The 58,522-nt window shown below is 40.4% G+C and overlaps 1 protein-coding gene across 3 annotated transcripts; it reads right to left on the bottom strand.

The window, feature by feature from the left end:
- Positions 1-16,766: 16,766 nt before the first annotated feature.
- Positions 16,767-47,984, bottom strand: b4galt3 (UDP-Gal:betaGlcNAc beta 1,4- galactosyltransferase, polypeptide 3). 3 transcript variants are annotated; one of them, XM_061980208.2, is made up of 7 exons: positions 47,863-47,984; positions 29,486-29,996; positions 29,170-29,405; positions 28,020-28,210; positions 25,975-26,097; positions 22,813-22,917; positions 16,767-22,732 (listed from the first exon to the last, which is right to left on the bottom strand). In XM_061980208.2, the coding sequence occupies exons 2-7, from the start codon at positions 29,766-29,768 to the stop codon at positions 22,303-22,305; spliced, it is 1,368 nt and encodes a 455-aa protein (XP_061836192.1). In that variant the 5' UTR covers positions 29,769-29,996; positions 47,863-47,984; the 3' UTR covers positions 16,767-22,302. The 3 variants fall into 3 exon arrangements, with proteins under 3 accessions (XP_061836192.1, XP_061836184.1, XP_061836178.1); XM_061980200.2 differs by lacking the exon at positions 47,863-47,984 and adding an exon at positions 47,721-47,859; XM_061980194.2 differs by lacking the exon at positions 47,863-47,984 and adding an exon at positions 30,478-31,031.
- Between the last annotated feature and the right edge of the window lie 10,538 nt (positions 47,985-58,522).

Genomic DNA, 58,522 nt, shown 5'->3' with positions numbered 1-58,522 from the left:
ACCCCCATTCAGCCTGACGTAGATTGTATCAGTTGGCGCTCCATGTTACCTGGAGTTTTCCCTGCTTTCTCAAGAGCTTTCTTGGCAATTTCAGCATTACATTTGTGAGTTGCTCATTAATGTACACATTTTTACCCTTCAACTTCTTTCCCTGTTTCAGCAGTGCCATTTTAAGTTCCCATCATAGATTCTGAAAACTGGCAGATGATCACTGATGTCGGTTATAAGTAGACCACTTGTAGTGTTATTATCAAATCATTGGTAAAAATATTATCAATAAGTGTGGCATAATGTCATGTGATTCTGCTTGGCTTTGTGATTTAAGGATATAAACTTAGGCTGTACATTGTATTAATGAAGTCATCAATGGACATTTGCCTTCAAGAAGTCAATGTTAAGGACACCACATAAGAAAATTACTTTTTGACCGATGTCAGTAAAATTTGCCTTGATATAGTCTTGAGACATTTTAACACTTGGATTAAGTGATCTATATACAGAACTGAAGAATATATTTTTGCTTTTTTCATGACATATTTCAATGGTTATGCATACTAAGATATTATTAATAGGAAATTACATGTTTTTTTACCACTTTGTAATTCAGGTTCTTCATCACGTTGACAGCTAATCCTCCTCTGTTTTTGTTGGTTCTGTTGATGTAATTTAGTTGCTATCCTTCCAGATCAAAATATCTTCCTTTTTTATCATCGATCCATGTTTCTGTGACAGCAATCACTTTGAAGGGTTGTTGAGTTGTTCTAAAAAGTGCTTCATGTTGTTGTAGATTGCATACGAGCTTCTGCTATTGAAATGAATAATTGACGAATTGATGTGAGATTTAATGTTGCTGTTTTATTGTTTAATGATGTGGAAGACAAAACTTGTATCTCGATCTATATCATTCTCCAAACCCTGGCTTTTATGGTCTTTGTTCCAGAAGTTATTCAGTTCCATGTCTTTTTGTTAAACAATCTTTGATGTTGTTTCCATCATTTCTATAAGTGTAGGTGGATGTGCTCCTGAATCCAGGTCTTCTTGTTTAGTGGTACCTTAGTAGTGTTGGTGTTGAATTTAAGTGTTTGTTCTACGTCAGATTCCATTATCATTGTTGTTGCCGCAGTGTTAACTTTAATATTTGTCCAGGGCGTGGCGCAGTGGAAGAATGGCCGTGCGCGACCCGAGGGTCCCTGGTTCAATCCCCACCTAGTACCAACCTTGTCATGTCCGTTGTGTCCTGAGCAAGACACTTCACCCTTGCTCCTGATGGGTGCTGGTTAGCGCCTTGCATGGCAGCTCCCTCCATCAGTGTGTGAATGTGTGTGTGAATGGGTAAATGTGGAAGTAGTGTCAAAGCGCTTTGAGTACCTTGAAGGTAGAAAAGCGCTATACAAGTACAACCCATTTATCATTTATCATTTATCCAGATCCTTGATGTCATGGACAACAAGGACTCTTGCTTCTGGACCTCCCTTCAGCTTAACGTAGATTTTACAGTTGGCGCTACAAGTTACCTGAATTGTTCCCTGCTTTCTCAAGTCCCGTGCTTTCTTGGCAATTTCAGCATTATGTTTGTGAGGTGTTTATTCATGTTCACATGTGTTCCCTTCAGCTTCTTTCCCTGTTTCAGCAGTGCCATTTTAGATTTCCTGTTAACAAGTTTCACAAGGATGGCTGGAGTGGTGTTGTTGTTTCTCCCATTCAGTGGGATCCATGTTTTCATGGTAATAATGTTGACTTAAATTTTCTTTGATTGCAGAACATGTATCACTTGCTGTTCTACTGAGGCGACATCCATTTCATCTGGTTCTCCTCTATTGGGCACAGCTTTCGCCTAGGATATTGGTTTAGTTCGTTACCTTGTCACGATGATATCATTCATTCATTTATCCTGATCAATTTCATCCATGAATCAGGTGTGTCAAAGGAAAACATGAATGCAACACAGTTTCGTGATCGTGTGCAAACAGGAGGCTGAAGTGTCATGGAGGCTGTGAGGGGTCAGTGGTGTCTCACAGGGCTCACAGTAACAGGAAGTGACTAAAGGCTGTCTCAGCCTGCCGCAGTCACTTAAGCAGGCCAGTGTGTCAGTCTGCTGGAGGGTATGTGCAAACTAGATCGTCACCGCTGTCAGCGCAAACTGACATTAAAGTTGCGGTAGAACACATCCAGGTGGAATGTGGATATTTACCCACATTGATTGTTAATATGCTGCATAGGGTAGAAACCCATTTTTAAATATTTGTGTTTGCTCTGACTATTAACATTTTAATATAGTATTTTACAATACAGATGACATATATTAGGCAACTAGGTTCTACTTTTGGTCACCCAAGTCGTTTTTGGCCTTGTCTCAGTGAGTCATGCAACATTTGCGATTATGAAACAGATCGAACATAAAAGGCCGGGGGGGGGTCACTGTCTATTTATAGGTATGATCTCATATCCAACTTTTTAATCCTGCTCTTCATGCCCACATAGAGCACTCGGCCTAGCAGTGATGTAACAGGTGTGTGTGCAGGTTTCACAGCAATGTGTCGGTTATCATACTGCTGAATATAAATCTTCTAGTAAATTAAGTTAACATTCTAATGTTGTGGGCATTTTCACCGCATTGTAAGTGTATTCACAACACATGTGTAAGAAAAATTGGAACTGGCATGAACCGATGTGTTAAGTTTAAAATGACAAGGCTCAGCACTCTATGTGCATGAGCTACAAAGATCCAAATACCACATGCTAAATAGCGTGTGCAAACTATGAAATTGTGTGTAGTATTTGTGGGCGTGTTGTGTGTGATCTATTAAGACTGCATTATATAAATATGTTTACTATCTGTTGCAAAATTGTCACAGACTGCTCTATTCAAATGTTACATTATGTGCCCATGACAACACTCATTTCCCCACACATTCATGTCATCATGCGCTCAAACCTGTGTGCAATATTGTTGAACAAGCAGCACACATCTACAAACCCCGTTTCCATATGAGATGGTAAATTGTGTTAGATGTAAATATAAACGGAATACAATGATTTGCAAATCATTTTCAACCCACATTCAGTTGAATATGCTACAAAGACAACATATTTGATGTTCAAACTGATAAACATTTTTTTTTTGGCAAATAAACATTAACTTTAGAATTTGATGCCAGCAACACGTGACAAAGAAGTTGGGAAAGGTGGCAATAAATACTGATAAAGTTGAGGAATGCTCATCAAACACTTATTTGGAACATCCCACAGGTGAACAGGCAAATTGGGAACAGGTGGGTGCCATGATTGGGTATAAAACTAGATTCCATGAAATGTGCAGTCATTCACAAACAAGGATGGGGCGAGGGTCCAAATGCGTGAGCAAATTGTTGAACAGTTTAAGAAAAATCTTTCTCAACCAGCTATTGCAAGGAATTTAGGGATTTCACCATCTACGGTCCGTAATATCATCAAAGGGTTCAGAGAATCTGGAGAAATCACTGCACGTAAGCAGCTAAGCCTGTTACCTTCGATCCCTCAGGCTGTACTGCATCAACAAGCGACATCAGTGTGTAAAGGATATCACCACATGGGCTCAGGAACACTTCAGAAACCCACTGTCAGTAACTACAGTTGGTCGCTACATCTGTAAGTGCAAGTTCAAACTCTCCTATGCAAGGCGAAAACCGTTTATCAACAACACCCAGAAACGCCGGCGACTTCGCTGGGCCTGAGCTCATCTAAGATGGACTGATACAAAGTGGAAAAGTGTTCTGTGGTCTGACGAGTCCACATTTCAAATTGTTTTTGGAAACTGTGGACGTCGTGTCCTCCGGACCAAAGAGGAAAAGAACCATCCGGATTGTTATAGGCGCAAAGTTGTAAAGCCAGCATCTGTGATGGTATGGGGATGTATTAGTGTCCAAGACATGGGTAACTTACACATCTGTGAAGGCGCCATTAATGCTGAAAGGTACATACAGGTTTTGGAGCAACATATGTTGCCATCCAAGCAATGTTACCATGGACGCCCCTGCTTATTTCAGCAAGACAATGCCAAGCCACGTGTTACATCAATGTGGCTTCATAGTAAAAGAGTGCGGGTACTAGACTGGCCTGCCTGTAGTCCAGACCTGTCTCCCATTGAAAATGTGTGGCGCACTATGAAGCCTAAAATACCACAACGGGGACCCCCGGACTGTTGAACAACTTAAGCTGTACATCAAGCAAGAATGGGAAAGAATTCCACCTGAGAAGCTTAAAAAATGTGTCTCCTCAGTTCCCAAACGTTTACTGAGGGTTGTTAGAAGGAAAGGCCATGTAACACAGTGGTGAACAGTGTTGGGTTAGTTACTGAAAACCAGTAACTAGTTACAGTTACTAGTTACTTTATTTCAAAAGTAACTCAGTTACTAACTCAGTTACTTACACCAAAAAGTAATGCGTTACTGTGAAAAGTAACTATTTAGTTACTTCTTTTTTTCTTCTTTTTTTTTTAAAGCTCCCATTAATGCCCTTTTTGCCTTCATTTCAGTACTGTTATTGCACTGGAGAATAATACAATCTGTTGATCAACTTGACATACATATTTATTTTCCTTTTAACATAATTAATGAAAAACAGTGCAACATAAAAAGGCATTCCTCCTTTCTTTAAACTTGGACCAATGACCATGAATAAAAAACAAGTTAAAGTGCAACATAAGAAGGCACATCATCTTCCTTGAAACATAAAGCCTGACATCTGGAGTGATGCAGCTGTCTTCCACACTTGGAGCCATGGATTGTAGAATACTTGTTTTCAGTGGCAGGATCATTGACACAGATGGTGAAGTTTCAGTGCTCAGTAGAGACGGAACACTTTTGAGGGGTTTAAGCACCTGGAGGACCTCACCTGCCACTCTCACATCATCATCAGACAGGGTGACATTTGTCTTCAGGGTGTTGTGGGTCAATGCAGAGTATATAGCTGCCTGCTACTCCAACATATCATAAGTGGAGTTCCACCTCGTTGGGACATCATGTATGAGCAGGCAGCTTTAGCATTTCTTGCTTTGTCTTAAGCACATGAGCAGCTGTTGTGCTTGGGTGGAAGTAAGAAACCTTCCTGATCCTCCCAAAGAGGCGCTCCATCCTATTGACTGAGATTCCCTTCTGTGATGCCAAATTCACTACATGTGCAAAGCACCTATCTGTGGTCCCAGTCCTGCCTCATTCTCTGTAATTATTTGATTTTTGGCATTATCACGTGTGACTGGGATATCTTTATCTTCCAGTCTTCCACTGCTTGTGTCAGTACCTGCGCAAGGTGACTCTCGTAGAGGGGGCGTGTCTTCTCATCTCCCAGTCTGCTGTGATGAAGTGAGCGCTTATAGTTCCGCTGGACGTCCACCCGTCTGTCATGAGCGCAACAGATGATGCTCGGGATAGTTCATCCACAACTTTTTTCTTCTCCTGCTCATAAAGATCTGGCACAATCGTATTGCTGAAGTGGGTGCGCGACGGGATGTCGTAACGTGGTTTAAGCACGTTCAGCATGTGTTTAAAACCCTCGTTTTGCACAACCGAGTCTGCACTTATAAACACACCGATTCAATGGCGGGGGCGTTCAAGCTCCTCCGTTACTCCGCTCGCCATGACCACGCTGTGTGTGGACTGAACGTGCCAACAACTTTTTTTCCCCACACCCACACCCACACACACATAGACCGCGCCTCTTTTCTTCTCTCCGGCTTGTGACAGAGGAAGATTCAGAAGAACGACACCGCAGCGCTTCTGTTTCTAGCCGATACTACATCAAAAGTAACGTAAAATAACGCAGTAACGCATCATGTAGTAACGGTAACTAAATTACTGAATAAAAAAAAAATAACGCGTTAGATTACTAGTTACCGCCGAAACTAACGGCGTTACAGTAACGCGTTACTTTGTAACGCGTTAGTCCCAACACTGGTGGTGAACATGCCCTTTCCCAACTACTTTGGCACGTGTTGCAGCCATGAAATTCTAAGTTAATTATTATTTGCAAAAAAAAATAAAGTTTATGAGTTTGAACATCAAATATCTTGTTTTTGTAGTGCATTCAACTGAATATGGGTTGAAAAGGATTTGCAAATCATTGTATTCCTTAAATTAAAAAACAAACAGCATTAAAAAAAAAAGTCCCAGCTGACACAGACGCATCAATTAATTGTGTTTTGATCAGACCCTTAAGTCAACCTGCAGCTATAAAATTATAAAAGTATATTGCTGAATAGACAATATGTCTAATATTTTTATTTTTGACAGTCCGTATGTGTTGACAAGCATACGTAGGATGAAGTTGCAGGACCTTTTTTTTCAGAGAGAAATTTTGGTTCTCTGCTGACATCACAGGTCAGAAAACGTCACAAGTCAGGTCAAATTCCAAAAAGCTTGTTTGGAGGAAGTACGAAGGAAGGTAAGATTATTTTATAGATATCTCCGCAGGGCCTTAAAGGTTTGATTTACATTTTTTGGGACTTATGGGATCCCACATACACATAAGCAGAAGTTGGTTTTAGAAAATGGTCCGCTTAAGAGATGCCATCCTCTGCGTACAAGCTTAGTTGATCAGTTTTGATACACGCACACCTTTGGTCAGACATTATGCGCATAAACACTATATCATTTGTTTCATCAAGTTGATAATGACAAAGTGTTGACGATGAAAAGAGACCTCTTTTCCCTAATATTTTTAATGATAAATTACTCTTTTATCATTGTGGTGTCTTAATCACACAATACCCTTTTGACAATCATGTTTAACACACTGGGGACGTTCAATGTTAATTCTCTTCAAAGGACATAAAATCCCAATCAAATAAAATTTGCAACAAGCCGGAATAAAACACCATAATAGAAGAATAGATTGCACAAAAGAAAATATAGGCAAAAATAGGTACTACAGCTTATTTAGATCTGTGATGGCAGCTGGGACAAAACTACATCTGTACCATTTTGTTTTGCCTCTTGGGACTAAAAACCTCTGTCCAGATGGGAGAAACTGAAAATGGCTGTGTATGTAGTGAGATACATCAGTTAAAATGGAGGAAGCTATCCTTGTTGTTATAGAGGGTGGCTGGAGACAACTGAGACTTACCAATTCATTTACCTGACACTTTAACTATTTGATTTAGGGAATTCTTGTCCTTTAGTGACAGGTGACTGAACCATGAGACCAGGGAGAAGGACAAAACAGATTCTATAAAAGCACGGTAAAACATGATCATGATGGTCTTGTCACCATTAAAATGAGAGAGTTTTCTCAGACAGTACAAACGCTGGTGAGCCTTTTTACACACCGCATCACAATTAGTTTCGAATTTCAGTTGTTCATCAATAAACAATAATATCAAACATGAAATGTTTTTTTTTTAAATGTTGCCCCTTTTAGCTCATGTTATGCAAATGGATACTAATTGACAACTGTGACATCATTTGATCAAAAGGCCTTCATATGGCTAAAATAAATACAAATAAAAACATTACATGTTTCGTATTTTTAGGGTTGAAGTTGATTGAAAGATATGAGTAAAAAGTAAAATAAAATATGAATCCAAAATGTTTGTATGCTCTTTGAAAAATGAATGACTTTCATATCTAATGTTTTTTTTCCGAATAACTGCCAGTATATTAAACACGTGTAAAAGAATTTGACATTGAAATTAAAACAATTTGCATGATAAAAACCCTCTTACGAAATCGACAACACAACAAATATATGGTCAAAATATCAGCAAATATTTCCACAAAGAACAACAAAGTCATCCTTTGTCACCTGTGTGCTAAGTGTCTCATGTGGTGATGTGCACATTTGGAACATTTTGGGATGCTCAAACAAAAAAAAAAAAGAGTCTACTAAATATTGAAAAAACAGTCATGCATATTTTACAGTACTTACTTGATGTATGTTTTATTTTAACACTTATTAAGACATTTAATAAACCATATATTTGTAAAAACTATCAATCACAGAGAAAGCATGGTCATTTATTTACCATATTTTTTGGAGTATAAGTCGCTCCGGAGTATAAGTCGCACCGGCCGAAAATGCATAATAAAGAAGGAAAAAAAACATATATAAGTCGCACTGGAGTATAAGTTGCATTTTTTGGGGACATTTATTTGATAAAACCCAACACCAAGAATAGACATTTGAAAAGCAATTTAAAATAAATAAAGAATAGTGAACAACAGGCTGAATAAGTGTCCGTTATATGAGCATAAATAACCAACTGAGAACGTGCCTGGTATGTTAACGTAACATTTTATGGTAAGAGTCATTCAAATAACTATAACATATAGAACATGCTATACGTTTACCAAACAATCTGTCACTCCTAATCGCTAAATCCCATGAAATCTTATACGTCTAGTCTCTTACGTGAATGAGCTAAATAATATTATTTGATATTTTACGGTAATGTGTTAATAATTTCACACATAAGTCGCTCCTGAGTATAAGTCACACCCCCCAAAAATACGGTATATTCCAAAAACCATGATAACGAAAATTGTGTATATTCTAGTGTGTGGTAAATAAAAACAAAAAAAACAGCCTGATCCACGAAGTTACCGAAAATACCATAATTGATGTCACCACATGACCATTGCTGGAGAAATACTATACAGAAAACACAAGTATGCACTACTGAGCATTGAATCACCACCAACAGTGTACATAATGGGTTATTTTCTGGCGCATTTAAAAATCAATAAACCCGCATCAGCAATTAAAACATATCTTATGTGGTACTGTCAAAATTAAAAATTGCAATAAACATATTAAAAGTGAAAAAATAAAATATTTGAACTCACAAATATAGCAGCTATTCGACGCCGTATAAGGCCGTGGCAACCCTGGTCGTCGGCTTATTCAAGTGGAAATGGAGAGCATTTCCCCATTTCATCGCCAGGACAGCTGAGCTAGTTTCCGGGGTTGGCCGACATCGTCTCACAAGATATAGTTTCTCTTTAAATATCCTTCTTGAAAATGGCTACGGCGCAACACTTGCCGCTTCCTGCTCAATTGAAACTTGTGAATGGATACTCACTTTGGAATGACAAGTGAGTATCTAATCACAGTCTCGTTAACATCAGGCTACTTGGATAGGCTACTGTCAACAACTTGTGATCTGATTGGCTATTGCAACTGTCTATCAACTGTATGTGTTCTCAATATCATCCGCTAATGGTCCCGATGAGTATCCAATCACAGGACACGAAAATGTCACGTCCAAGGTGAGGCCAGCTAGACGGCCTTACTGACAACAACTCGTGATCTGATTGGCTATTGCAACTGTCTATCAACTGTATGTCCTCGTTCACTTACAGTGCACGGATGCCTGCATTGTTGATTCTGAAGGCCTCTTGCAGATTTGGTACAGCATGGCAACATAAGCTCGCTGAATTCTGATTGGACACAAACTAAAACTAAAAACAACAGAGCTGGAAGGAGCATAATATGACATGAAGAGAATATGAAAACGTTTAGATATTTAGGGAAAGTAAATAAAAAAATAATTGTATCTCTAATTATGATCATGATTTCTGGTTTTGTTAGGCCAGCAGAGAAGTCCTTGCTGGCCCTGACGGCACACCACTGGGACATATTGTATGCATCATTCATGTCATAAAATCATATATGATCACAGCCTTTGAATACCTGTTGTTAAGACTGCTCGACACATTTGGAATATTAATCAACATCACTGCTTTCCAGTAACTATTGTACATTGTGCTGCCCTTGTGTTCTGCCTTTAAATTATTACTGCACATTTTACCTTGTAGATGTGGTTAGGATTATACACTTTTATTACTGCAGATGTTGTGTCAGTGTACCTGTAGGATACTGTAAGTGTAATAGGTTAACTCTTTGAAATGAAATAAATCCCACATTTGCTTTTAGCGAACACTTTAAAATATAAAAACTTCAAATGTAAACCAATTTGGAGATTAATCTAATGAGACTACATACTTCCAGTGTTTCATGGTATATAGTAGTAATATTTTACTGTACCAAATAATGATTGTGATTTATTCGGTCAGTCAAGACAGAGTATACATGTCCTATGTTTTTAAGTACATATGGTTTCTCACTACATGAATTCCTTTGATTAAACATATCCACCTGATGTCAGCATGTTGTTTTTGGTGAGCCAGAAATATGCAGCTCTACCGCTTTAAACTGGCTGGATTTATTGTGTGATGCAAATAAGAAAGCCTCTACGCAGAGAAATGCACGCATTTCATTGGCTGCAACCAGTGAATGGTGAACATTGATACTTAAAATTCATGTCACACACTGCAGTTTCATTCAACCCTTGGCGCCTAACATTTTGCCCGACTGTGCCACTTGGGGGAGCTAAAATGTAAACCAATCCGGACACCTTCTACAAAGGCTGTTTATGTGGCACAATGAGGAAGATGTGCAGTCTCATTGAAATATCACATCCGCAGTCCACACCCCAATGACTCAATCATGAAACACATTCAAATAAAGATCCATACTGCATTACCTTTATTAAACTGCTCATGCTATTAGTGGGTGTGTTGTGGGTGATCTATTAAGACTGCGTGTGCAATTGATAACAAGCGCATTTAAATGAGGTTTTTGTATGTACTCCTGGGTATCAGCATTGATACAGTCATTTACTTCACATTCATGGCATCATGCAAAAAAACCTGTGGTGTTTTTCCACTGTTGAGGAACATTCAGCACAAGAATCTTTGTCACCTTATCAAAGATTGAAGCACTTCTCGCAAAATAACTGTGATGGTGCGCAAGAATAATCCAGACGCAAGAGCATGCATGTTAAAAGAATAATGGTATTTAAAAAGAAAAACCTCAGCAGACACTAAATTGACTCGATTAAATGTGTGTTGGTGTCTGGCTCCAAATCATGTCTGTTTTATTTATTTTTTTCTGACAGTCCAAATATGTAAACAAGGAACATGGACGGAGGATTCTCTGGAGCTGGCCAAGGTCTTGCCCAGAAAAGTACAGGCTTGTATCATCAGCAAACAGAAAAGAGTTTAGTTTCTTTAAGATTTTACAGACATCATTAATATACAATATAAACAATTTTGGGCCCCATTACACAGCCTTGGGGAACTCCATGTGTTATGATCTTTTTATCTGAATCTACATTTTTATAGATTGATTTTAAAACCTTGCTGTTTGTTTTTAAAGCTTTATATGGACTGGCACCTCAGAATATCTCGGACCTCATCCAAACTTACAATCCTGCGCGCGCTCTGAGGTCCGAGAGCCAGCTCCAGCTCGTGGTGCCCAAGACGAGACTTAAAACCAGGGGAGATAGGGCCTACTCTGTGGTCGGCCCTAAGCTCTGGAACATTCTGCCCCTCCATGTTCGAACTGCTCTCACAGTGGAGTGTTTTGAGTCTCGTCTTAAGACCCACTTTTATTCTCTGGTTTTTAACACTCCGTGAGTTGTGTGGTCCTCTGTTGTCCTCTGTGTTTTTAAAATTTTGATTTCTATTTACTGTTTTGATTGGTTTTACCCTTTAAAATCGTTTTTAATCATATTTATTTTATATTGTTTTTAATTGTTTTTAATATTGTTGTGCAGCACTTTGGAAACATTTTGTTGTTTAAATGTGCTATATTAATAAAGTGGATTGGATTGGATATATGCACAATACTGTTCTCTGCCACCAAGATAACTTTTTAACCAATCATGAATAAGACCTGTGACACCATACCTCTGCATTTTGTTTAACAGTAATGTGTAGAGATGTCCGATAATATCGGCAGGCCGACAAATGCTTTTAAAATGTAATATCGGAAATTATCGGTATCGGTTTTATTATTATCGTTTTTGTTTTATTTTATTTATTTATTTTATTAAATCAACATAAAAAACACAAGATACACTTACAATTAGTGCACCAACCCAAAAAACCTTCCTCCCCTATTTACACTTATTTACACTCATTCACACTCATTCACACAAAAGGGTTGTTTCTTTCTGTTAATAATATTCTGGTTCCTACATTATATATCAATATATATCAATACAGTCTGCAAGGGATACAGTCCGTAAGCACACATGCGTACTGCTGGTCCACTAATAGTACTAACCTTTAACAGTTAATTTTACTCATTTTCATTAATAACTAGTTTCTATGTAACTGTTTTTGTATTGTTTTACTTTATTTTTTATTCAAGAATTTTTTTTAAATGTATTTATCTTATTGTATTAATTTTTTTTTTTAAAAAGGACCTTATCTTCACCATACCTGGTCTTCCAAATTAGGCATAATAATGTTTTAATTCCATGACTGTATACATCGGTATTGGTTGATATCGGTATCGGTAATTAAGAGTTGGACAATATCGGAATATCTGCAAAAAAGCCATTATCGGACATCCCTAGTAATGTGTGATCTATGGTGTCAAAGGCCTTACTCAAGTCAATGAAAACACCAACAATAAACACTTTCTTATCAATTGCAGTGGTGTTACGTCCCAGGCCTTTTGGAGGTATTGTGGGAGTGGTTTCGGAGTGGAGGCCGGCCTGGCCACCTTCTGTCTCTCTCTCCCTCTTTGTCTCTCTCTTCTCTCGCTCCATCTCTCGCCCTCTGCCTTGTCTGCAGGAGACACAGCTGTACCTTGTTGGGATTAATCGAGAGGCGGATTTAAAGTACCAGTAGAGTGAAAAAATAAGTTGACTTTATATGCTCAATCATGTTTCATTGTATCCATTAAACCCTACCCAAATGTATTTACCATGAAAATATCATCTAAACATCACAAAATTCCACAAACTCAGTCAGCGATTTTGATTATTCCGCTCCGAATACCTTCGACTATTTCCAGAAATTGACGTCGCTGGAGAAACCCTTCTGCACTCTGACCATATTGTCAGATCAGTCCTACTGGAAATACGCAAAAAATAGAAAGACATGTTGAGAGAGATATACTGTCTATCATTCACAATCCCTATATAAGACATGAACACTTGTTTTTCTTTTTTTTTTTACCAATCATGAATAAGTTGTAAATAAATGAATAAATAAAAAGTCTGCTAACAATCATGGAGTCAATGGGGCTCTCTATTTTGCCCACAAAACTCTGTAAATAACCATCCAAAACCTGCAAACAATACTCTATTTCCATCTCGTGACCTAAATATTAAGTTAAAGTTAAAGTTAAAGTACCAATGATTGTCACACACACACTAGGTGTGGCGAAATTTGTCCTCTGCATTTGACCCATCCCCTTGTTCACCCCCTGGGAGGTGAGGGGAGCAGTGGGCAGCAGCGGTGCCGCGCCCGGGAATAATTTTTGGTGATTTAACCCCCAATTCCAACCCTTGATACTTAGTGCCAAGCAAGGAGGTAATGGGTCCCATTTTTATAGTCTTTGGTATGACTCGGCCGGGGTTTGAACTCACAACCTACCGATCCCTCTGGTTGGACACTCTAACCACTAGGCCACTGATTAACTAACTATTAGTAATGTTCTTATAAGCGCTAACGCAAACAAAATATTTTTAAGCATTGATAACCGAGAACTAACTCTAGTTTATGCTGCACTGGACTCAAGGAGAGACTTTAATGGAATTGTAAACTGAAGATGGCAGTAATGCAACATATATGGATGCAACCTGCCGTACAACTGTAAAAAAGAAGAAGCTCATCCAGCATGAAAGCAATGAGCCAGCGATGTCTTGATCGCTGTTGTTTCTGCTACTGCTGCATCGCGTCTCGGCTCGTCAATGTTTAATCTAGATTTTCTCTCATCTGGATAACAGGAGGATTTAGCCATGAATCTAGAAGTTTTTCATCTGTGGCATTCAATTTATACCCGGAGATAGTGACAAACACTGCAACAGAAGACAGTGTCAGCAGTAACTTGTTTAACTCTTGGTATTGATCAAAATTAATTATTCATCGAAATTGGAAGATACGGACATCTATCGGTCTTCATCACAGTGAGAGCAGACATCGTACAGTAAGCGATCGTTTTGTTATGTTTGTAGTTTGTATTTGTTGCTTAGCACTTAGCGATACTGCTACATGATCATTTGTGTTTCACTAAAGCTGGATCTGTTAAACTTATAGCTCAGCCTCCTTTAATTCAGGATTAAAAATATAATGTTCTGGACCAGTATTTGTCCAAAAGTAGTCGTTGTTGGCTCCCACAAAGTTTGCATGATTTACATTTTTGTTGTTGATGAAGGGATCGGCGGTTCCTACCTCTACGTCAAGCGATCACGTAACTGGCAAGCTCATTATTTCTCAAAATGGCTTGGGAATCACCGTGAGATTGATACTATTTTGATCATATCTATTTACTTGCAAACTTTGTAAGTCTTTCGTTGTCAATATAGAAGCAACTTGTTTTTCCACAGTACTGGTATTCTAAGCTGCTCAACGGCTTATCTTGTGTTTTGTCCATTTGTTTGGTTGAGCCTTTGTTAAACTGTTAACTTCACTTCTGTTTTATTAAATGTTATTTCGTGCACGTTTATTTGGGTCTCGACTCCACCTTTGTCGTTGCGGCCCTGAGCCAGCCGAAAGAGTGGTTACCTCCTCAAGTGATTCCATCACTGCCATAGAAGTGGACCTGTTTGATCGAAAACCGCATTGTTGTTCACTTAGAAAAGTGATGCTTACCAATAAAACTGTCAAATCATGATACAAATATTTTTTTCTAGATTTTTTTTAAAACTGCCCGAGTAAAGAAATAGGCCTATAGATGGTAAACTGATGCTCATCTCCACTTTTGAAGATGGAATAACTTTTGCTGTTTTCATTTTCATTGGAAAGACACACTTTATATAATAAATATTGCATAGGTAAAGGGAACAGCCATCTATTTAACAATGTCTTTGATCGGAGAGATGTCTGTATAACAGCAGTCTGTTGACTTTTTCGAGGAATTTACAATTTCTGTGATTCTAATTTCATGAACAGGAAAAAGGATTCTAAACTATTTTAAGTTGTTTTGAGTGATGTGTTCATTAAATTTGAGAGTATTTCTGGTTGTACAATTTAATTTGCTAAATTAAATTAAAAGAAGGTGTTACATGAATCAGTTATTCCCTTGGTGTCATTTTTGGTTTGGTTATTTTCTATAAAATAGTTTGGATGTTCCTTATTTTTTAAGTTTTTTAATGATACCATTTAAAACGTTCCACATTCATTGGATGCTATTTTTGTGTTGTTATTATAGGTTACAGAAAAATGTTGTTCTTTTGCTTTGCTTTAATATTTTTATTAATTTATTTGTAAATGTTTTATATTTGTGTTATGATTCTTTGGTTCTGTGCTATACATTTTTTCTGTATAAATATGTTTTCTTTTTGCAGGACTTCAGTATTCTCCTTTTGATCCACAATGTCCCCTTACCAGGGATGTCCTTGACGTAAAGTTTTCTAATTAGACAGTGCTTTTAAGAAAATGTTAAGGAAGGTTTCATATGCCTCATCTGGGTCTGTGGAGGTATAAACCTCCCAAGGGTCCTGAGCACATGAACTCAGATTTGAATGCGGCCATGGTCTCTGGTGTTTTGTGTCTGACAAATCTATAGTGAGCTGCTTTTGTTGTTTCTTTCTTGTCAAAGAAATTGTGAAAAACTCTGAAGGCATATTGAGTGGTAGTCCTGCTGTGATTTGATTCTCTGGCTAATTGGTGTAAATGTTATTTACTAATGTTGTAAAGTCTGTTGTTATTCTGGTTGGTTTTGTGATGAGAGGAAATCAATTATTGCTGTACAATCATGTTATAAAATCTGTTGTTTTGGTACTGTCCAAGGGGTTCAGAATATTAATATTAAAATCACCACACACAATATGGAGTTTGTTTGACTGACTGAACAAATACGTTTTTTGATTGAATGTGTCTAAACACGAACCAGGTGTTCCATAAACACAACTAACATTTAATTTATTTGTATCTTTTACTTATAAAAAGATTCCAACAATAGCAGTTGATTTAATATTAATCTTCCTACAGTTTAAACTCTAATGACAAAAAGTGCTACCCCCGTCCCTTTTTCTAAATCTGTTTGTAGTGAATAATTCATAACCTTCCAATAAGATTTCACAACATTTGTTCTCATCCAGCCAAGTATCTGAAACTGCGATGACACTTTTTTTTTTTTAACTGGCTCAGATATTCTCTAATGTTTACATAGTTTTTATACAAACTTCTGCTATTAAAATGTATTACAGTAAATGATCCGTCCACATTCACACATTTAAATTGTTTATCTGTGTAGTATTCACAATTACTGTTTACATAATTATAAAGATTACAATCGGGATCCATATCACTACCACTATCAATATCAATTACCAGAGGTGTGGACTCGAGTCACATGACTTGGACTCGAGTCAGACTCGAGTCATGAATTTGATGACTTTAGACTCGACTTGACAAAATGTAAAAAGACTTGCAACTCGACTTAGACTTTAACATCAATGACTTGTGACTTCACTTGGACTTGAGCCTTTTGAATTGACATGACTTGCTACTTTCCCCAAAACCCAAAGATGAAAAAGTTATTCGGGAGCCCTCCGTATTTTTCATTGTGTACTTGTGTATCAGCGTTGCGTGTGTCAGCTGGTGTGCGCTCAGTACAACAGCCAATCAAATTAGATCTACTTTGTTTTCATCACACAGCATTCATCCAATCAAATTGCAGGACAACCAACGAAGAAGACATGTCCAAACCACACGCCAGTGAACAAAAAATGATACCTAAAATAATTTCGTTTGGGTATAAAAATTACGAGGTGGTCAACACAAAACGGTTTGCAGTATGCAACACATGCGGTTCGAAAATTACTGATGGAGAGGCAACAACTTCCAACTTCGTCCGGCATTTGAAGTTGCACAAAGAACGGCAAGTTTTGAATGTAAGATAACGTTTATTGGCTAAGTAACGTGACTTTTATTTGCTGTGTAGTTAAATCAGTGAGGCTGTAAACTCACTGCTAACGTTATAACGTTATTGCAAACACGGGAATCTGTTGCAGTTCACTACCTTATTTATACTTTTTGTTCAGTGATTTTTTTAAGCAGGGTTACGTTAGTCAATATATCACACGTAACGTTAGACGGCGGTCAGCAGCACCGCGTATTTTAGCCACCTAAAAAAAGACAAAAATAGTCAAATAAAGGTCAGTTAAAATGTATACTATATTATGAATATGTGTACCGTTTTAGCTAGCTTTCTGACATACTGTTGGTTGTTTACCTCAGTGGTCCCCAACCACCGGGCCACGGCCCGGTACTGGTCCGTGGATCGATTGGTATCGGGCCGCACAAGAATTTTTCTTTTTTTTTTTTCTTTTTTTAATTAAATCAACATAAAAAACACAAGATACACTTACAAGTGGTGCACCAACCCAAAAAAACTCTCTCCCCCTTTTGTTCTGGGCATTGAACATGAAGACTCTTCCTTCACTGTTCCGAGTGGCCATGAGAGTCTTGGCAGTGCCTGCCTCCAGTGCTCCAGTGGAGCGAGTTTTCAGCCATGGTGGCATCATACTACGCCCCCATCGTGCACAAATGACTGACAGACTCTTGGCTAATTTGGTCTTTTGCAAATGCAATGCAGCATAGGGCCCTGACATATAATAAGTACAACTTTTTTGTTATGTTCACGTATATGTCATGTTTTTTCAATGTTAACACTTTTGTACAAATAAGTACATTTGCACTTTATTTTTCAATGTGTTTGTTCTGTAAAGGAATGAGTTAATGTTTAAAATGACTGGTTAATAGTGCTATTATAAAGTGTAATGTCAGCACAATTTTCTTTCCTGCAATTTAAAATGCACTTGTTTTAATAAATAAATTACAACGTTTGAAAAGCATACACAATCTGTGTTAATATATTAGTCTGTGGTTAAAAGGACTTGAAAGGACTCGAAACTCAAAATGCAGGACTTAGGACTAGACTTGAGACTTTCCAGTCTTGACTTTGGACTTGACTCGGGGCTTGCCTGTCTTGACTCGGGACTTGACTCGGACTTGAGGGCAAAGACTTGAGACTTACTTGTGACTTGCAAAACAATGACTTGGTCCCACCTCTGTCAATTACATTGCAGTTGTAATTGATTTTGTCATACAAGTTTAATTGGGTGGGATTATAATTAATGTGCAGTTCACTACTATTATTATTCTTAATACTTCTACATTGTAATTCATTATCACCAACATTAGTAAGGATATTTTTTAATCCATTTTCATTTGCCATTCTACTTTTTTTTTTTTTCTTCTTTCTTTGTACAAACGGTACAAACAAGACTTTCACTCTATCATCTATGTCCTAATCACACTGCTTCCCAAGTCCAAAAGAAAAAAAGTTTATATGTGGTACAGGGCCACTGTTTGTCCTTAGTGTTCAGCATATGTCTTACGATCCAAAGTCATAAAAATAAGAAAAACAACAAAAAATGTCTGAGCAATTCAAAAATAAGCTCATCAAAAATCTCACTGTCACTGTCAAAATGGAACAATCAAAAAATAAGCTCGACAAAAATTTAATTGTAGCTGTCCAAATCAAAATGGAACAATCAATATTATCTGGACTGATCAAAGTCTCCAAGTTCTCTTTACCAGCAGTTCCGGCGTGATGGGCGGGCCGAGGCTGGAAGCTGTTTATTTCAATTGGGTTTTGTTTTTTTACATCGGATCAGGTAAAAGAGAAGATCATAAACAAAACAAAGGCATGTTGACTAAGACGATGGCAACATTAACTGACATGTTAGTTAAAGTATAAATACGAGATGATAATGTTGACAGAAACAAAAGTGAATCATATTTAAATTAATCTTGTCGATGTGTGGTACAAGTTCGGAATATATCCAATCACAGTTTTTTCAATGGCGTACATTAAAAGAGAGATGGAGGTTAGTTATGAATGAGAGCCAATCAGATGCTTTTTCTTGTGAGATAAGGAAGTCACCAACAAAACCAAAATGTGTGGATTTAACATGTTCCACATCGTAATTTGTGTAGACCTGTAAGAAAGTGAACAGGATACATGTAATTTTTACTGTTATGTGCCATCAGCAGGCAAGTCACCGATCGTGACATCGACACAACTGTATGTTAATTTTATCATTTGCCGCTATCGGTGTTGCTGGGAGTGCGTACTGCTTTCGGGCTTTGTCTGTCCATAACTGATTACTACATATACGACAAACACTTATACTTGTGGTTATCGTAAGGATACGTGTTTGAAATTATTTAAGTCTTTATCATGTCCGTTTAATGACAGCGTTCGCCATTTCTATGGTATTAATGAGAGTGTAAATGACTGTTATTGATCTGATGTTGATGTGCTAAAATCTCTTTCTTGTTTGGAAGCTACATACAAAAATAACTTATCTTTGTTCATGCACATAATACATATTAATCAAGTGTTTGGATGTATTCATTCAAGAGAGTTACATATATGATAATGAAGTACATACTGTACTGTTTACGTGTTGAAGTACCCATTAAAAAGCTGAAATTATCCCCAAACCACATCTTAGTGATTCAAAATATCATTTTGATATTGACACATCTCATCCGTGCATCTCTTAACGTTATTCTAGTAATGTATGCGCAGATGAGATGAGTCATTATCAAAATATTACGTTCAATCCCTTTTTGGCAACCAACAATGAATGAATACATCCAAACACTTTATTAATATTTATTACGTGCATGAACAAAGAACAGTTAACGTATGCAGCTTTTTAACAAGAAATAGGTTTTAGCACATCAACATTAGATCTACAACAGTCCCAATTAATACCATAGAAATGGGACATGGTCGGATGTCTTCTCCAACTCCACAAAGCACATGTAGACTGGTTGGGCAAACTCCAATGCACCCTCAAGGATCCTGCCAAGAGTACAGAGCTGGTCCACAGTTCCACGACCGAGACGAAAACCACACTGCTCCTCGTGAATCCAAGGTTCGACTATTCGGCGTAGCCTCCTCTCCAGTACACCTGAATAGACCTTACCGGGAAGGCTGAGGAGCGTGGTCCCACGATAGATGGAACAAACACTCCGGTTCCCCTTCTTAAAGAGAGGAACCACCACCCCAGTCGGCCAATCCAGACTCACAGCCCCCGATGTCCACACAATGCTGCAGAGTCTTGTCAACCGCGACAGCCCCACAGCATTTAAAGCCTTAAGTAACTCCGGGCGTAACTCTCATCCACCCCTGGGGCCCTGCCACCGAGGAGCTTTTTAACTACCTCGGCAACCTCAGCCCCAGAAAAAGGAGAGTCAACCACAGATTCCCCAGGCACTACTTTTTCATAGGAAGACGTGTAGGTAGGATTGAGGAGGTCGTCGAAGAATTTCCTCCACTGATCCACAACATCCCGAGTCGAGGTCAGCAGCACACCATCCCCACTGTACACAGTGTTGAGGTCCTGAGGCAACGGATGGTGGTCCAAAACCGCTGCGAAACCATCCGGAAGTCATTTTCATGGCTTCCCTAAACTCCTCCCATGTCCGAGTTTTTGCCTCTGCGACCGCCTAAGCCGCACACCGATCAGTCAGTCAGTAACTGTCTGCTGCCTCAGGAGTTCCACGAGCCAAAAGGATCCGATCGGACTCCTCTCAGCTTGACGGCATCTCTCACCATTCTGGGATTGCCGCCACAACAGGCTCAAACCAATAAAGGCATGGAACATAGTCCACTCGGACCCAAATGTCCAGTACCTCCCTCGTAACATGTTCAAAGTTCCTCTGGAGGTAGGAATTGAAACTCTCTCTGGCGGGAGACTGTGAGACGTTCCCAGCAAACTGTCACAATGAGCTTGGGCCTTTCAGGTCTGACTGGCATCCTCCTCCACCATCGGAGCCTACTCACCACCAGGGGGTGACTTTACATGTAGTAATTAGTTGTGAACAAACAAAGCCCTAGCATTGCAGCTTTTACAAGCGTGCGCACTCCCACGGCGGGAATCATTTTTTGTCTGGGGGCCCCCCTGAAGAAAATGAATGCCCCCCTTAAATATTTTTCTTCAGCTGGGTCTGCTTAACAGTTTCACTTTTGCTTGCTCCGGTGAAGAGCCATTCAGTTGTATAAAAACCTTGAAGTTTCTTGTCCATGGAGTTCTCTCATGGAGTGCTTCCCATGCTATGTCCAATGTTTTCTTGGTCAGATGCTCGTTGATATACACCGCACATCCTTACCTTATGTTCTATGTGTTGTTATAAGATTCCCCTCACTTCTGTAAAAATGCACTTCATTGAAATAAAGTTTAAAAAACAACTTTGGTCTATTAAGTTTGCACATGTTTTAATACATAAGCAAACCTCTAGTTAGTCAGGCCCTTGATCACCAGCAGGAATACATCCAGCAAGCTAACATTCACATCATTCAAACACAAATACATCCCCTTCTGCAAAGATACATTCAAAATGGCTGTGTTATAAAATAAATAACATATCTGTCCGCTGAGTACGGTAAAGTGGTTACATTATCTTTCTAAATGGGTTGTTTACTTCTCGTCACGACGAATGAATGAAGACAAAAAGACGTTCATTCATACATAAGAGGCTTCTGGATAAGAATATACTGAGATGCCTTTTGTGAATATGCTTTAAATCTATACACAGTGCTTTATTATCACTATAGCAACATTCTGACTCTAGATATTAGGTATGGGCGGTAGTTATGAGCCTTAGATATTATCTGGCATACCCCCAAAAGTCAATAACACCACAGGTAATATAAAGAAGCATTGCTCTGCCCATGTAACGTGAGTATACTCAATAACACATACTGCATCATGCTGAGTGTAGGATTATCTGACAGACATTCAGATAGATGTTATATTACCTCACTAGTAATGAATAATAAAGTTCTGTTCCCCTATGGTTTGATTGTCTAGAAACTAAAATTGAAAAAGAGGCACCAGACTAAACCAAAAAGTAGTAAACAAATAAAGACATTTCTCTATATAAATATAATCTCTAGTGACCTTAATGCACACCGATATAAAAACAGCAATTCTGGAACAAATTGTTCAAGTCAACACCTCCCTGCTTTCTAACAGTTGCCACAAGGCAGGAGAAGTCAAAAGGAATCTCAGGTTGGTACCAGTTTATAAAAGCGCTTTAAAAGAGACAAGGCACTATAGTTTCTTCCAGAGCATGCTGCACAATGCAGTCATTCTCTTAATTTTCCCAACCTACTTTCAGAAAGCATCCTGAAAACCACTTGGATCCCTATCAATGCCTGGAAAACTGCAGAGCTGAGATAACTTGTCTTTACCACTAAGTCCACCATCTTTGAATCTCTTTAGTGCTACAGGTGAGGTGTATGCACATTTGTTTTCTCTTGTGTCGTTTCATTAGCTGCCTTTGTCCGAATAGGTTCTGTCTTCACGCCTTCGAGTCTGCTCACAGAGACATTTACCACCACAGACTCTTTGCTCACTAATGTTTTTGTCTCCTGATTGTCCTTGGGTCTGGTCTTGGAGGCGCTACTTTTTACCACTGTGGACTCTTTGCTCGCTGCTGTTTCTATCTCCTGGTTGTCCTTGGCTACGGTCTTGGAGGCACTACCTTTTTGCACAGAGTTGGTATTTTTCCCCCGATGTTGATGAGAGTCTTCTCCGATGTTGACAGTGAGGTTTGTGTAGAGTGGCTCCAGCTCTTTGGAAAGGAGCTCATAAGTCAAAGAGTTGAGGCCATCGGAGCGCCAGTTAAGTCTGGTCCTTTTCAGAAGGTCAAATCTAAAATGGTAAATGCAGTTTACGTTCAAAGACTGGTCAGGTTTTATGGTTCAGAGGCAAGTTGCGCGTGCAAATTGTACCTGTGTGGGTTTTGCTCATTGCCTCTGTCTCCTCTGTGCTTGATCATTTTGTAATGGCCGATGGCCACTGGGGGGCGCACAATCTTCATGCCAGACAGACGCACTCTGTATGAACAGTCAAGAAAAAAGAGCAGCACATTATTGGAAAACCAATCAAAGAGAACAACAACAAACATAAAAAGGTGCTACAAATGCTATGGTACCAATATCACAACTGTACTCTCATAAAAACTCCCCATCTCTACTAAGTCTACCCCAAGGCAGGTGTGGCTACAAATGTAGCTTACCACCACTAGGTGTGAGTTTGGAGTGAATGAATGATGGGTTCTCACTTCTCTGTGAAGCGCATTGAGACCAGAAAAGCGCTATACAAATCTAATCCATTATTATTATTACCGGTAAGTCTCTCATTTCCGATTAGTGGACATCCTGTGTAGGATGAAGTTTCCTTTCCACTGTCAAATATGCTTTCTTGTGTAGCAATCTGCTGATTTATGTTTATCAAGCATGGCTCCATATGTCAAAAAATGTAACTCATCAGTCAGTCACGTGCAAAACTGCATACAAATGATTGAAGTGATGCCCAGGGTTTTGGACAATGTGAATTATATTTATATAGCGCTTTTCTCTAGTGACTCAAAGCGCTTTACATAGTGAAACGCAATATCTAAGTTACATTTAAACCAGTGTGGGTGGCACTGGGAGCAGGTGGGTAAAGTGTCTTGCTCAGGGACACAACGGCAGTGACTAGGATGGCAGAATCGGGGATCGAACCTGGAACCCTCAAGTTGCAGGCATGGCCACTCTACCAACTGAGCTATGCCGCCCCACAATCTCCACTATGGAGCAGGACTGACAATGTCAAATTTATAATACCGGTAGTTATCATCACAAACATTTAATGCACACACGTCTTGTTACTTTGTAGAGTGTTGCTGCAAAAACAAGTCACAATATTTAATACAAATATATTATTACATTGTTGGATATGGACAGTGTTCTGAAATTGTACTTATAAAAAGTAACTAATTATAGTTACTCGTTACTTTACCAAAAAAGTAATTGAATTACTAACGGAATTACTCTTTAATAAATGGAATTAAATACTAGGGAAATTAAATCATTCATTTCTTAAAAAAAACAGACTTTAATTACCTGGCATATGCATTTGAGAGATGCTTCATATAAGACCACAGTGTGCAGAGTCCGTGCTTTTAAAATATATATATTGAATATTTTCACCGGATTGTGTTACCTCTGATTAATAAATAGATCGAATGTGCTTCGATGGCTGTCATATCTTCTTGTCAACAAACGGGGTGTTTTTTGGATGGCAAGTTCTGTCACTTCAATCATTGATTTGTGGTTCAATATTCCCATAGTGTACGTGTGCGTATGTTGTTGTCTGTTGTGTCACAGTGGGATGGTCCCTCTTCCTATTTGATATCAAGTTCCTTTCAGTGCGGTGCTGCTTGTTGCTTTCACTAGTAAAAAGATATTTACTGCAATGAACTTAAAGTTAAAGTTAAAGTACCAATGATTGTCACACACACACTAGGTGTGGCAAAATTATTCTCTGCATTTGACCCATCACCCTTGATCACCCCCTGGGAGGTGAGGGGAGCAATGAGCAGCAGCGGTGGCCGCACCCGGGAATCTTTTTTGTTGTCTTGTTGACATAAAACCACATCAAAAGTAGCGTGCCATGTCACATCAAGCTACGGCTAACGACATTGTAACGGACCTAAAAGTAATAATTAGATTACTCGTTACTAGTAAAAGTCATCAGCGTTATGTAATGACGTTACAAACATTGGATATGGATACTTGTGTTAAACAATGCCAAAGCGTCAGAACATCAGGTTCATGCATTTAGCGTGAGCTTGCGTCAAGCTCCTTCAGGCTATGAGGAAATACAAAAACAAGGTAGGATAAAGTAATTAAATGTATTGATATATTATTTTATTTAATTCAATAATAAAGTATTATTCATAATAACACCGACATGTGACATGCAGTGACATAAATGCAAAATGCAGCTGTATTTTATTCAGGTCTGAAAGGACCTACTCAGTGGCCTAGGAGAGATGTGACATTTGCGAACGAATGGAGTCTTTTGAAAGTCTCGTTTAAGGTAACGATGAGAATTGATTCGCATTTGCCAGCCATTCATTTGGAGCCGTTGTTTACGCACACTCTGATACAATGTCACCCGACTGGCAACTGGACGAGAAAATGAGTTGAAGTCGAAGGAAACGTAACAGCATTTGGATTCACTTTTTTATTAATCTTATTTGTATTTGTTTATTTATTCATTTATATATTTTTTGTATTCACTTTTCTAGTAATTGTTTTGAAGTAGTTCAAGTGCACAAACACCATGAAGGGTAGTTCTACTTTGTATTCACATTGTTATCATGTCCTAGTTTTTATTCTAGTTTTTTTTCATACTTTTTGTTGAGATTTTATTCTTAGTTATTATTTTTGTATTTTTTCGGTATTGTTATAATGTTCTTGTTTTTTTAGGAAGGGAACATTCTAAATAGTGATGTTACTGTCAAAGCATGGTGACATGGTGCAATCTTTATGGAATGTTTACATTGAAAACATGACAAACATACAATTATAACCAATATTTCAGAATAATTCCCACCAACACAGTAATATTTGTATAAATGTAAATTATTCTGATCCACAGCGTATCTTATAACTGCTTCCAGTGATTGTTTCCTTGGTAAAAAAACAAAAAAAAAACAGAACTATAACAACTTAACCAGTCTTTTGAATGGCTCTTTGAAAGGAACAGCTCCTAAAGATCCAGCTCACTTTAAATAACCATAAATCCCATCGCTACTCACCACTTCATGTTCGGATGTGATGCATTCAGTGTGGAAGGCACAGACAGCAGGGCGAGGAAAAAAACTATGCAACATTCAGCTCAGCCATGCATACATACTCACTGAGCCCACTCCAAAAGACACATGGCAATACCACAGCAATGGGAGGTGATGTGATGATGAGAGAAGAATAAGAGTGAAAAAAAACATGCAGTAATGAAAGTACAAACAGAAACATATGATGAATAAAAATATGAATGAATCAATAAATGTGTGAACAAATGAATTCAAATATGATTCAAATGAACTCATTCAAAGTTGTTACCTTGCAGCGATATCATCGTCCTCTCCCCCCCATCCCCAGTACTGGTTAGGGAAGCCATTCATTTTCATATACTGGTCTGGGGTCACTGCAGACACCCCACCAAAATATTGTGGGTAGGGAAGCCTAGAAAGGTCACATTGTCAACATATTTTGATTATAACATATCAGGACAGTATCACACATACATAAACAATTCTGTTTTTATTGTGAGTTCAAAAAAGTTATATGTTGTAGTTGAACCCGGTAGTTAAACCTATGTGGTACATTTTTTTTAAGTGCATAATTAAGTTCTACTGTACTACTATTTAGTTAGTGTAACCCTAAGTTACTTATTAAACTTAACGCTAAAAATTATACCACTTCATAGCAAGGCCTTTGCAAATGTAAATAGCGCAGTCATCTTGGTGGAAAATAGTTAACTATTTGACGAGATGTTAGGGTTGTCTCCAACTAATCTTGGAGAAAATTTTAATTTAAAACATTTGTATGCACGTACAACACTTAAGACCTTCAGTGTATGTGGAATTAAATTATGGAATGGATTAAGCAAAGCAATCAAACAATGTACTAATATGATCCACTTCAAGAAACTCTTCAAACTTAAAGTGTTTACAAAGTACAAAGAACAAGAACCATGACAAACATTCTCAATTTATTTCATCCATCCATTCATTCATTCTCAAAATAATCTTATTTCTCTCATGAAATATGACTTACTTCACCAATTATTATTATTAAATTATTATTTATTTATTTATTTATTTTTATTGTGATTACTTATGGAGTATATTGTGAATAAATTGTTAACAGGAAGTGAACAAAAAGTGTTAGCAACTGTTATGTAAAAGAAAAGGGGTAGGATTAAATAAGCTCTGCTTCTTCCTACTCCTTTTCGAACATGTTGAAAAGAGAAACTGGAAATTGTGATGTATCATGTTGTATGCTTGCATGTTCGAAATAAACTCAAACTCAAACTAAAGATTGTCATAGTTTAATCTGATTTGTTAGATTTTGCCCATAGTTTAATCTATGGCGCTGTTTTTTAAGACAAATAAACAGAGTTTGATGACCGTAGTGTATTCTGAGTGCGACAAGACATCAAACTTGACTAAATAGAAGACGTAAAAGTCGCAACAAATTTTCTGTATCTGGACATTTGTGCAAGTGTAATGGAGGCCAGTCAACCTCAAGAATAGGGCTGGCGACCCGAGAGATTGCCTTTGATTTTTTAGCTCAGTAAAAAACAGCCGAGAGAGAGAGAGAGAGAGAACACAATCGCTACACAAAACTGAGCTGTCTGTGATCATAAGCTATGAATACCAATCATTGCATTCCACCGTCAAAATTGGGGGCCCCCAGTTTTTACCTAGATAAGCTTGTGCTGAAGGATCATTACCTTTACCAGCAAAAAGCGCTACACCTCCGCGCGAGGCGGCGTGGGTACTCGATTTCCGGTGAATGACACAGAGGGCTTTGTGTCTGACTGCGACGCGTCCCGACGAGCCCGATCCCCCATGTAGAAAAACCTTACCAACACTATAGGCAAAATATTATTGTGGGAATGCAAATAGTCTTTATAGAAAGAGAAGTGGGAGGCTCAAACACACGGCCAGCTGTTTTAAACATGTGATGTCATACCAGCCAGCAGCGACTGGAAGCAGCGATCACTTTCTAGTGACAGCCAAAATTGTAAGCAGATAGGATGATCTTGTCCTCTCTAAAAACAATTTGTCTGCACACAAGAGTCTTTTACTATGAACGCAATTGTCCATCCTCCAATACAACCTGCTGTACGTGGGGGCTCAGCATGTTCCTTAACTCCTTCCCACGGAGAGAGAAGGAGGGTTACATGTCAGATGATTGGTGAGAAGAGGGGTTTATAGTAGAATTAGACTCCTCTGAATCGAATTGTAGAATAATCGACTATTTAAAGACTCTCATTACTGAATACGCTGCTTAACTTTTTGTTTCCAACTAAAGAAGTTAAGTGTGAAGAAAATGTTGCGCACACACACATTCACACACACACACTAGTGGGTCACGACCTGTATCTGAACTTGTCCATGGCCACAGACAGGTGTGTGGGAAACTGCTTGTGGCAGGTGTAGGTGTTGTGGTCGTTCTCAGGCAGCAGGTCAACATCATGGAGGAAGATGCAGCTCCAGTCTTCATCTCGGAGGGCTTCCCGCACCCCGACATTCAGCAGCTTGGCTCGGTTGAAAGTGCTGTTCCCCCACTGCAATGTACAAAATATTTTCAAAAAGAGGAAGAAAGTAAACATACTCAATGAGTAACAAGTGGACTCAAGTAGTCTTGGGAATTATGTAGCTTTAGAACAGGGGTCACCAACCTTTTTGAAACCAAGAGCTACTTCTTGGGTACTGATTAATGCGAAGGGCTACTAGTTTGATGCACACTTAAATAAATTGCCAGAAATAGCCAATTTGCTCAATTTACCTTTAACTCTATGTTATTATTAATAATTAATGATATTTATCTTTGTGGAAACACTGATCATCTTAATGATTTCTCACAATAAATATATATAGAAACAGATAAATATCAATATGCAACACTTTATTTTTATATTTTCTCTAAGTGCACATTTTTCAAATTGAACATTTTCAAATGATCACTTCTAAGACAGTCTTGTGAAATCACAATATCCCATTTTAACTAGCTAGCCACTAACATTTTTTAACAAATCATGAATTACTTTGCACCATGTTTGTACAAATAATAACTCATGTAAAATACAAAAGGCAACTCTCAAATTTTTAAATAAATCATGTCACAATTTGAACTGGACACCAAATGTGTTATCTGTTTCTTTGTCAGTTAGTGAAGACCAAGTCTTTAAAATATTTTCTTAGATTTTCAAATTCTATTTGAGTTTTGTCTCTCTTAGAATTAAAAATGTCGAGCAAAGCGAGACCAGCTTGCTAGTAAATAAATACAATTTAAAAAATAGAGGCATCTCACTGGTAAGTGCTGCTATTTGAGCTATTTTTAGAACAGGCCAGCGGGCTACTCATCTGGTCCTTACGGGCGACCTGGTGCCTGCGTGCACCGCGTTGGTGACCCCTGGTTTAGAACCACCAGACCAGTTACTACAACCCTTTAACATGAGCATCATTTTCTTGAAGTCTGTAAATGATGTGTTAATAAACTGCTATCCGTGATGAACCTCCAGACCTGCTGCACTATGTAGATGCTGTAGTGGATCTGTTGCCTCTGCAAGAAAGGATGAAGGTGGTAGAGGAGGGCACGGAGATGAGTCTGCCGGTTCCGGTATGGTACCACAATGGCAGTGTGGTGTCGAGGTTCACAGTCCGGTGGACCGTAGCGTCCGCCTGGCAGCACCAATGGGTTCTTCTGTCTGATCTCCTCTAGCGTCAGAGGCGAGGAAAAATGTACGGAGACAGGCCCGACTGTTGGGAGAGAAGAGGTTTTAGTAATATTTTCATCTAGTTGAACCTTCACACCGAAATTCCTATATTCACTCCCTCACCCAGCAGTGGAGAGATAACTTGACAATCTGGTAGCGGCGGTCCCGTTGCAGGGGGTCCAGTGCCAGAGTTCAGAGGCCAGGGAGGTGGCGCTCTCAGATAACTGAGGTTGGTGTAGACGTCGTGAGGACGTGAGTAATCAAACTCAGACTCTGTGGTGTGAACTAGCACAGATACCAAGCCTTTGAAGCCCCCGAGGGAGAAGTAGAGCACAAAGGCAAACTGGAAGCCCACCAGCAAAGCCAATGTGCACGGTGAGTCCAGAGAGCGCCCCCAACATGCCATAATAAATAAGTTCAAATGGAGAGAAAGTGAGCGTCCGAACAGGGTAAACGGGATGGGAGCAGTGATGGGGTGGAGCAAGATGGAGGGGGTGGCAGGAAATGAACAAGGACAGGAAGAAGAAGGGAGGGAGGGGCAGCACAGGGTGAAAACTCAGGTGAGCACAAGGTAGATGATCATCATCAGGAACAGTTGGTCGTCATGGTGAAGCTCAGTCTGCACTGCCATCACCTGTGATCACAGCAAAGACAAAGAAGACAAGACACGTTCAATAAACACACTCAGCAAAGAACAGACTGCTGCCAAGGCCAAATATTAATGTGGATACATTGCATACTTGCCAACCTTGAGACCTCCGATTTCGGGAGATGGGGGGTGGGGAGCGGGGCGGGGGCGTGGTTAAGAGGGGAGGAGTATATTTACAGCTAGGATTCACCAAGTCAAGGATTTCATATATATATATATATATATATATATATATAAGAAATACTAAGTCAAGTATTTCATATATATGTCAGAGTTTGTAGGTGACGAACCCCAAGATGCAGAGAAGGCGGAAGGCATTGTACGAGAAAACATGATTTAATTATACACTAAGGCAAAACAACAAACGAAAGGGTAACAAAAGGCGCGCACAAGGCGGAGAACAAACTTGGCTATGAACTAAAATAGCACAGAGGCTAACTGTGGACAAGAAACCAAAAACACTTACTGTGACACGAAGGAACTAGGACATGAGCAGAGTGAAACAAAAGTAGTCAGAGCTACAACGACACGTGTTAAGACAGGTAGTAGTGACAATGATCCAGCAGTGACTGGAGGGTAGGGCAGGTATAAATAGCAGCTGGCTGATTGACACCAGGTGTGGCCAGGTGCCAATCAGCCACAGCTGAAGGGACACAGCACTCAGGGAGAAACAGGAAACAGAACCAAAATAAGAGCGTTGACAGGAAATGACAGAGGAAAAACTAAAACTTGACCAAACTGTCAGGGACAAGCCTGACAGTAGCCCCCCTTCCTATAACGGATACCAGACGTTCTAGGAACCCCCCCCAAAAAACAGTCCAAAGTCACGGGAGGGTGGAGGGAGGACAAGGAGGTGGGCCACCAGGCCAAGTGTCCCCGCAACCAGCGGGGAAGAGTTAGGTGGGGACGGCGAGTTGAACGCAGCCGCAATTGGCGAGGCGGCTCGACCGCCGGCATGGGAGGACCCACCGGAGACGATGGTGGCGCCCTCTGCTGGCCCACCGGAGAAGATGGTGGCGCCCACTGCTGGCCCACCGGAGAAGATGGCGGTGGCGCCCTCTGCTGGCCCACCGGGGAAGATGGCGGTGGCGCCCGCTGCTGGCTCACCGGGGAGGATGGCGGTGGCGCCCTCTGCTGGCCCACCGGAGTGCATGGTGGCGGCGTCTGTTGGCTCACCGGAGAGGAGGATGGTGGCGCCCTCTGCTGCTGGCCCACCGGAGAAGAGGATGGTGGCGCCCTCTGCTGCTGGCCCACCGGAGAAGAGGATGGTGGCGCCCTCTGCTGCTGGCCCACCGGAGAAGAGGATGGTGGCGCCCTCTGCTGCTGGCCCACCGGAGAAGAGGATGGTGGCGCCCTCTGCTGCTGGCCCACCGGAGAAGAGGATGGTGGCGCCCTCTGCTGCTGGCCCACCTGAGAAGAGGATGGTGGCGCCGTCTGCTGCTGGCCCACCGGAGAGGAGGATGGTGGCGCAGTCTGCTGCTGGCCCACCGGAGAGGAGGATGGTGGCGCCGTCTGCTGCTGGCCCACCGGAGAGGAGGATGGTGGCGCCGTCTGCTGCTGGCCCACCGGAGAGGAGGATGGTGGCGCCGTCTGCTGCTGGCCCACCGGAGAGGAGGATGGTGGCGCCGTCTGCTGCTGGCCCACCGGAGAGGAGGATGGTGGCGCCGTCTGCTGCTGGCCCACCGGAGAGGAGGATGGTGGCGCCGTCTGCTGCTGGCCCACCGGAGAGGAGGATGGTGGCGCCGTTGGTTGTAGACCCACCGGAGTGCATGGTGGCGTCTGCCGGCCCACCGGACTGCATGGTGGCGTCTGCCGGACCACCGGACTGCATGGTGGCGTCTGCCGGACCACCGGACTGCATGGTGGCGTCTGCCGGACCACCGGACTGCATGGTGGCGTCTGCCGGCCCACCGGAGTGCATGGTGGCGTCTGCCGGCCCACCGGAGTGCATGGTGGCGTCTGCCGGCCCACCGGACTGCATGGTGGCGTCTGCCGGCCCACCGGACTGCATGATGGCGTCTGCCGGCCCACCGGACTGCATGGTGGCGTCTGCCGGCCCACCGGACTGCATGGTGGCGTCTGCCGGCCCACCGGACTGCATGGTGGCGTCTGCCGGCCCACCGGACTGCATGGTGGCGTCTGCCGGCCCACCGGACTGCATGGTGGCGTCTGCCGGCCCACCGGAGTGCATGGTGGCGCCGTAGGTTGCAGACCCACCGGAGATGATGGCGCCGTCTCTTGCAGACCCACTGGGGCGAGAAGTAGCTGTGCCTCCCCAGCTGCACTGCAACTCATAGCCCCTCCCCCAAGGGACGGATCCCAGACGTCCCCAGATAGGACCACAGACGACAGGGGTGGGAGGGAGAGGGCTTGAAAAGCGGTCGAACTTTTCTTCAGATTAGCCATTAAATCCAAAACTTTGTTAAGCCTCTCCGCCATGGACATCTCTGCGAGATTCGAATTTGGCTGGATCATTATGTCAGAGTTTGTAGGTGACGAACCCCAAGATGCAGAGAAGCCGGAAGGCATTGTACGAGAAAACATGATTTAATTATACACTAAGGCAAAACAACAAACGAAAGGGTAACAAAAGGCGCGCACAAGGTGGAGAACAAACTTGGCTATGAACTAAAATAGCACAGAGGCTAACTGTGGACAAGAAACCAAAAACACTTACTGTGACACGAAGGAACTAGGACATGAGCAGAGTGAAACAAAAGTAGTCAGAGCTACAACGACACGTGTTAAGACAGGTAGTAGTGACAATGATCCAGCAGTGACTGGAGGGTAGGGCAGGTATAAATAGCAGCTGGCTGATTGACACCAGGTGTGGCCAGGTGCCAATCAGCCACAGCTGAAGGGACACAGCACTCAGGGAGAAACAGGAAACAGAACCAAAATAAGAGCGTTGACAGGAAATGACAGAGGAAAAACTAAAACTTGACCAAACTGTCAGGGACAAGCCTGACAATATATATATATATATATATATATATATATATATATATATATATATATATATATATATATATATATATATATATATATATATATATATATATATATAAATAAAAGAAATACTTGAATTTCAGTGTTCATTTATTTACACCTATACACACACATAACACTCATCTACTCATTGTTGAGTTAAGGGTTGAATTGTCCATCCTTGTTCTATTTGTCACTATTTTTCTAACCATGCTGAACACCCTCACTGATGATGCATTGCTGTGTGGCGCGAAAAAAGTGCTTTCATCAAATGCACTAGATGGCAGTATTGTACTGTTTAAGAGTATCACAACATTGCTGTTTACGGCAGACGAACTGCTTTACGGTAGACAAAACGTGACTGCTGTTGTTGTGTGTTGTTGCCGCGCTGGGCGGACGTTCATGAAACTGCCTAACAATAAACCCACATAAGAAACCAAGAACTCGCCCTCGATCATTCTACAGTCATAACATGATTGGGCAGGTACGCTGTTTATTTTGTGTGCCTGAATTTCGGGAGATTTTTGGGAGAAAATTTGTCCCGGGAGGTTTTCGGGAGAGGCGCTGAATTTCGGGAGTCTCCCGGAAAATCCGGGAGGGTTGGCAAGTATGATACATTGTCAAGTTATTTTGTAATTTTTGCATTGGGTTTATTATGATAAACCATACTATTATTATAATTATTTTAAGTATAGATTATTTTTATGTCTATGAGGCAAAAGATTAGGGACACTTAAGGAAGCAGGTCTGCATCTGGGTTTTAACGTAATCAAAGAACCTCAAAAAACAAAGAGAATCAAAAAGACAGAATATCAATAAACAAATCGGATCTCGAAAAAGGTAAAAACGATAAAAACAAAGACAGGACATTATTCAGGGCCTTTTAGTTGGAAGATTCAAAAGAGTGGACTGGAAGACTGGAGTTTAAAGTAGTCTGGCTTATCTTCGAAAATATTCTGTTTAATAATTGTATTGTTATCCTTATTCAACTGTATACATCACCACCTTGTGGTTAATCATATACATTGCTGCTTCTGAATGTCACAATACATAATGACATTCATGAGCTGCATTTCCCAGTGTCGGCAGGACTCATGCAACTCCAGATTAGGACGCTACCACCAACATGCTTTGACTGTAGAACATTTTAATTCATTTACATAATACTTTCAATGAAAGCTTAAAACAGTTTGGCAAGAATTGAAAAGCAACAACAGGAGTCCTGCTATGAAAAGATTTGATAGAAAGAGGTTCTGAGGGACAAGCGGTAGAAAATGGATGGATGGATGGATGGGTTTAACGTAGGTTAAACATGTCCGGAGTCTATGGTAGTACATTGTGTATAAGTTATGGTCAAGAAGGTCAGAAATCGCCAATTTCTGTTATCCAACCCTGCACAAAAACTGTCGTCATCGCCACTGCCACTTTCTCTGCGAACCTTCACTTCCCATATGTTTCTTTATCCTGGGTTGTGGAGAAAGTGATGCCAATGCTTCCCGCAGTGTTTGCGAGTGGAGCAGCCCCATGCTGCCAAACAGGGCAATAAAACTCTTCAATTAAAAGACATGTCCAATGAGGAAGTGCAGTGCACACATAGCGCCAGCTCTGGCCACCTCAATGTTGGTACCCAACATGGTATGAGGGGCCGTTAGGGACATTATTCAGAATTACCTCTTACATACACTACTGAAATGCTCTCACATAAACAACTGAAATGTTTTTCTTTTATACACACTACTGAAACACTCTTATAAACACTACTGAAATGCTCTTACATACACTACTGAAATGCTCTCACATAAACAACTGAAATGTTTTTCTTTTATACACACTACTGAAACACTCTTATAAACACTACTGAAATGCTCTTACATACACTACTGAAATGCTCTTATAAATACTACTGAAACACTCTTATAAACACTACTGAAACACTCTTACATACACTACTGAAACACTCTTATAAACACTACTGAAATGCTCTTACATACACTACTGAAACACTCTTATAAACACTACTGAAATGCTCTTACATACACTACTGAAACACTCTTATAAACACTACTGAAATATTTTTGTCTCACGCACACACACACACGCACACACACCTGGAATTATTTTTCACTAGTATGTATAAACGGATTTCACCTGTGTGTGTGTGTGCTTTTTACACGTCCGTGTGAGAGACAACAATTTCAGTAGTATGTGTGCAAAGATTTCAGTTATGTGTATGAGCGCATCTTACCAGTGTGTATGCAAGCATTTTACCAGTGTGTGTAAGAGCATTTTACCAGTGTGTGTAAGAGCATCTTACTAGTGTGTGTGAGCGATGTTGCATTCCGGTTCCGGTCACCAATAATCCCCGCCCCTTTTCAGACAAGTTTTTTTTTTTTTTTTTTTTTTTTAAAGCCAAGTTGTTGACAAAATGTCTGCCGACAAGTACCTTAACCGAGGCGGGAGCTCCACTTCATAATTTGAAGGCTTCAGCTGAGAATATAAGAACACTTTCAATGCAACAAGGGTCGGGCTTCCGCCGTGGGTCGCCCCTGCAGGACGCGGCACCTGAGCGGCCACACAAGTGCCTTTCTCCTCCCGACAGCCAAGCAGCCTGGAGCAAATGTTACCTTGCAAGTTTACACTGCAGCATCATCAAGTGCAACGTTTCAGTTCATGGACATCGAAGCAAGAGGATGAAAAGGTAATTAGACATTATTTATTTCTAAATGATTGTTGAATCCCTCGAAATGTAAGGCGACATGGCATTGTAGTGCGCTACAATGGTAACATGTCGAAATGTGAGTCACGTCGTGGTACGTCAGTAGCTAATCAAATACTAATGATAATGGATTACAATTATTTAGCGTTTTTCTATCGACTTGATAAGGGGTCCCCAAACTACGGCCCGCGGGCCGGTTACGGTCCACCAAAGTCCAACATCTGGTCCGCTGGAAGAAAAAAAAAGTTGTATTATTATTTTCAATCTGTCTTTTCTAATCCATTTTTGGTGTCCCCTAGCCGCTCAGGCAAATCATATTGTCTAAAAATGCATTTCCCTATATGACTTATATTGTCTTGGCTGTTTTCATGTGATCTGATTGTTACATTCTTATTCCAGAGTCACCACACAGCTGCGTGACCATTTCAACAAAGACAGAATAAACAACCTCTGGATTCATGGAACTTCTCTGCACACAAATATATTAATTGGAATATTCAATCAATTTCACATAAACATATTAAATATCCTTTTTTTTTGCTCAAAAAAGGTTCCTTATGCCTCATTGGCGTTGTTTGGCCTGTTTTAGGGGGGCTCAAGCCCCCCTAAATAATTTGGGGACAATTTTTTTTTTTTTTTTTACAAATACATGCCGACATATTCATTATAAAGTGGCCCGAATATGAGTTTAAATAAATAATTATATAACTTGTCATTATTCACTCAGTTTCCCCTCACTTCATAGCGTAAGGTAGAGAGCCCCTTTAGTGCGTCGGTATCCAATCCATTCCACTTGTTCATATAGAAAATGCCCACATCACTCAAAATCCAGTCCGCATTTTCTTTGCGACCTTGCATATATATATATATATATATATATATATATATACCGTATATATATATAAGAAAAACCCAGACACCATCTTTGTAGTCATTTTTCTCCTGCGTGGACTTCCGTCTTCCTTTACAATGAGTGAAGCTGCACGAAACCTTGTGTCTGCAATTGTAAATAATTTAGTTTTTAAGTTTTGTGTTTCTGGTAGAGTCTATATAAAGTAATATACATTATCCTATTGTTAAAATAATGAAAAAAACATCATTAAATATATTTGTTTTATTGTATTGTATTTTCAGAGAGAGGAAAAACCAAGACATTTAATATCAAATGTAAAATTAATAAATACATAAAAAGAAAAAGAAAAACAATGGTTAAAAGCCATTGTCCCGGGGAGCATTTCATTTCGTCACGTGCATTTTTTTTACCGTCCCCGGGACTACGTTAATCTCAAGCCCTGGAAGTTACATTTTATTGTTTGCATTATTTGTTTCAGCATTGCACTTTGAAGATGATCCCTCAACTCTTTGACAGCTTTGGCTCTTCTTCAGATCAGCAGACGGACTCTAAGTCTTTCTTATTTACAGTATATATAAACCTTTCTCATTTCTATTCAGACTTCCATATATATTTAATTTCCTTAACGGCTTGCCATAATATATATATATATATATATATATATATATATATATATATATATATATATATATATATATATATATTTAAGCCAAATTATCCCGATCCAGATATTATTTTAATTCAAGTAACTAAGTAATATTTCCAGGGCTTTAATTTACAACCATTTTAGTCACATATGTGCCAAAGATGTAATCTGTGCAACTTCAAAATATTTGGGAACAAACAATTATTGTATTGTGAGCTAAAGTGGTGGCATTAGCCTCTATGTTGTGAATTAATAACATAAAGGCTAATGCCACCACTTTCATTGTGTTTCAGTGTATCTTGAAGGATCATGCAAGTAATTGTTTCTTGTTGATGCTGTAAACAAAATATCACTGTGCAAAGCCATGTTTGTTGTTGTACTGAACACAGATTGAAAATAAACCGACTGAAATAATAATAATAACAATGAATTATTTATAAGTCTTTGTTAGCCGTTTGTGAAGTGTTTTGCTCGTGCGCTACGTTCGCTCGCATCCTGTGCATCTCCTGGGGGCTAAGCCCCCCCTGTCCTTAAAAGCTAGTGACGCCCCTGTTATGCCTTATTATTTATATACTTTTCAATGCTTCTTGTAGTCAGACAATATATATTGTTTGTCTAAAATTATAGTTTAAGTTAATGTGTTATAAATACAATAATCATAAGACAAAAAAATTGTGTAGCACAAACATTTGGGACAAGTTTGGGGAGATTTTGACAAAGTGTGTGTGATGGTGGGGGCTGGATGACATTACTCGTCAGAACATAAAATAACTTAAAAACCTCAACGGTAGAAACATAAATGTTTACAGCACAAACATATTGCAGTGTTATTTTGATATTTGCAATAATAAAGTGGGCAACTTCATATATGTCTGTATAACAGGTTCCTTATTTATTTATTTTTTACAAAATGTTAATTTGCAGAATACACTGCACAAGAGAAGAAAACATTTTAACAAACCTTATATATCACATATTGTTCACTGAATAAAGTGCAGAATTGAAGTGAAAATGTCTATTCCATAGTTGCCATCATTTTCAAGTGGGTTCACTTGTTGAAAAATGTTCATTGTTGTCTCATTAATGTTTACCGTATTTTCCGCACCATAAGGCGCCCTGGGTTAAAAGCCGCGCCTTCAATGAACGGCATATTTCAAAACTTTGTCCACCTATAAGCCGCCCGGTGTTGTAAGCCGCATCTAACTGCGCTAAAGGAATGTCAAAAAAAACAGTCAGATAGGTCAGTCAAACTTTAATAATATATTAAAAACCAGCGTTCTAACAACTCTGTTCACTCCCAAAATGTACGCAAATGTGCAATCACAAACATAGTAAAATTCAAAATAGTGCAGAGCAATAGCAACATAATGTTGCTCGAACGTTAATGTCACAACACACAAAATAAACATAACGCTCACTTTCTGAAGTTATTCTTCATTCATAAATCCCTCGAATTATTCTCCTTCGTTGTCCGAATTGAAAAGTTGGGCGAATGTGGGATCCAAAATGTCGTCTGGCGCTGTCTCCCTGTCTTAGTGAAGGTGTGTTCGCCTTCTGTCATCCACTGTTCCCACGCAGTTAGCAGTCTAGCTTCGAATGCCCTGTTGACACCAATATCTAGCGGCTGGAGGTCTTTTGTCAATCCACCCGGAATGACGGCGAGTATTGAATTAAGCGCGTAAGCGTGTCTCTTAATGTGATGTTATGAGCTAGCAAATATAACAACTACACTACCCAGCATGCAACGATAGTGACGAGCATGCGCGGTAGCCCTGAGAAGCGTTGTTGTATGTGCTGGCAGTTAGAATGTGGTTATGAGCACGCTGTGAGTAAACGTTGAGAACTCAGTTAACACGCCTCGTCTGCATTATTTATAATTAGACAGACAACACACTTAATAGGAGCCATTTTGGGGTCTTTACATAAACACACAAATGGAAATGAAACGTCACATATCCCAGCATGCACCGCGCGCTTCTTCTACGGGGAAAAAAGATGGCGGCTGTTTACCGAAGTTGCGAGACCGAAACTTTATGAAAATGAATCTTAATATTTATCCATATATAAAGCGCACCGGGTTATAAGGCGCACTGTCAGCTTTTGAGAAAATGTGTGGTTTTTAGGTGCGCCTTATAGTGCGGAAAATACGGTACATCTATGTCTGGAATTACACACCGACAAGTATTGAAAGCATATGAATAATAAGACATAAGGAACCTTTCTGAGCCAAAAAAGGTTGTTTTCAACAGACTGTTGAAAATAATAATCACAATGTTTCTATGTGAAATTGATTGAATATTCCAATTAATATATTTGTGTGCAGAGAAGTTCCATGAATCCAGAGGTTCTTTATTCTGTCCTTGTTGAAATGGTCACGCAGCTGTGTGGTGACTCTGGAATAAGAATGTAACAATCAGATCACATGAAAACAGCCAAGACAATATAAGTCATACAGGGAAATGCATTTTTGTACAATATGATTTGCCTGAGCGGCTAGGGGACACCAAAAAATGGATTAGAAAAGACAGATTGAAAATAATAATACAACTTTTTTTTTTTCCAGCGGACCAGATGTTGGACTTTGGTGGACCGTAACCGGCCCGCGGGCCGTAGTTTGGGGACCCCTTATCAAGTCGATAGAAAAACGCTAAATAATTGTAATCCATTATCATTAGTATTTGATTAGCTACTGACGTACCACGACGTGACTCACATTTCGACATGTTACCATTGTAGTGCACTACAATGCCATGGCGCCTTACATTTCGAGGGATTCAACAATCATTTAGAAATAAATAATGTCTAATTACCTTTTCCTCCTCTTGCTTCGATGTCCATGAACTGAAACGTTGCACTTGATGATGCTGCAGTGTAAACTCGCAAGGTAACATTTGCTCCAGGCTGCTTGGCTGTCGGGAGGAGAAAGGCACCTGTGTGGCCGCTCAGGTGCCGCGTCCTGCAGGGGCGATCCACGGCGGCAGCCCGACCCCTTGTTGCATTGAAAGTGTTCTTATATTCTCCGCTGAAGCCCTCAAATTATGAAGTGGAGCTCCCGCCTCGGTTAAGGTACTTGTCGGCAGACATTTTGTCAACAACTTGGCTTTAAAAAAAAAAAAAAAAAAAAAAAACTTGTCTGAAAAGGAGCGGGGATTATTGGTGACCGGAACCGGAATGCAACATCGCTCACACACACTAGTAAGATGCTCTTACACACACTGGTAAAATGCTCTTACACACACTGGTAAAATGCTTGCATACACACTGGTAAGATGCGCTCATACACATAACTGAAATCTTTGCACACATACTACTGAAATTGTTGTCTCTCACACGGACGTGTAAAAAGCACACACACACACAGGTGAAATCCGTTTATACATACTAGTGAAAAATAATTCCAGGTGTGTGTGCGTGTGTGTGTGTGCGTGAGACAAAAACATTTCAGTAGTGTTCATAAGAGTGTTTCAGTAGTGTATGTAAGAATGTTTCAGTAGTGTTTATAAGAGTGTTTCAGTAGTGTATGTAAGAATGTTTCAGTAGTGTTTATAAGAGTGTTTCAGTAGTGTATGTAAGAATGTTTCAGTAGTGTTTACAAGAGTGTTTCAGTAGTGTTTATAAGAGTGTTTCAGTAGTATATGTAAGAGCATTTCAGTAGTGTTTATAAGAGTGTTTCAGTAGTGTATGTAAGAGCATTTCAGTAGTGTTTATAAGAGTGTTTCAGTAGTGTATGTAAGAGCATTTCAGTAGTGTTTATAAGAGTGTTTCAGTAGTGTATGTAAGAGTGTTTCAGTAGTGTTTATAAGAGTGTTTCAGTAGTATTTATAAGAGCATTTCAGTAGTGTATGTAAGAGCATTTCAGTAGTGTTTATAAGAGTGTTTCAGTAGTGTGTATAAAAGAAAAACATTTCAGTTGTTTATGTGAGAGATTTCAGTAGTGTATGTAAGAGCATTTCAGTAGTGTTTATAAGAGTGTTTCAGTAGTGTGTATAAAAGAAAAAGATTTCAGTTGTTTATGTGAGAGCATTTCAGTAGTGTATGTAAGAGGTAATTCTGAATAATGTCCCTAACGGCCCCTCATAACATGGCGCCCTAAAATCACGTGAGGGCTTTTGACCAATCATTTAGGACAGACCTGGGCATTCGGCGGCCCTTTGTGCGTCCCTGTCCAACCCCCGTGAGGCCAATCATAAATTACAAAATACATTTTAAAAAGTATCTATGTCGAGTGTGCAATACAACGGTGCTGCTTTTGTTTTGAAAAGCGTTATTTGTATTACTTCCGTGTGGACGTATGCGCGTGTGTGATTGTGAGTGAATGTGAACAGCGGCAATCACAAATTACAAAATACATTTTAAAAAACATCTATGTCGTGCGTGCAATACAACTGTGCTGCTTTTATTTTGAAAATTGTTACTTATGGACGTATGTCCGGATGTAACCTGTGAGTGAAGGTGCACAGCGACAAGTGATGCCCGGTTACCACCGAGATGTCAGCTCACGCTAAAAAAAGAAAAGTTGATGACGAATGGCGTGTTTCCATCAAGACATGGACTGCCAAGTATTTCTTTACAGAAATTAAAGGTAAAGCCGTGTGCTTAATTTGTGGTACGCAGGTTGCTGTGTTTAAAGAATATAATTTGAATCACCACTACACGACGAAGCATGAGGAAAAATACCGGAATCTGTCTGATGAAGCGCGCGCAAGGGAGGCTGATGCGTTGATGGTAAAACTGCAAACCCAACAAGGACTTTTTGCCATATTTCACACCCCCAGAGATGCAGCCGTCAGGACAAGTTTCGTAATTTCTCACAAAATCGCCAGAAAAGGTAAGGCGTTTTCTGACGGAGAGTTTATTAAAGGGGAACATTATCACCAGACCTACCGTATTTTCCGCACTATAAGGCGCACCGGATTATTAGCCGCACCTTCTATGAATTACATATTTCATAATTTTGTCCACCAATAAGCCGCCCCGGACTAAAAGCCGCGCCTACGCTGCGCTAAAGTGAATGTCAAAAAAACGCTGCGCTAAAGTGAATGTCAAAAAAACAGTCAGATAGTTCAGTCAAACTTTAATAATATATTGAAAACCAGCGTTCTAACAACTCTGTCCCAAAATGTACGCAAATGTGCAATCACAAACATAGTAAAATTCAAAATGGTGTAGAGCAATAAATAGCAACATAATGTTGCTCGAACGTTAATGTCACAACACACAAAATAAACATAGCGCTCACCTTCTGAAGTTATTCTTCATTCGTAAATCCTTCGAATTCTTCGTCTTCGGTGTCCGAATTGAAAAGTTGCGCAAGCGTGGGATCCAAAAATGGCCGGCTCCGCCTCGTCGAAGTCATCGGATTCAGTGTCGCTGTTGTTGTGCAGCAGTTCTGTGAATCCTGCCTTCCGGAAAGCTCGGACCACAGTTGTGACCGAAACTATCTGCCCAGGCATTTACGATCCACTGGCAGATGTTGGCGTATGTCGACCGGCGCTATCTGCCCGTCTTAGTGAAGGTGTGTTCGCCTTCGGAGCTGTGTGAAAAAAGCCACCCGGCCTCTTCGCGTAAACTTCCCTTAACCACTCGCTCATCTTTTCTTCATCCATCCATCCCTTCGAGTTAGCTTTTATGATGACGCCGGCTGGAAAGGTCTCTTTTGGATGGGTGGAAGTTAGCATGGCAAGCTAGAACCACAGTGAAGGATGACTCCTCATTCCCTGTGGTGCGAATATTCACCGTACGTGCTCCCGTTCCACAGTGCAGTTCACAGGAATATCAGTTGCTGTGAAATACGGTAGTAATCCGTGTGCGGATGGAGAGATTGCGTCTTTTTATGATCCGGATCCTTGTCGCGTAGTAGGAGCCATTTTGTGGTCTTTACAGATGTAAACAGGAAATGAAACGTACGGTGATATCCGCGCGTTTTTTCTTCTTCTTCCGGGGGCGGGTGAAGCGCTTCCTGTTCTATGGGGGCGGGTGCTTTCCTTGGCGGTTGCTTGCGTAGAAGAAGAAGCGCTTCCTGTTCTACCGGGAAAAAAGATGGCGGCTGTTTACCGAAGTTGCGAGATCGAAACTTTATGAAAATTAATCGTAATAAAGCGCACCGGGTTATAAGGCGCACTGTTAGCTTTTGAGAAAATTTGTGGTTTTTAGGTGCGCCTTATAGTGCGGAAAATACGGTATGTAAGCATCAATATATACCTTGATGTTGCAGAAAAAAGACCATTTTTTTTTTTAACCGATTTCCGAACTCTAAATGGGTGAATTTTGGCGAACAACGTGACGTCACATCGGGAAGCAATCCGCCATTTTCTCAAACACATTACAAACACCGAGTCAAATCAGCTCTGTTATTTTCCATTTTTTCGACTGTTTTCCGTACCTTGGAGACATCATGCCTCGTCGGTGTGTTGTCGGAGGGTGTAACAACACTAACAGGGACGGATTCAAGTTGCACCAGTGGCCCAAAGATGCGAAAGTGGCAAGAAATTGGACGTTTGTTCTGCACACTTTACCGACGAAAGCTATGCTACGACAGAGATGACAAGAATGTGTGGATATCCTGCGACAATCAAAGCAGATGCATTTCCAACTGGACTGGACAGATCAGCTTTCAGGAAAAGAGCGCGGATGAGGGTATGTCTACAGAATATATTAATTGATGAAAACTGGGCTGTCTGCACTCTCAAAGTGCATGTTGTTGCCAAATGTATTTCATATGCTGTAAACCTAGTTCATAGTTGTTAGTTTCCTTTAATGCCAAACAAACACATACCAATCGTTGGTTAGAAGGCGATCGCCGAATTCGTCCTCGCTTTCTCCCGTGTCGCTGGCTGTCGTGTCGTTTTCGCTTGCATACGGTTCAAACCGATATGGCTCAATAGCTTCAGTTTCTTCTTCAATTTCGTTTTCGCTACCTGCCTCCACACTACAACCATCCGTTTCAATACATGCGTAATCTGTTGAATCGCTTAAGCCGCTGAAATCCAAGTCTGAATCCGAGTTAATGTCGCTATACCTTGCTGTTCTATGCGCCATGTTTGTTTGTATTGGCATCACTATGTGACGTCACAGGAAAATGGACGGGTGTTTATAACGATGGTTAAAATCAGGCACTTTGAAGCTTTTTTTAGGGATATTGCATGATGGGTAAAATTTTGAAAAAAACTTCGAAAAATAAAATAAGCCACTGGGAACTGATTTTTAATGGTTTTAACCCTTCTGAAAATTTGATAATGTTCCCCTTTAAGGAGTGCTTATTGGACTCTGTTGCGCTGATATGCCCGGAAACTTGGAGCTTCAGCTGAAGAACAGAACGGCCGACTTTGACTGTTTTTCGCTGGCTTTGGATGAGAGCTGCGATGTACGTGACACCGCCCAGCTGCTCATCTTCTTACGTGGGATAACTGCAAACTTTCAAATCACGGAGGAGCTGGCAGTCATGCAGTCAATTAAAGGGACAACCACAGGTAATGACTTGTTCACATAGGTAAATGCGTGTTTGGACATGTTAGGACTGAAATGGGACAAGCTGGCAGGTGTGACAACAGATTGTTGTCCAAATCTGACGGGGACAAATGTTGGACTTTTAAAGAGGATGCAGGATAAACTTTAAATTAACCCTGTGCAGAAATTGACATTTTTGCATTGTATTATACATCAGGAAGTGTAGTGTAAGACAGTGTAAAAAATAAAACCATCAAAAGCAATCTGATTTTGTATAAAGTTAAGTTAGGTTAAATGAAATTATTATTATTATTATTATTATTTATCTTACGGTATATCAAAAATAATATTGAGCGAAATTTAATTGAAATATTGTCGATGTGGCCCTCCAGCAGGTAAAAATTAATTGCCCACCCCTGATTTAGGAGATGGTCTGAAAACTGAGTTGTCCATACTCTCTGTGCACAGCTCTGGGCTGTCTTCCCTCGATCGGAGTTTTCAAAAGGTGCTGGCACACCAAATGTAGTTGTTAACTTCCTTGGCACAAACCAAAAATACAACATTTTCCACCACTTCTTCATTAGTTTGTTTCAACTTTTTGTAGGTATATGGCATGGGCATAGGAGGAGCTTATTTATTTTCAATGAAGATCCTAATAAAGGTGCACAAATCAAGGATTTAATATTAACCCGTCACTCTTTCCGTCACTGTTGAGTATATGTCAATGTGAAACAATCTGTACATTCATAACGCAGAAACTGGTAATATTTTGTCTGTTTGTCCTTAGTGAATGTCTGCACTCTTTTGAGGGCTGTTTAAAGTACATTATGGAATAAAGAAATAAAACATCTTTCTCACTATAGTCGAGCTAAAATTGTTCCAGAAATCACCATTAATGCCTTTTCTGGATTTGTTCACTGCAAACTATTTGCCTCTTGTGGAGATTATATTTCTAGAAATGTCCCTAGTTTTAAAAGCTTCCTTATTATTAGTCTTTGGATTTACATCATAATCTTAAAATTAGCATAAACAATTATATTTTGTCTATTCCAGTTCAAAAATGTTAAAATTAAGAAAATAACTATTGAAATAGGATATTTTGATTTTCCCCACATAGAAAATCTTGTTTAAAGATTCTGCAACATCCAGAGGATGCTTAATTTAAGAATTACAAGTTGAACAATGCTTCCATCCATCCATTCAGTTTCTACCGCTTGTCCCTTTCGGGGTCACGAGGGGTGCTGGAGCCTATCTCAGCTGCATGCAGGCGGTCGGCGGGGTACAACCTGGACAAGTCGCCACCTCATCGCAGGGCCAACACAGATAGACAGACAACATTCACACTCACATTCACACACTAGGGCCAATTTAGTGTTGCCAATCAACCTATCCCCAGGTGCATGTCTTTGGAGGTGGGAGGAAGCCGGAGTACCCGGAGGGAACCCACGCAGTCACGGGGAGAACATGCAAACTCCACACAGAAAGATCCCGAGCCCGGGATTGAACTCAGGACCTTCGTATTGTGAGGCACATGCACTAACCCCTGTTGCACCGTGCTGCCTTGACTTTACACCATAAACAATTATATTTTGTCTAACATTTCAAAAATGGCCCGGGAAAGCCTCGGGATCCTCCGGCAGGAGCTGGACGAAGTGGCAGGGGAGAGGGAAATCTGGGGTTCATTGCTTAGGCTGCTGCCCCCGCGACCCGACCTCGGATAAGCGGAAGAAAATGGATGGACAGTTTTAAAATGTTAAAATTAAGAAAATAACTACAATAATAATCGAAATGGGATAGTCCCCTACATAGAAAATCTTGTTTAAAGATTCTGCAACATCCCGAGGATGCTTAATTTTAAGAATTGCTTGTTTTACTAATAAAATATGTGTTTACAGTATACCTTAAAGGTCCGGCTAGTTTCTAGGTTCAAGGTTCAAGGTTTTATTCGTCACATGCAGAGCAGAATACACCAAAGTGAAATACTTTTTTCATGCTCTTCAGATATTGCGTACAGTGGGATCCAAACACTAGTTGCAGAATCTAATACACTAAATACAAAAAATACAAACATTTGAATAGCTCTGATGTACATTAATTACAAGACAGTAAGTTGCACAATAAGTCACAGTAGTTATGGTAGAAGTATCAGTACAAGTAGAAGTACAGTAGTCAAATACAGTACCAGTGCAATATCAAATAGTATAACAGTATATACAGTATAGGAAGCAACAAATATTAAAGTGTCTACAGTTTTTTGGCAGTTGAGTAGTGACCGTAGTATGAACAGAGGTAATGGAACAGTATGACTTCTTTATACTCTTGTTTTTACATTATTTACAGTCATTGAATGAAGAGTATTGTAGTCCAGTATTTACAGTGGTAAGTAAAGTGATTCTTGTGCGTGCGGTTTTGTGCAATTGTGATTTAGAGATACAAATCCTAATTTAAGATGTTTTATCAAGTAAAATGAACTACAGCATTCACTAGATTTTAGTATTTCTATCCAAAAATCTAGTCTTTTTTTTATTTTATTTTGTCAGCTTTGTCTGCAGTGTTTAATAAATGCATGTAATGAATGTATACACTAAATGTCAGAGAATGATATGCCTATTATAGGTTTTACACATCTTAACCTAATTAAACCTTCTGTGTGACAGGAAGTGTTCTCTCCTCTTCCTCCTGTCATCTTTATGCACTCTGCAAATAATGGAGCTGGCACTGTAGCTACAACACAGTCTGCACTTATATCGAAGCATGGCCATGACACCTAAAAGGATGTGTGTTGTTGTTTTTTAAGTGTATTTAAAATCAACTATTTTTAGAGGTGGCATTTCCATGGGGGGTATTTAAGGCGAGAAGAGTCGCTGCTTGCTGATCAAATTAATCCAACGTCAAGTTCCGCGTGTTTAATTGTCACATATCAGCCTGCACGAGCGCCGTGACGACGTCCACGCTCGAGTGACCAGCGTGCAGTGTGGGATGTTTATGATGTAGCTGCTGGTCTGAGAGCAGCGTGTAATTCTGCAGGGTTTCCAAGCTGCGCTGCACCGGCCTACTCACCAGCTCCTCGCTGCGACATTTGCAATGCTGCCCAGGGCTTCCGCTCACAATCCACGGGCCGATCCCCCCCGCCACCACCACCCTTCCCCAAAAAAAAGGCGATGGAGCAAAAATATGCAATTTGGCTGCAGAGGCTACTCACTCCTCCTCCCCCCGATCGCTCATCTGGGGGTGAAATCGGCGCTGCTTCAACCGCTGCTCTCACACGCAATGATAGCATGACAGCACAGCTAGCGCGTCCGTGCTGGCATCGCCGAGTACGCTCGTACTGCGTCCTGGGCTGCGTGACTGCGTCCATAGGCGGAGGAGGGAGGGGGAGCCGCGGGGAGGTGCCCCCCCCCCCCTCCACACACACACACACACACGCCAATATTGGAGACTGACGCATTTGTCACTTTGTTTAAAATTAAATATTTAACACTGCTTTAATTCATCGTTAGATCCATCAAGTCCCTGGCCCACCTCCCCCTGGCTGCATGGATCTTTGAATTGTTGTATAAGGGCCGTTGCTTTAACCTACCCACGCTATTTTCCACATCTTCTATCATACTTGCCAACCTTGAGACCTCCGATTTCGGGAGGTGGGGGGCGGGGGGCGTGGGCGGGGGTGAGGTGGGGGCGTGGTTGGAGGCGGGGGCGTGGTTGGGGGCGGAGTTAAGAGGGGAGGAGTATATTTACAGCTAGAATTCACCAAGTAAGGGGGCGACTTGTCCAGGGTGTACCCCGCCTTCCGCCCGATTGTAGCTGAGATAGGCTCCAGCACCCCCCCGCGACCCCAAAGGGAATAAGCGGTAGAAAATGGATGGAAGTATTGGGCAGCACGGTGGAAGAGGGGTTAGTGCGTCTGCCTCACCAGGGGCGCCGCTAGGGATTTTGGGCCCCATGAAAATATTTTTTACAGGGCCCCCAACACAGTGTCATTATTTTTTCTGTATTATAATTTCATCATCATTAGGGGCCTCTCTGGGCCCCCCTCCATCATGGGCCCCTAGAATCCGTCTCCTTTACCCCCCCTTTTCGGCGCCCCTGTGCCTCACAATACGAAAGTCCTTCTTCTTTTCGTGTCTTTGAAGCATGTGGTTATATGACAGTTTCCCATTTCTTTACACAGTCTTTTACATTGTCCTGAGTAGTCGTGAGTTCAATCTCGGGATCTTTCTGTGTGGAGTTTGCATGTTCTCTCTGTGACTGCGTGGGTTCCCTCCGGGTACTCCAGCTTCCTCCCACCTCCAAAAACATGCACCTGGGGATAGGTTGATTGGCAACACTAAATTGGCCCTAGTGTGTGAATGTGAGTGTGAACGTTGTCTGTCTATCTGTGTTGGCCCTGCGATGAGGTGGCGACTTGTCCAGGGTGTGCGCCGCCTTCCGCCCGATTGTAGCTGAGATAGGCTCGAGCGCCCCCTGCGACCCCAAAGGGAATAAGCGGTAGAAAAATGGATGGATGGATGGATGGGCTTCTGAGAGCTTCAAAAGGTAATGAATAAAAGTTGTTGATAAACACGCAATTATTTTAATAATTAAATATGGTCCTTTTAAATGAATTATTATGATAATTTAAAATAAATCATTTAAAATATGTTTATTTTAATGTATAATTCTATGGCTGGATGTAATAAGAGTCAGAAAAAATACAAATAAAAATACAATTCATTTTAATGATTTTAGCAAAATATAGTAAAAATGTATTTAGTTTTGTTTTTTTTAATTAATAAATATATTTATTTTTAGGTAAGATAAACATAATAATACAATTTATCTCTAGTCTGGATGATTTAGTTCTTGTCATCCTGTTGTCCTCCCGTCTCTTCCCCGAGGATGGCTCCATGAGCTGGGCAAACGCCTGGAGATGCCCTCCGTCAACAACACGGTCGGCGGCCCGTCGGTGCGCAGCTCGTACATCGCCGCCCTCTACTTTACCCTCAGCAGCCTGACCAGCGTCAGCTTTGGCAACGTGTGCGCCAACACGGACGCCGAGAAGATCTTCTCCATCTGCACAAGGCTAGAGGTGCATGCAGCATACCCCTTCCCCTTCGAGCTTTTCTGGATGAAATGAAATTATTTTTTCCAATCATTTTGGAACTTGCAAGCGTATTTCTTCTTCTTACTCGTCATCGTCGCCATGTCTCTTCTTCGTTCTTCTGCTTCGTCTCCTTCTTGTTGTGTGTGCAGTTGTGCACTGAGCTCCAAAAGCCGTATATGTTATTGTAGAGTCCCGGAAGAGTTAGTGCTGCAAGGGATTCTGGGTATTTGTTCTGTTGTGTTTATGTTGTGTTACGGTGCGGATGTTCTCCCGAAATGTGTTTGTCATTCTTGTTTGGTGTGGGTTCACAGTGTGGTGCATATTTGTGACAGTGTTAAAGTTGTTTATACAGCCACCGTCAGTGTGACCTGTATGACTGTTGACCAATTATGCCTTGCATTATCATTAAACCAGTTAAAAAAAACCTACAACGTGTCAGCATTTCTTGACATCTAGGAGTAAAGACCATTGTTAAACCCATCCGACGCTACGTTTTATGTGACTGGGCCAGTACACTATTTATATGGAGGAAAAGTGGACACCTGAACAGCATGTGGCTGTTAAGGGGTGAAGGTTTCAAGTGAGAGAGTACGTTAAAGGTGGTGTCTTTAAGGCACGCCCCCAATATTGTTTTCCGGGTGGAAATTGGGAGAAATTCGGGAGAATAGTTGCCCCGGGAGATAGTCGGGAGGGGCACTGAAATTCGAGTCTCCCGGGAAAATCGGGAGGGTTGGCAAGTATGGGGGGGTCGCAGCTCACTGCGGGGTCGTTCTCCCGGGATGCAGAACGGACATCTCCGGAAAAAGCGTGAAGGTAGGAGTATGATTTATTGTCATAAATCCTACACATTACCAAAAGACAGGAACCAAACAAAAGGAAAGCGTGCCGTTCGCACGAGAAGCTAAAGAACCAAAAGTTAGCACTGGAATCATGAACTACAAGCCAAGAAACAAGAAATCAACCTACGTGTTGCATACAGCAAACAATGACGCCAGACTGAGCGTGGTGAGCAAGGTGAATAAAATAGCTCTCTGATTAGTGGTTGACAGCAGCTGAGCGTGGGACCACTAACCAGAGGCAGGTGAACCCAATTAATCCCCATGGTGACCAAAATAAACCCAGGAGTGCACACAACAGGAACTTAAGGAATCCAAAACTAACAGAACATCACTAACCAAAACATGATCTGGACCACGGATCATGACATTTCCTCAAGAATTGGTTCAAGAATGGTATTCATTTAATGAGTCAGCTTTTTACGGCGCCCCTAAAGGGACATGGATGTTTTGCGAGATCTCACAATACTAAAATAGAAATCAATAAACTTCTCCCACGGATGATGGGTAGACTCCTCCATCGCTTTGTCTGTTTTACTTTCGGTTCACTGACATAGGAAAAAAACATTTTGCGAAATCTCGCAAAACATTTTTTTCCCTCCATGTCCCTTTAGGGGCTCCGTAGCTTTTCAATAAGGAAGGTCAACTTTTGAATTACCAAGAATTTATCAACCATTTTAAGATCCCTATGACTTCCAAACAATTGCCATTGTATTTGATGCCATTCCATCAGGTGTTGTTATGTTGAACAGGGCTTATTCATTTCCTCTGCGTCCTGGGCATGACGCTAAAGTGCATCCGGCAGTGGAGGCTCCTCTAAGGGGTCTTGGGGCACTAGGAGGTTAACCCCTTTACTACTGTTACCCCAGGTGGCCCTTGGCAAAGGCCTAGTACATGACTGCCCCCTAGCCAGGGATACGGTGAAGACCTCAACGGCAGAGCAGGCGGAAGACGGTAGATGTAAGAACCACCACAACGGCTGCGATGGCGGAAGAATGCACCCCCACATCCATGTGGGCCCAGTTATGGGGAAATAACAACCCAAGACCTCAACGGTGGAACAGACGGAGGATGATTGCTAACCCTATGGAGCGTCACAATGGCTGGGATGGCGGATGAAGGCTGCAGCAGAAAAGGGTCCCCAGTCGTCTTGGACTCCATGCCACTGGACCCTGACCCGGATCTGTCAAGGATCGTGTGGTGACTGTCTGTGCACCAGTCTCCCAAACAAAGTCACGCACAGGCATCCTCCATAAAGGGATACCACCCTACCAGGTGGATCGTCATATTCGCTTCGAGTGACCGCCGATGATGACTCATTTCCTCTTTCTGCTGTAACAACTGTGAATGATCCACTTGACACTCCTGTGGGGAAACTTTGTTTTTATCAGAAAAATAGCAGAAAAATCCGCAGCTTATTCCAAAATGATTGTGTTTGTCTCCTATGTAATTGCGCTCTGGAATAATGTTGTGAATGACATCTGCTGGGTCAAAACGTGGTCCCTTCCTAACAGGTATTTACTTACCAACAAATTCAAAGAGATTTCTTTCAAAATCATTCACCGTTATTACCCTGTAAAGACTGTGATGGTTAGATACAAGAAGGACATTGATGTTCCCTGCACCTTATGTAACATGCATCCAGAGACTGTTTACCACCTGTTTTAGACTTGTGAAAGCACTCGATCACTATGGCAGAGCATCTGTCCTTTCATCCTGGACAATATTCATGACAAATGTGTGCTTTGTTTTAAAGATGTGCTATTTGGATTTACACTGATTGAAAAAATTAAAATAATAATAATTTTACCTTTGCATCCTCATTATACTATTGGCTAAGTTTTATATTCAAAAATCTAAGTTTCTCAATACCCGACCTGTTTTTTGTGCCTTTAAAAAAGAATTAGAACTCTACTTTAAAACACTCTCTACCTCTAACAACCAAAAAGCTGTGAAAACTATGATGCTGTGTTCCAAATTTAAATTATTTACGGAACTTGTGTGAGCCTATGGCTTGACACTTTGTTACATATATATATATATATATATATATATATATATATATATATATATATATATACGTATATGTATATATTGCATTCTATTTTAGTTATTTTATTGAGTTTACAACCCCCTGGCGCTCTTTTGTACTGTTTCTGTACTTAAAAAAAAAAATTAAAATAAAAAAGTAAACATGGCTCCGGTTTTAAAGATTTGCTATTTGGATTTAACCAGTATAAGAAAAAATTTGAAAATGTATTTTACCTTTGCAACCTCATTATACTATTGACTAAGTTTTATATTCATAAGTTTCTCAATACCCGACCTGTTTTTTGTGCCTTTAAAAAAGAATTACAACTTTACTTTAAAACGATTTCTACCTCTAACAACCAAAAAGCTGTGAAAACTATGATGCTGTGTTCCAAATTTGGATTATTTACAAAACTTGTGTGAGCCTATGCCTTTACACTTTGTTACATATATATATTTTGCATTCTACATTAGTTAGTTTATTGAGTTTCCAATCCCTTGGTGCTGTTTTGTACTGTTATTATACTTGTTTTGGTTATTATTGTTTCGTTGCTTGTTTGTAAATGTTGAATATTATAAATAAAGGTTTATAAAAAAAATGTAAAAAGTAAACATGGCTCCAACTCTAGTAGGTCTCAGTTGTGGCGCATTTGTGGCAATTTCAAGGATTTTTGTGCAATCAAAGCCCACATTTTCTGAGCGGAATTCTTGCGTGTAGAATATTAGGAAGGAAGAGAGCAAGAATTTTGACAACCAGCAAGGAAGATTAATCTAAGTGTATCCTGTTTTAATTTTGGTTTGTTTCCTGGTATGTAAAATAATGCTAAAAAAAAATAACCACAATATAGCAAAGTGTTTTACCCTAATTGATTGGGTTATTTTGTTCGAAGAAACCTTTAGTTTTGATGTGCATGCCTGTGTGGGTCTAAAACACCACAATATAAGGTTTTATGTAGGTTATAAGGTTTTATTCATCTCTCTGTTTACAGATGTGTTTCCCGCCAATGTTTTACTCATTTCTACGACCATGGCTGGTCTGACACACCAGGCACTGTTTTCAAAAATCATATAGCACATAGCATCATTGGTTTAATTAAAACAGCTAATCCCTTAGCTTTGTTTACACATTTTTTTACTAATAATTAGGGATATATACCGAGTACCGGTATATTTTGGTACCTGTTCTTATTTGGCTCGGTCCAGGAGGCCCATTAGGTTTCTGGACAAATGATACGGCTATCGATATTTCATTTAGCTGATCGTCGGAATGATGACACGCTGTCACATTCACTTCAGGTATTGCTTCTTTGCGTAAAAAAAACGACACAGGTACGATCTGATAATCAGCTTGGTATAATCACAAATAAGGAAGCAATACCACACAAAAGTCTCTCACTCACGATCAGCTGTCCTTCTAGCGATCAAGTAATCCACAGGCCAATATTAAGCCACTCAAAAAAGTGAAAATTTAAGTAATATAATAATTCACAAAGTTCCTCAGAAGCAAGATAACATCTGCTGACAGGTCTGTAGTCGTCAGAGGTGTGGACTCGAGTCACATGACTTGGACTCGAGTCAGACTCGAGTCATGAATTTGATGACTTTAGACTCGACTTGACAAAATGTAAAAAGACTTGCAACTCGACTTAGACTTTAACATCAATGACTTGTGACTTCACTTGGACTTGAGCCTTTTGAATTGACATGACTTGACATGACTTGCTACTTTCCCCAAAACCCAAAGATGAAAAAGTTATTCGGGAGCGCTCCGTATTTTTCATTGTGTACTTGTCTATCAGCGTTGCGTGTGTCAGCTGGTGTGGTCTCAGTACAACAGCCAAACAAATTAGATCTACTTTGTTTTCATCACACAGCATTCATCCAATCAAATTGCAGGACAACCAAAGAAGAAGACATGTCCAAACCACACGCCAGTGAACAAAAAATGATACCTAAAATAATTTTGTTTGGGTATAAAAATTACGAGGTGGTCAACACAAAACGGTTTGCAGTATGCAACACATGCGGTTCGAAAATTACTGATGGAGAGGCAACAACTTCCAACTTCGTCCGGCATTTGAAGTTGCACAAAGAACGGTAAGTTTTGAATGAAAGATAACGTTTATTGGCTAAGTAACGTGACTTTTATTTGCTGTGTAGTTAAATCAGTGAGGCTGTAAACTCACTGCTAACGTTATAACGTTATTGCAAACACGGGAATCTGTTGCAGTTCACTACCTTATTCATAATTTTTGTTCAGTGATTTTTTTAAGCAGGGTTACGTTAGTCAATATATCACACGTAACGTTAGACGGCGGTCAGCAGCACCGCGTATTTTAGCCACCTAAAAAAAGACAAAAATAGTAAAATAAAGGTCAGTTAAAACGTATACTATATTATGAATATGAGTACCGTTTTAGCTAGCTTGCTGACATACTGTTGGTTGTTTACCTCAGTGGTCCCCAACCACCGGGCCGCGGCCCGGTACTGGTCCGTGGATCGATTGGTATCGGGCCGCACAAGAAATATATATATATTTTTTTCTTTTTTTAATTAAATCAACATAAAAAACACAAGATACACTTACAAGTAGTGCACCAACCCAAAACAACTCTCTCCCCCCTTTTGTTCTGGGCATTGAACATGAAGACTCTTCCTTCACTGTTCCGAGTGGCCATGAGAGTCTTGGCAGTGCCTGCCTCCAGTGCTCCAGTGGAGCGAGTTTTCAGCCATGGTGGCATCATACTACGCCCCCATCGTGCACAAATGACTGACAGACTCTTGGCTAATTAGGTCTTTTGCAAATGCAATGCAGCATAGGGCCCTGACATATAAAAAGTACAACTTTTTTGTTATGTTCACGTATATGTCATGTTTTTTCAATATTAACACTTTTGTACAAATAAGTACATTTGCACTTTATTTTTCAATGTGTTTGTTCTGTAAAGGAATGAGTTAATGTTTAAAATGACTGGTTAATAGTGCTATTATAAAGTGCAATGTCAGCACAATTTTCTTTCCTGCAATTTAAAATGCACTTGTTTTAATAAATAAATACAGCGTTTGAAAAGCATACACAATCTGTGTTAATATATTAGTCTGTGGTTAAAAGGACTTGAAAGGACTCGAAACTCAAAATGCAGGACTTAGGACTTGACTTGAGACTTTCCAGTCTTGACTTTGGACTTGACTCGGGGCTTGCCTGTCTTGACTCGGGACTTGACTCGGACTTGAGGGCAAAGACTTGAGACTTACTTGTGACTTGCAAAACAATGACTTGGTCCCACCTCTGGTAGTCGTCGTATGACGACACTCCATTGTGCTGCGTTTATGTGGTATCAAAACACACCTTGGCTAAATGCACACTCACGACCCACCTAACACGCTAATCGATTGTATTGATTTATATTATACATTTTATATGATAAATCATGTAAAAGGTCTGCGCTCTGCACAATAATAATATGAGTACAGTGTGGTATGATTTGTTTGTGTCAAGACATTCTTGAAAAGTTAAAGAAACATCGTGGTCACATTTGCACAAGTCAACATGTCCAAAAAGCTATTCTCCTTCTTGTCTATTACTGATAATTGTTTCATGTTTCGGCATGATGTGGTGTTAGCGTTTCAAATGATGCGGAAGACAGCAGGTCGCTTGCAGGTAAGATAATGATTTCATTCCAAGACGCAAGGTAAAACACAAAACCTAGGTGCAAATCCTAGTTTGGCATGAACTTTGAGCGTAGTTCGAGGCTAACTTAGCGTAGCGTGACACAATACATGAAAAGTGAAGCAGCAGCAAATAGCTTGCATAACCATTCTGTTAGTCGCGTATAGCAAATGGCAAACCTCTGTCGAGTGAACGGCGACACATGTATTTAATGGGGCATGATTAGCATCAATCCTTAGGTTGGAACACTGATCACAAAGTAAATGCAGGTGCGTAAGCTTCGCATCCCTGGCAACAAAACAAAAATAAAGGAGCCAAGTGGCGCTAGGAACAAAACTAAACTCCGATATACATTATGAAGAATAATACTAAGCATAAGCAAGCCAAAGTGTTGTATCATTTCTCACTTTCTCTATGCGTTTTGATTACAATTTAATGGCCTCGTGTTGTCTATCGATCCTGTCATTCAGCCTAGTTCACGTATTGTTTAACATCAATAATATTTTTTGGAGACTACCTGGTTCCCGACTCTCTTGCGCATCCTCTTCCTCTGCATTTGTTGCGACAGAAACCTTTTTTCTGCCCACGTTGCTGGTGGTCAATGGCTTTGAAGTTCAGAGTTTAGCGATGCTGTTAGCTTTTCTTACCAGCGTTTCTCTCACTAAGCCAAAGAGCTCTGTAATTATGGTCAAAATCCGTGGTCAGGTGCGATGCTTAAATAGACTGAAAACTCTGAATCAATGCAGAGCTATTTCCAGTCCAGGACGTCTCTTAAAAGGAGTAATAAAGAAATGGAGATAAAGTTCATTTGGTTTCAATGAATATAGTTCTTGAGAAATATGTGTCTTGCAGTGGTTGTGGTTGGCCTCTCTCAGAGCCATATTAAATGGATTATACTTGTATAGCGCTTTTCTCCTCTCAAGGTAATCAAAGCGCTTTATTCCTATTTCCACATTCACCCATTCACACACACATTCACACACTAATGGCAGGACCTGCCATGCAAGGCGCTAACCACGACCCATCAGGAGTAAGGGTGAAGTGTCTTGCCCAAGGACACAGCATACGTGACGAGGATGGCAGAAGCTGGGATCGGACTTGGAACCCTCAAGTTGCTGGCACGGCCGCTCTAGCACCCAAGCCACGCCGTTCCCCATTATATTAGATCCCTAAAATATTAGCAACATGATGCAATGCAGTTTTACATCAGTGCAACAACAACCACAATTATATATATTGTTTATTATTGTGAACATATTCTAAAAGCCCCTATGTTTGACTTCCTTCAATTTTTAGACTGGACATTGCATGATGAATTAACATTAACTTTTACACACCATTAACAATAATGCTTGATCCACATTAGGATCATAAGCTATTACAATACTGTAATGTATTAAAGGGGAACATTATCACCAGACCTATGTAAGCGTCAATATATACCTTGATGTTGCAGAAAAAAGACCATATATTTTTTTAACCAATTTCCGAACTCTAAATGGGTGAATTTTGGCGAATTAAACGCCTTTCTATTATTCGCTCTCGGAGCGATGTGACGTCACATCGGGAAGCAATCCGCCATTTTCTCAAACACATTTCAAACACCGAGTCAAATCAGCTCTGTTATTTTCCGTTTTTTCGACTGTTTTCCGTACCTTGGAGACATCATGCCTCGTCGGTGTGTTGTCGGAGGGTGTAACAACACAAACAGGGACAGATTCAAGTTGCACCAGTGGCCCAAAGATGCAAAAGTTGCAAGAAATTGGACGTTTGTTCCGCACACTTTACCGACGAAAGCTATGCTACGACAGAGATGGCAAGAATGTGTGGATATCCTGCGACACTCAAAGTACGTGCATTTCCAACGATAAAGTCAAAGAAATCTGCCGCCAGACCCCCAGGAAAAGAGAGCGGATGAGGGTATGTCTACAGAATATATTAATTGATGAAAATTGGGCTGTCTGCACTCTCAAAGTGCATGTTGTTGCCAAATGTATTTCATATGCTGTAAACCTAGTTCATAGTTGTTAGTTTCCTTTAATGCCAAACAAACACATACCAATCGTTGGTTAGAAGGCGATCGCCAAATTCGTCCTCGCTTTCTCCCGTGTCGCTGGCTGTCGTGTCGTTTTCGTCGGTTTCGCTTGCATACGGTTCAAACCGATATGGCTCAATAGCTCCAGTTTCTTCTTCAATTTCGTTTTTGCTACCTGCCTCCACACTACAACCATCCGTTTCAATA

Source organism: Nerophis lumbriciformis, linkage group LG01 (genome assembly GCF_033978685.3).
Source record: "Nerophis lumbriciformis linkage group LG01, RoL_Nlum_v2.1, whole genome shotgun sequence".
Taxonomy (NCBI): domain Eukaryota; kingdom Metazoa; phylum Chordata; class Actinopteri; order Syngnathiformes; family Syngnathidae; genus Nerophis; species Nerophis lumbriciformis.
The sequence above is the reverse complement of the archived record's forward strand: the minus strand, read 5'-3'. Positions and strand labels throughout refer to the sequence as shown.

Coding starts and splice junctions, on each gene's coding strand:
- b4galt3 (XM_061980208.2), bottom strand. CDS start 29,768: ATGGCATGTTGGGGGCGCTCTCTGGACTCACCGTGCACATTGGCTTTG. Junction 22,918..25,974: donor GACGATGATATCGCTGCAAG/GTAACAACTTTG, acceptor CTGTTCATACAG/AGTGCGTCTGTCTGGCATGA. Junction 22,733..22,812: donor AATGAGCAAAACCCACACAG/GTACAATTTGCA, acceptor TTACCATTTTAG/ATTTGACCTTCTGAAAAGGA.